The sequence below is a fragment of the Muscardinus avellanarius genome (assembly GCF_963383645.1).
Source record: "Muscardinus avellanarius genome assembly, chromosome: 18".
In the NCBI taxonomy this organism is placed as follows: Eukaryota; Metazoa; Chordata; class Mammalia; order Rodentia; family Gliridae; genus Muscardinus; species Muscardinus avellanarius.
The window spans coordinates 37,667,602-37,736,842 of NC_137804.1; the positions used below are offsets into that span (position 1 = coordinate 37,667,602).

General features: G+C 50.0%; 5 protein-coding genes across 7 annotated transcripts; 3 read left to right on the forward strand and 2 right to left on the reverse strand.

Annotated features, from left to right (window-relative positions):
* Nucleotides 1-5,028: 5,028 nt before the first annotated feature.
* GCDH (glutaryl-CoA dehydrogenase) lies at nucleotides 5,029-17,242 on the forward strand (the record flags this gene model as incomplete). The annotated part of the gene is made up of 10 exons (XM_080715084.1): nucleotides 5,029-5,126; nucleotides 5,478-5,662; nucleotides 5,797-5,859; nucleotides 6,114-6,284; nucleotides 8,223-8,352; nucleotides 8,431-8,647; nucleotides 11,458-11,561; nucleotides 11,809-11,934; nucleotides 12,106-12,266; nucleotides 17,169-17,242. The coding sequence occupies exons 1-10, from the start codon at nucleotides 5,032-5,034 to the stop codon at nucleotides 17,240-17,242; spliced, it is 1,326 nt and encodes a 441-aa protein (XP_080571210.1). The 5' UTR covers nucleotides 5,029-5,031.
* A 1,176-nt stretch (nucleotides 17,243-18,418) lies between these two features.
* SYCE2 (synaptonemal complex central element protein 2) lies at nucleotides 18,419-33,446 on the reverse strand (the record flags this gene model as incomplete). The annotated part of the gene is made up of 6 exons (XM_080715383.1): nucleotides 18,419-18,469; nucleotides 18,652-18,840; nucleotides 21,119-21,293; nucleotides 30,998-31,113; nucleotides 31,180-31,384; nucleotides 33,421-33,446. The coding sequence occupies 6 exons, from the start codon at nucleotides 33,444-33,446 to the stop codon at nucleotides 18,419-18,421; spliced, it is 762 nt and encodes a 253-aa protein (XP_080571509.1).
* Nucleotides 33,447-35,810: 2,364 nt separating this feature from the next.
* FARSA (phenylalanyl-tRNA synthetase subunit alpha) lies at nucleotides 35,811-45,928 on the reverse strand (the record flags this gene model as incomplete). Its single annotated transcript, XM_080715079.1, has 13 exons — nucleotides 45,767-45,928; nucleotides 42,265-42,402; nucleotides 42,083-42,181; nucleotides 41,898-42,016; nucleotides 38,861-38,953; nucleotides 38,644-38,772; nucleotides 38,451-38,566; nucleotides 37,427-37,511; nucleotides 37,235-37,334; nucleotides 36,973-37,141; nucleotides 36,815-36,892; nucleotides 36,581-36,695; nucleotides 35,811-35,949 (listed from the first exon to the last, which is right to left on the reverse strand). The coding sequence occupies exons 1-13, from the start codon at nucleotides 45,911-45,913 to the stop codon at nucleotides 35,811-35,813; spliced, it is 1,527 nt and encodes a 508-aa protein (XP_080571205.1). The 5' UTR covers nucleotides 45,914-45,928.
* A 5,979-nt stretch (nucleotides 45,929-51,907) lies between these two features.
* On the forward strand, nucleotides 51,908-56,409 carry CALR (calreticulin; the record flags this gene model as incomplete). Its single annotated transcript, XM_080715072.1, has 9 exons — nucleotides 51,908-51,998; nucleotides 52,357-52,458; nucleotides 52,620-52,823; nucleotides 53,248-53,342; nucleotides 53,445-53,654; nucleotides 53,735-53,848; nucleotides 54,028-54,171; nucleotides 56,034-56,126; nucleotides 56,209-56,409. 9 exons carry the CDS (start codon nucleotides 51,908-51,910, stop codon nucleotides 56,407-56,409), a joined length of 1,254 nt encoding a protein of 417 aa, XP_080571198.1.
* A 5,807-nt stretch (nucleotides 56,410-62,216) lies between these two features.
* On the forward strand, nucleotides 62,217-69,104 carry RAD23A (RAD23 homolog A, nucleotide excision repair protein; the record flags this gene model as incomplete). 3 transcript variants are annotated; one of them, XM_080715073.1, is made up of 9 exons in its annotated part: nucleotides 62,217-62,334; nucleotides 63,792-63,953; nucleotides 64,095-64,276; nucleotides 64,417-64,472; nucleotides 64,614-64,741; nucleotides 64,968-65,046; nucleotides 65,134-65,267; nucleotides 68,739-68,903; nucleotides 68,991-69,104. In XM_080715073.1, the coding sequence occupies 9 exons, from the start codon at nucleotides 62,263-62,265 to the stop codon at nucleotides 69,102-69,104; spliced, it is 1,092 nt and encodes a 363-aa protein (XP_080571199.1). The 3 variants fall into 3 exon arrangements, with proteins under 3 accessions (XP_080571199.1, XP_080571200.1, XP_080571201.1); XM_080715074.1 differs by having other exon boundaries at nucleotides 62,263-62,334; nucleotides 65,137-65,267; XM_080715075.1 differs by lacking the exon at nucleotides 68,739-68,903 and having other exon boundaries at nucleotides 62,263-62,334.
* Nucleotides 69,105-69,241: the final 137 nt, after the last annotated feature.

Below are 69,241 nucleotides of genomic sequence, written 5' to 3' on the forward strand. Positions count from 1 at the left end.
TACTCTCCCAGCCCTACTTTTTTTTTTTAATACTTTTTATTTTATTTTATTTATTTATTTATTTAGGTGGTACTGGGGTTCCTGGAAAGCCTTCTACTTCTGGGCTACACTCCCAGACCTACTTTTTATATTTTTATTTGGAAACAGGGTCTTTAGCTGAGGGTGCGGCTGAGGGTACGCCAGTGTGGCGGCTTTGAACCTGTGTGATCCTCCTGTCTCTGCCTCCCAAGTGCAGGGATTACAAGCATGTGCCACCACGCCCGGCTATTTTTATTTTTTTAAATTTTTTGGTGGTACTGGGGATGGAACCCTTCTACCTCTGGGCTACACTCCCAGACCTATTTTATATTTTATTTGGAAACAGGGTCTCTTAAGCCAGAGAGTGAACTACCACCCCTGGGTAGTCTTATTTTTTTTTTTTTTTTTTGCAAGTATGGGGTTGGAACCCAGGGGCATTCGAACTTTGAGCTACAGCCCCTGCCCTATTTTTTATTTATTTTGAAGCAGGGTCTCACTAAGTTGCAGAGGGCCTCACTAAGTAGCTAAGGCTGTCTGCGAACCACGATCCTCCGGTCTCAGCCTCCTGAATGCTGGGGTTACAAGCCTGCACCACCACACCAGGCCTTTTTATTTTTGAAACAAGGTCTCACTGAGTTGCAAAGGGCCTCACTAAGTAGCTAAGGCTGTCAGTGAACCAAGCTCCTCCTGTCTCAGCCTCCCAAATGCTGGGATTACAAGTGTGGGCCACCATGCCCACACTTTTTAAATTTTATTTTTATTTCGTATTTATTTATTTGTTTGTTTGTTTGTTTTGCAGGTCTGGGGATGGAACCCAGGGGCATTCGACCTCCGAGCTACAGCCCCTGCCCTATTTTTTATTCTTTATTTCGAAACACGGTCTCACTGAGTTGCAGTGGGTCTCACTAAGTAGCTGAGGCTGTCTGTGATCCTCCAGTCTCAACCTCCCGAACGCTGGGATTACAAGTGTGCACCACCACACCTGGCTTTAGTTTTTATTTATTTTTTATTTTTTTAATTTTTTTTATTTTTTGGTGGTACTGGGGTTCCTGGAAGCCCTTCTACCTCTGGGCTACACTCCCAGACCTATTTTCTGTATTTTTGAAACAGGGTCTCTTAAACCAGTGCGGCTGGCCTCGATCCTCCTGCCTCTGCCTCCCAAGCGCAGGAATTACAAGCGTGCGCCACCACGCCCGGCTAGTTTTTATTTTTAAACAGTGTCTGACTAAGTTGCTGAAGGCCTCACTAAGTTGCTGACGCTGGCCTTGAACTAAGTTGCTAAGGCTGTCCGTGAACCGAAATCCTCCTGTCTCAGCCTTCCAAGTCCTGGGATGACAGGGCGTGCCCACCTATCTTTACTATAACTTTTTTGGTGTATGTTTGGTACTGGGGTTTAAATCCAGGAGCATTCTACTTCTGAGCTACATTCCAACCCTATTTTTATTTTTATTTTATTTTATTTTATTTTTTTGTGGTACTGGGATTGAACCCAGACATTCTACCTCTGAGATAAACCCCCAGCCCAATTTTTTATTCTTTATTTTGAAACAGGGTCTCTCACTAAGTTGCAAAGGACCTAAGTGGCTGAGGCTGTCCTCAAACCCAGATCCTCCTGCCTTAGCCTCCCAAGTACTGGGATTACAAGCCTGCACCACCACGCCCGGCTCTATTTTTATTTTTATTTATTTATATTTATTTTCCAGTACTGGGGATGGAACTGAGGGGCATTCTTTTTTTTTTTTTTTTTTTTTTTTTTTTTTTTTTGGTCCTAACAGGTGCGCTCTACAACACTCAGATTTATTTATTTATTTGTTTGTTTGTTTATTGGCAGTACTGGGGATTGAACCCAGAGACATTCTACCTCCGAGTGTCACCCCCAGCCCTATTTTTTATTATTTTGAAACAGGGTCTCACTATGTTGTGGAGGGCCTCAGGCTGTCTGTGAACCACAAGCCTCCTGTCTCGGCCTCCCGAATGCTGGGATTACAAGTGTGTGCTACCAGCTCAGCTCAGTGTCATTTTTTATTTTGAAGCAGGATCTCACTAGGTCAATGAGAGTCTCATGACTTGATGAGGCCGTTCCCCAAACCCATGATCCTCCTGTCTCAGACTCCCAAGTTCTGTGATTATAGGTGTCAGCCAACATGCCTGACTTCACTAAAACTAATGGAGATGTAGGGATAAAGCTCCATTAAAGCCGGGCGTGGTGGCGCATGCTTGTAATCCCCCCCCCTCCCCGGTTGGGAGGCAGAGACAGGAGGATTGCGCAAGTTCGAAGAGACCCTGTTTCCAAATAAAAAAAATAAAAATAAAAATAGGTGTGGGAGCGTAGCCCGGAGGTAGAAGGGCTTCCAGGAACCCCAGTACCACCAAAAAAAAAAAAAAAAAAAAATGCTCTATTAAACACAGAGATAAGCCAGGCTTGGTAGCACATACTTGTAATCCCAATATTTGGTTAGTTGAGATAGGAGGATTGCAGGTTTGCAGCCAGCCTCAGGTACTTAGTGAGGCCATCTGCATCTTAGTGATTCCCTGTTTCAAAATAAAAGAATAAAACAGGGCTTGTGTAGCTCAGAGGTAGAATGTCCCTGGGTTCCATCCCCAGTATCTCAAGAAAAAAAAAGAAAAAGAAAGAAAAAGAAAGGAAGAAAGAAAGAAAGAAAGAAAGAAAATGAGAAAAAAGAAAAGAAGAACAGAAAGAACAAAAAATAAGCTGGGTGCACGCTTATAATCCCATTACTTGGGAGGCTGAGAGAGAAGGATCACAGGTTCGAGATCAGTCTCAGCAATTTAGCAAAACCTTCAGAAACTCAGTGAGACCCTGTTTCAAAATAAAAAATAAACCAGGCATGGTGGCACAAGCTTGAATCCCAGCATTTGGGAGGCTGAGACAGGAGGATCGTGGTTCAAGGACAGCCTCAGTCAGCTACTACTTAGTGAGGCCCTTTCCAATTCAGTGATACCCTGTTTCAAAATAAAGAATAAAGCCAGGCATGGTGGCGCACACTTGTAATCCCCGCGCTTGGGAGGCGGAGACAGGAGGATCACGCAGGTTCGAAGCCAGCTACACTGGCTTAAGAGAACCTGTTTCCAAATAAAAAAGTATAAAAAATAGGTCTGGGAGTGTAGCCCGGAGGTAGAAGGGCTTCCAGGAACCCCAGTACCACCAAAAAAAAAAAAAAAAATAGGGCTAGGGTTGTAGCTCGGAGGTCAAATTCCCTTGGGTTCCATCCCCAGACCCACACACATAAAAAAATAAAAAATAGGGCTGGGGTGTAGCTGGGAGGTAGAATGTCCTTGGGTTCAATCTCTAGTACTGAAAAGAAAAAAAAAATAGAAAAAAAAGATACAGTTATTCAGGCACAGTCACAACCAAGACAGAATTACAAAATATCTGTCTCTGTCTTTCTCTCTCATACACACACACACACACACACACACACACACACACACACACTCACACACACTCATACATATATCTACAGGTGCCTCCTGGGATAGACTAGGATCTTCCTTTTGCGACCCACTTTCCCCTCCACCAGCACCTCAGCAGAAAAGACCTGGAGCCAGGTGTGGCGGCACACACCTGTAATCCCAGTATTTAGAAGGCTGAGACAGGAGGGTCTCAGGTTCAGGGCCAGTCTCAGCAATTTAGTGAGACCCTGTTTTCTTTTTTTTCTTTTTTTCTTTTCTGGTACTGGGGATTGAACCCAGGGGCATTCTAGCTCCAAGCTACACCCCCAGTTCTAGTTTTTAATTTGTTTAGCAGTACTGGGAATGGAACCCACATTGCACCTCCGAGCTACATCCCCAGCCCGATTTTTTAAGTCTTTTTATTTATTTATTTATTCATTCATTATTTTATTTTATTTTATTTTTGCGGGTATGGGGATGGAACCAAGGGGTATTTGACCTCCAAGCTACACCCCCTGCCCTATTTTTTTTTTTTTTGGTGTGTGTGTGGTACTGGGGGTAGAACCCAGAGGCTTTCTACTTCCGGGCTATACTCCCAGACCCATTTTATATTTTATTTGGAAACAGGGTCTCACTAAGTTGCTGAGAGCCTCACTAAGTAGCTGAGGCTGGCTTCGAACCTGAGCGATCCTCCTGTCTTAATACAAGCGCGGAGATTATGAGCGTGCGCCACCGCGCCCGGATATTCTTTATTTTCTGAGACCGAGTCTCAGTGAGTTGCAGAGGGCCTCGCTAAGTAGCTGAGGCTGTCCGCGAACCGCGATCCTCCGGTCTCAGCCTCTCAAATGCTGGGATTACAAGTGTGCGCCACCATGCCTGGCTTTTATTTTTATCTTGAAACAGGGTCTCGTTAGGTTGTTGAGAGTCTCATTACTTGTTGAGGCTGTGTCCTCGAACTTGCGATCCTCCTGTCTCAGTTTCCCAAGTACTGGGATTACAAGCCTGCACCACCACGCCTGACTAACCCTGTTTCAAAATTTTAAAATAGTTAAATAGGGCTGTGGGTGTAGCTCGGAGGTAGAACGCTCCTGGGTTCAATCGCCAGTGCCACAAAATAAAAAAGAGACTTTGGAATCTGGCCGCTGCGGTGCGGGACTCTCCTGTGTGCAGTTTTGTTTGGGCTCCCAGGGCACACGCCCCCTACAGCTGGCTAGCGGGGAGTGGGCCGAGCCCTCTACGGCCAATCAAATAAGGAATACAACTGGCCAATCGGCTCCGCGCACTCGCCTTCCGCCCCTCGCGTTTGGCTTCTTAAAGGGGCTAAGTCGCCTTGGCTTGGGTGCGCCTGCCTCCACCTTCGAGAGGCGCCATAGCCCTTTTAAGAGGCGGAGCCACGGAGGACTCGGGCCCTAGGAGCAGCCAATCAGAAGGTCCATTCCGCCACCGCTCTGCCCACCTCCTGCCGAAGTCGAATGCCTTGGTCAGTGGTACTGTGGCCTCTTGGGTGTTCTCAGAGGCCCCAGGTATAGGTGCTGGGAGCCAGGTCCGCGGGTGGGCGCCGTCCGTCCCCGACGCCCCCTCCTCCACGTCGCCGCTCTCATGGCCCTGCGCGGCGTCTCGGCGCGGCTGCTGAGCTGCCGGCCCCGCCTGCGAGTCCTGCGCACGTGGGGCTCGGCGGCGGCGCACACTGGTCAGTGCCGGCTCTGGGTAAGGTGGGAAGGGAAGGACTGGCGCTGGAGACTTGAGTTTCCCGTCCTGTGTTTGCAGAGAAGAGTCGGAGGACACAGAACCAACCCGCCAGGTGTAAGGACTCTTGCTCGGACTGTGCGTCTTCGGCCCCTGTCCAGCTGTCTGCCCGCCCGAGGTGGACTCTGGCCCTGAATCCCAGGGCTTGTTGAGAGGGCACGCAGGGCCATGCCCAGGGTCAGAGGCCCTAAGGTAGTGGGTGTCCTGTTCCAGCAGGCCTGGAAGAGTCACCTTTGCATGAGCAGGGGGCGAGGTGGGGTGGAGGGGTGCGGCTTAAAGGTCTGGGCCGAGGGCGGTAGCGGGGTGGCTGGACTGAGCCGAAACCCGGCCCCTGCCCCAGCCTCTCGTCCTGAGTTCGACTGGCGTGACCCGCTGGTGCTGGAGGAACAGCTGACCGCAGATGAGATTCTCATCAGAGACACCTTCCGCACCTACTGCCAGGAGAAACTCATGCCTCGGATCCTGCTGGCCAATCGCAATGAAGGTGCCCTGGCAGCTGGGTGGGCACCCTGGGGCTCCCCTCCCATGGAGCCGCTGATACCAGCTCTGCCAGCTGTTCCCTCTGGGTGCTTCTGCCCCTGGGGCCGAGCCTGAAGCCTCCCATCTGTTCCCTGACAGTTTTTCATCGGGACATCGTCTATGAGATGGGGGAGCTGGGAGTGCTGGGACCTACCATCAAAGGTAGGGACAGATTTCCCTCTGCTCGGCAGACCCCACTGTGTCCCAGAGCTCTTCCTTTCCCTCAGGCGGTTCTGAATCTGAAAAATGGGACTGGGTCTCTCCTTCTGAGCAGCTGTGAGGTGAGGGCCCGCCCCTCACGGCTAGGGCCAGCTCTGTGCCTGCCACCTTGAGTGTCCTGACTCAGAAAGCCCCTGGTCCAGCTGGACTGCGCTTTGGCCCCGACGTCCTGCCTGTTCCTTCTCTGATACCCCCAGGCTACGGCTGTGCTGGGGTCTCGTCAGTGGCCTATGGGCTCCTCACCCGAGAGCTGGAGCGGGTGGACAGTGGCTACCGGTCAATGATGAGCGTCCAGTCCTCCCTCGTCATGTACCCCATTTATGCCTATGGCAGTGAGGAGCAGAAGAAGAAGTACCTGCCCCGGCTGGGTGAGCTGCGCTTGGGGGCTGGGGGCAGGACAGCGGCCTCTGCGATCTGGAATGCCAGGGTGTGGCTGGCCCCATGCACTCCCCCACCTCAGAGCCTGCACAGATGGCCAGTGGTGCTGCCTGGATCCCACCCACTAGGAGGCCGAGGCAGGAGGACTTAGCTAGACCCAAAGGGCTGGGCTGGAGCTCAGTGGGAGAGCATTTGCCTACCATGTGCAGAGCCCTGGATTCAATCTTCAGGAGTGCCTCCCCTCAAAAAAGTGGCACCAATGGCTCCTGAGTCCCCATGCCAAGCCCTGGGGCAAACCTGACATCTGATCCCTGCCAGCCCTGACTGTCTTCCTTCTAAGTCTCTCTCTCTCCTTTTTTGTTTTGTTTTGTTGATACCAGGGATTAAATTCTGGAAGCATTTTCAAACACTGAATGGCACCCCTAGCCCTATGTATGTATGTATGTATGTATGTATGTATGTATGTATGTGGTACTGGGAATAGGACCCAAGGACATTCTACTTCTGGGCTAAACCCCGCCCTATTTTTTTTTTTTTCCGGTTCTGGAACCCAGGGGTATTCTACCTCCAAGCTATACCCTCAGTCCTACTTTTTATTCTTTATTTTGAAACAGGGTCTCCATGAGTTGAAAAGGGCCTCACTAAGCTGCTGAGGCTGTCTGCACACCGCGATCCTTCTGTCTCAGCCTCCTGAATGCTGGGATTCAAAGCGTGGGCCACCACACCTGGCTTTTTTTTTTTTTTTTTGTACTGAACATTGAACCCCAGGGTATTCTATCTCTCAGCTATACCCTCAGCCTGTTTTTTTGTTTTTGTTTTTGTTTTTGTTTTTTTTTTTTTTTTGTGTGTGTGTGTGTGTGTGTGTGTGTGTGTGTTACTGCAGAATGAACCCAGGGGCATTATACCTCTGAGCTACACCCCCAGCCCTATTTTTATTATTTTTTAAATTTGAAACAGGGTCTCACTAGGTTGCAGAGGGCATCACTAAGTTGCTGAGGCTGACCAAGAACCTGCACTCCTCCTATCTCAGCTTCCAAGTGGGATTACAAGTGTATGCCACCACACTTGACCTTATTTTTTATTTTATTTTTGTAGTATTAGGGCATTCTACCTCCAAGCTACACCCCAAACCTATTTTTTGTTTTTGCGGCACAAGGGGTGGAACTCAGGGGCATTCTACCTCCGAGCTACACCCCCAGTCCTATTTTTTACTCTTTATTTTGAAACAGGGTCTCACTGAGTTGCAAAGGGCTTCACTAAGTAGTTGAGACTGTCCTCGAACTGCAATCCTCCTATCTCAGACTCCCAAATGCTGGGATTACAAGTGTGCACCACCACACCCGGCTTAGTTTTTATTTAATTAGTTAATTAATTAATTAATCTTTTTGGTGTGTGTGGGTTTGAGGATGGAACCCAGGGGCATTTGACTTCCAAGCTACACCCTCTGCCCTATTTTTTACTCTTTATTTTGAAACAGGGTCTCACTAAGTTGCGGAGGGCCTCACTAAGTAGCTGAGGCTGTCTGCAACCGCGATCCTTCGGTCTCAGCCTCCGGAATGCTGGGATGACAAGCATGCGCCATCATGCCCGGCTTCTGGCCACTGTCTTGATTGCTCCTCTGTAGCCAGGCTCAGCTAGTTGGGACTCTCCTCCTAACGTACCACTGGGCCTTGATACACTCTGGTCCCTCTGCTAGACTCACTCTTCCCCTCATCCTGCTTCTGGTTAACATCTTACTGTCCTTCAAGACTCCATGGGGCCCCCTGTGCATCATGGCATTGGGATCACAGCCTGGGGGCCCACGTCCTCCATGACCTGGATACACTGTGAAGGCAGGTGGTCACTGCCTTGGTCAGGGAGCCTGGCTTGGTGGGAAAGCTGAGAATCTTTGTTTGAGGGGCAGCCTCGTGACCGTCTTGTGCCTGCAGCCAAGGGGGAGCTCCTGGGCTGCTTCGGGCTCACAGAGCCCAATCACGGGAGTGACCCCAGCAGCATGGAGACCAGGGCCTGCCATAATCCATCTAGCAAGAGCTACACCCTCAATGGGACCAAGACCTGGTGAGGGCCCTCAGTGGTGGAGTGGGTGGACGGGTCGTGGCCAGCAGCCAGACCCCTCACTGATGGCCCCGCCCTCAGGATCACCAACTCGCCTGTAGCCGACCTGTTTGTAGTATGGGCTCGGTGTGAAGATGGCCACATCCGAGGCTTCCTGCTGGAGAAGGGGATGCGGGGCCTCGCAGCCCCCAAGATTGAGGGCAAGTTCTCCCTGCGTGCCTCGGCCACGGGCATGGTCATCATGGACAGTGTGGAGGTGCCAGAGGAGAATGTGCTGCCCAACGTGTCCGGCCTGGCGGTGAGTGGTGTCCGCTTTAGAAACTGGTGTTGGGTCAACTGCTAGTTCACCTTTCCCAGGTGGCACCAAATAGACAAGGCCCAGTGCTTTGATTTATTACTTTTTTGTACAATTAGTACTGCAAATTGGACACAGAGACATTCTCCTTTGAGCTATACCCCCAGCCCTTTTCATTTTTTATTTATTTTTGTGGTACTGGGGATGGAACACGGGACATTCTACTCTGAGCTACACTCCCAGCGTTTTATTTTTTTGTTTTGGAACAGAGTCTTACTAAGTTGTGGAGGACCATGCTAAATTATTGGGGCTGCCCATGAACCCATGATTTGCCCATCACAGCCTCCAAGAATTGGGATTATAACCATGCACCACCATGTCCAGCTATCCCCAGCTCCCCTCCCCCCTTTTTGTGGTACTGGAGATGGAACCCAGGGGTATTCTAGCTTCGAGCTATACCCCCAGCCCTATTTTTAAAATTTTATTTTTGTTGCGGATCATATAAAAAATGGCATACATTCAGACTGTGCTTGGTGACCCTCCCACCCCCCAATTTCCTTTCCCCTCCTCCCAACAGTGACTGTCCAGGTTAACCATGCTACATATTCAGATATAGCTCCTCCATTCCTATTTTTTTATTCTTTATTTTGAAACAGGGTCTCAGTTGCGAAGGGCTTGGGCCTTGCTTAGTAGCTGAGGCTGTCCGTGAACTGCAGTCCTCCAGTCTCAGCCCCAGTGCTGGGACTACAAGCGTTTGCCACCACACCGGCTCCTTTTTTTTTTATTTTAAGGGTCTGGGGATGGAACCCAGAGGCATTTGACCTCCGACCTACACCCCCAGCCCTATTTTTTATTCTTTATTTTGAAACAGGGTCTCACTGAGTTGCAGAGGGCCTCACTAAGTAGCTGAGGCTGCCCGCGAACCGCGGTCCTCCAGACTCAGCCTCCCGAATGCTGGGATGACGCGCCACCACGCCCGGCTTCCTTTTGTTTTTGAAACAGCGTCACCTTAGGTTCCTGAGAGTCTCACTGTGTTGCTGAGGATGTCCTCAAACCTACAATCATCCTATCCCAGTCTTATTTTTTGTGGTAGTGGGGGTTGAACCCAGAGGCATTCTACCTCTAATCTGTAGCTCCAGTCCTATTTAATTTCTGTTTCGAAGCAGGGTCTCACTGGGTTGATGAGTCTCACTATTTGCTGAAACGGTCCTCTAACCTGTGATCCTCCTATCTTAGCCTCCCAAGTAATGAGATGAGCAGCATGTGCCACCATGCCCGGCTTGATTATTATTATTATTATTATTATTATTATTATTATTATTATTATTTTTTTTTTTTTTTTTTTTTTTTTTTGCGGTACTGGGGATGGAACCCAGGGGCATTCTACCTCCAAGCTACAGCCCCAGCCCTGTTTTTTCTTTATTTTGAAACAGGGTCTCATTAAGTTGTGGAGGGCCTCACCTTCTATCTCAGCCTCCTGGAATTACAAACATGTTCCACCACGCCTGGCTATTTATTTATTTATTTGAAACAGGATCTCACTGAGTTGCAAAGGGTCTAAGTAGCTGAGGCTGTCCACAAACCATGGTCCTCCTGTCTCAGCCTCCTAAATGCTGAGATTACAAGCCTGCACGCCACGCTCAGCTTTATTTTTTATTTTGAAACAGACTCTTGTTAAGTTACTCTGATTGGCCTTAAAGCTGAGACCCATACATCAGTCTCCAAGTACTAGGATTACAGATGTGTGACACCATGCCCCACTTACTTTTTTTTTTTTTTTTTTTTTGCGGGTCTGAGGATGGAACCCAGGGGCATTCGATCTCTGAGCTACACCGCTACACCCCCTGCCCTATTATCCTCCAGTCTCAGCCTCCCGAATGCTGGGATTACAAGTGTGCACCACCACGCCCGGCTCCCCACTTACTTTTTTTTTTGGTACTGGGGGTGGAACCCAGAGGCCTTCTACCTCCTGGCTATACTGCCAGACCTATTTTATATTTTATTTGGAAACAGGGTCTCACTAAATTGCTGAGAGCCTCACTAAGTAGCTGAGGCTGTCTGCGAACCGCGATCCTCCGGTCTCAGCCTCCCGAATGCTGGGATTACAAGTGTGCGCCACCACGCCCGGCTCCCCACTTACTTTTTGAGTTAGGTTCTCAGTTGCCCAGGCTGTCCTCAAACCTGTGATCTTCCTGCCTCAGCTTCCCAAGTGACTGAGATGACAGGCATGTGTCCCCACTCCCAGGCTCAGCGGTGATTCTTGAGGCCCGGCCTGACTCACTAATGTGAAAGTGGCTCCTTTTTTTTTTTTTTTTTTTTTTTTTTTGGTGGTACTGGGGTTCCTGGAAGCCCTTCTACATCCGGGCTACACTCCCAAACCTATTTTTGCATTTTTATTTGGAAACAGGGTCTCCTAAGCCAGCGCGCGGGGCTAGCTTCGAACCTGCGCGATCCTCCTGTCTCAGCCTCCCAAGCGCGGGGATTACAAGCGTGCGCCACCACGCCCGGCAAAGTGGCTCCTTTATGGGTGGCCATCTTGCTCAGCTTGGTTCTGCCCTGGATGCATGTGGGCCCGAACCAGCTCCAGCTCTCTGCTCATGGGCGTCTTCCTGTCTCCTGACATCAGCCTCCCAGATCTGAGTGTCAGGCTCAGGTCCCAGGTTGCATAGGATCGTGAGCACACTCAGAGTGAGCATGTGCTGAGGCCTGCCACCTGAGCCGTGCTGCAGGGTCTGGTCCTCCCTGTCTGGGTGTCATGGAAAGGGTTTCCACGGCTGCAGACTTGGCTCAGTGTCTCCTCTGTTGACCCGCAGGGTCCCTTTGGCTGCCTCAACAATGCCCGCTATGGGATCGCGTGGGGTGTGCTGGGAGCTGCCGAGTTCTGCTTGCACACAGCCCGGCAGTACACCCTGGACAGGTACGTGCGGGCCATGGGAGGTCCTGGGGGCCATCCTGTAACCCAGTGGTGATTCCCCAGACCCTGCCCACCAGGCCAAAGTTCCTTGCTCTGTGAAGCCCATCTCAGAGAAGGGCTGGCCGTGACAGGACCAGGCTGAGCCCCAGGGACCCTAAGGCTGCCTGGAGGGTTTTCTGGAGCACTGGGTCCCTGGCACAGGACAGGGTCTGAGCTTCCCTCTAGCCCTCAGCTGACTTTGCCTGTCCAGGACCCAGTTTGGCGTCCCCTTGGCCAAGAACCAGCTGATTCAGAAGAAGCTGGCAGACATGCTCACAGAGATTACGCTGGGCCTCCACGCCTGCCTGCAGCTCGGCCACTTGAAGGACCAGGACAAGTAGGGGCTGCGAGTGGAGGAGGTCACTGTGGTGGGAGGGGCCCCAGAGACCCCTGCTGCTCTTCCTCCTTGGCCTTACTGGTCCCCTCCCCCTGGCTGGGCTTACCAGGGATGCCCATGTGGGTCAGTTCTTTGGACATAGCGCTCTTAACATGCAAATGCTACTTTCAGGGCCACCCCAGAGATGGTGTCCCTGCTGAAGAGGAACAACTGTGGGAAAGCCCTGGACATTGCCCGCCAGGCCCGAGACATGCTGGGGGGAAATGGGATCTCAGACGAGTATCACGTGATCCGGCACGCCATGAATCTGGAGGCTGTCAACACCTACGAAGGTAGGGGCAGGGAGCACAGGCCTTGCTGATGGCAGGCGGTGGGGACAGCAGGCTCGAGTCCTCCTCTAGTCACAGTGGCAGTGTGAGCTGGGTTGCTCAGAAGACCGTGGAAATGAGGGGCAGCACTGCGGGCTTTTCTCCCATCGTGTGTGGGGGCGTTCCTCAGATAGCACAGCCCCTCAGAGTCCCCAGAACAAGGTGCAGTTCCCAACAGGCTGTGCGTTCAGGGGAGTAAGGGTGAAGTCACACACAGGGACCTCTTCAGTTTTATTTTCAGAGGAAAAAAAGGAGAAAAAAGATACTAGTAGACTATGATGTTTGTACCTTTAAATTGGCTTTTAGGCTGGGCGTGGTGGCACACACTTGTAATCCCAGCATTTTTGGGAAACTGAGACAGGAGGATCATGGCTTGAGGACAGCCTCGGCTACTACTTAGTGAGGCCCTTTGAAATTCAGTGAGACCCTGTTTCAAAATAAAGAATAAAATATAGGGCAAAGGTGTAGCTTGGAGGTAGAATGCCCCTGGTTCTATCCCTGGGCCTGCAAAAAAATGTTAAAAAAGGCTTTCATTCCCACTGGGCCCAGATCCTTGGCTTGGTAGGAAGACAACATGTGGAAAAAGAAAACTGAAAAAGAAATAAAAAAAGAAAGAAAGAAGGAAAGAAAGAGCAAATCACCCAGGGCATTCCATGCAGAAATGGAGTGATTCATTCCTTGGGTAGAGAAGCTTCTAGAAAAATCAGCAAGTGTGGGAGTGCACGTCTTCCCTAAAAGCCCCAGTGACTAAGGAACTGAGCGGGAGGGAAGTCCGCAGCCCTCAATTTTGTGTTGTGTGTGTGTGTGTGTGTGTGTGTGTGTGTGTTACTGGGGATTGAACCTGGGGCATTCTACTTTCTAGATACATTCCCAGCCCTTTTCTTTTTGGTACTAGGGATAGAACCCAGGGGTATTCTACCTCTGAGCTTCACCCCAGCCCTATTTTTTATTCTTTATTTGAAATGGTCTGAGTTGAGCCCGGTGTGGTGGCGCACGCTTGTAATCCCAGCATCTGGGAGGCTGAGACTGGAGGATCGCAGTTTGCGGACAGCCTCAGCTACTTAGTGAGGCCCTCCGCAACTCAGTGAGGCCCTGTTTCAAAATAAAGAATAAAAAATAGGGCAGGGGGTGTATTTTTTTTCTTTTCTTTTGGTGGTACTGGGGGTGTAACCCAGAGGCTTTCTACCTCCGGGCTATACTCCCAGACCTTTTTTATATTTTATTTGGAAACAGGATCTCGCTAAGTTGCTGAAAGCCTCACTGAGTAGCTGAGGCTGGCTTCGAACCTGTGCAGTCCTCCTGTCTCAGCCTCCCAAGCACGGGGATTACAAGCGTGCGCCACCACGCCCAGCAAGGGCAGGGCAGGGGGTGTAGCTCGGAGGTCACATGCCTCTGGGTTTCATCCCCAGACCCGCCAAAAAAAAAAAAAAAAAAAAAAAAATGCTCTGAGTTGCAAAAGGTCTCACTAGCTGAGGCTAGCCGCAAATCATGATCTTCCTGTCTCAGCCTCCCAAATGCTGGGATTACAAACATGCGCCACCACACCCGGCTTAATTTTTGTTTTTATTTTTATTTTATTCTTTTGGTGGTACTGGGGGGGTGGAACCCAGAGGCTTTCTACCTCCAGGCTATACTCTCAGACCTATTTTATATTTTATTTGGAAACAGGGTCTAAGTTGCTGAGAGCCTCACTAAGTAGCTGAGGCTGGCTTCGAACCTGTGCGATCCTCCTGTCTCAGCCTCCCAAGCACAGGGATTACAAGAGTGTGCCACCACGCCTGGCTTATTTTTTTGTTTTTGTTTTGTTTTTGTTTTTTTTGGTACTGGGGTTCCTGGAAGCCCTTCTACCTCCAGGCTACACTCCCAGACCTATTTTATACTTTTTATTTGGAAACAGGGTCTCCTAAGCCAGCGAGGCTGGCTTTGAACCTGCATGATCCTCCTGTCTCAGCCTCCCAAGCGCAGGGATTACAAACGTGCGCCACCTTGCCTGGCTTTATTTTTGTTTTTAAACAGGGTCCTCCCGGGCGTGGTGGCACACACTTGTAATCTCAGTACTTGGGAGGCTGAGACAGGAGGATCGCGGTTCGCAGACAGCCTCAGCTACTTAGCGAGGCCCTCTGCTACTTAATGAGACCATGATTCAAAATAAAGAATAAAAAAATAGGGCTGGAGGTGTAGCTCAGAGGGTTCCACCCCAGCACCACAAAACATCAATAAACAGGTCTCCCTAATTGTTGAGGATCTTGCTGAGTTGCTGAGGCTGGCCTCAAACCTGTGATCCGTCTCAGCCTCCCAAGCACTGGTATTATAGATGTGTACCACCATACCTGGATTCCAAATCTTGTTTCCGTCAGACCCTGAATAGAATGTTCCTGAAACAGTGAGAGGGGCTAGGAGACCCCCTCGGCATGTGGATGACCCTGAAGATAAGCAGAGAGACCTTCATGTGTTTTTTTGTTTGTTTTGGTTTTTTGGTTGTTTTTTTTTTTTTCAGTAGCACTGGGGGTGGAACTGAGGGGCTTTTCTACCTCCAGACTATACTCCCAGACCTATTTTATATTTTATTTGGAAACAGGGTCTCACTAAGTTGCTGAGAGCCTCACTAAGTAGCTGAGGCTGGCTTTGAACCTGTGCGATCCTCCTGTCTCAGCCTCCCAAGTGCTGGGATTACAAGTGTGCGCCACCACGCCCGGCCTTCATGTGGTTTTACACAGCAAAGGGATGGGTCAGATTTGGGTTTTAGGAATTATTTGACTCTATGAAAGAGAGGTCATAGTCATTCAGGAAACAGGGCAAGAGCAAATGACAGAGTGTGAGGGAATGGAGCCTGGGATGGGTGGCTTCAGGGTGGGAGACTGCAAGGGCTGTTTTTCTAGTGTTTAATTTTTGTCCCTCCGTTCATTTTGGCGGTACTGGGGTTCCTGGAAGCCCTTCTCCCTCCGGACTACACTCCCAGACCTATTTTTGCATTTTTATTTGGAAACAGGGTCTCTTAAGCCAGCGCACGCAGCTGGCTTCGAACCTGCGCGATCCTCCTGTCTCCGCCTCCCAAGCGCGGGGATGACAAGCGTGCGCCATCACGCCCGGCTTTCTATATATCTTAAAAGCTCTCTGGGCCTCTGTGGAAGGATTCACGGCTAGGTTGATAATCAGACATTTAATCAACTGAGTATTACAGGTGGGGAGAGCCATGGCTTGGGCCTGTGGCAGGGATTAGACCTACTGCATTTAAGGCCTAGTACAAGGAACTTAGTTTTTGTTTTCTGGCAAAGTTGCCTTACAGAACTGTGGAAAACAATCTTCTCAGTGTGGCCCGAACAGTGACCTCGATCCTTCTCTTGGTGGATGTCCCTAAGACGAGAAGCTCCCAGCGCAGCTAGCAGTCACCATCATTGTAGGTCTGTTCTTCTGAAGTGGCAGCCTAGGGACATGAAGACTGGTTTAAAGGGAGGCTAGGAGGCGTTAAGACTCCAGAACAAGCCCGGAATGGCGGTGCCTGCCTGTAATCCCTGCGCTCGGGAGGCTGAGACAGGAGCATGGCAGGTTCAGGGCCGGTCAGCAACTTAGCGAGGCCCTGTTTCAAAAACAAAAATAAAAGCCGGGCGTGGTGGCGCATGCTTGTAATCCCTGCGCTTCTGAGGCTGAGACAGGAGGATCGCGCGGGTTCGAAGCCAGCCTCGGCTACTTAGTGAGGCTCTCAGCAACTTAGTGAGACCCTGCTTCAAAAATAAAAAAATATAAAATAGGGCTGGGAGTATAGCCCGGAGATATAAAGCCTCTGGGTTCCACCTCCAGTACCACAAAAACAAAAATAAGCTGGGCATGGTGGCGCACGCTTGTAATCCCAGTACTTGAGACACTGAAACAGGAGGATCACAGGTTCATGGCCAGCCTCAGCTACTTAGTGAGCCCTCTGCAACTTAGTGAGACCCTGTTTCAAAATAAAGAACAAATGTGCGTGGCGCACGCTTGTAATCCCCGCGCTTGGGAGGCTGAGACAGGAGGATCGCGCAGGTTCGAAGCCAGCCTCAGCTACTTAGTGAGGCTCTCAGCAACTTAGTGAGACCCTGTTTCCAAATAAAATATAAAATGGGTCTGGGAGTATAGCCCAGATGTAGAAAGCCTCTGGGTTCCACCCCAGTACCACAAAATAAATAAATAAATAAATAAATAAATAAATAAATAAATAAATAAATAAATAAAATAAAGAACAAAGCAGGCGTGGTGGCGCATGCTTGTAAGCCCAGTACTTGGGAGGTTGAGACAGGAGATTGTGCAGGTTGGAAGCCAGCCTCAGCTACTTAGTGAGGCTCTCAGCAGCTTAGTGAGACCCTGTTTCCAAATAAAAATATAAAATAGGTCTGGGAATATAGCCCAGAGGTAGAAGACCCCTGGGTTCCACCCTTAGCACAGGAAAAAAAAAAAGGAAGGAAGGAAGGAAGGAAGGAAGGAAGGAAGGAAGGAAAAAATAGGGCTGGGGTATAGCTCAGAAGTAGACTGCCCCTGGGCTCAATCCCCAATATTGAAAAAAAAATAAGTAAAAAAATAAGCCAGGCATGGTGGCACATGCTTGTAATCCTAGCATTTGGGAGGCTGAGACCAGAAGATCACAGTTTGCAGACAGCTTCAGCTACTTAGGCCCTTTGCAACTCAGAACTCAGACCCTGTTTCAAAATAAAGAATAAAAAATAGGGCTGAGGGTATAGCTTGGAGGCAGAATGCCCCTGGGTTCCATCCCTGGTACCACAAAAAAAAAAAAAAAGAATAAAATTCAGGTTGGGGTAAAATGCCCTTGGGCTCAATCCCCAGCACCACGAAAAAAGAAAAAAAAAAAGTCTCCAACTCTGCATTGATCTTGTCCAGGTACACACGACATTCACGCTCTGATCCTGGGAAGAGCAATCACTGGAATTCAGGCATTCACAGCTGGCAAGTGAGCCCCCTCCACCTGAGGACCCAGATGTTCTCAAGTCCCTTCTTGAAGAGATGCCTGGCTGGACCTGGAACCACTTTGCTGAAGTTTACTCTGGAAGATGGTAGATGGGTCCCACTTTTATGGTGGGAACTGACAGACCCTGGTTTTAGGGGTGGGGGGGTATAGCTCAGAGGTAGAATGTCTCTGGGTTCAATCCCTTGTACCAAAACAACAACTACAAAATGATTCTGTATATGGCGTCTCTCAGTTCACTTTTAACTGTAGGTGAGACTGGACTCCATTTACCTTAAGAGAGAAGCTTGTCTTTGGAGGGGCAGGGAGGAGGCCGGCAGTGACACTGGAGCAACTTCACTCAAACTGCCCTGGTGCACTGAGCCTGAGAAGGGCTCCATTACCCTCCATCCCTGGGGTAGTGCCTTATTTATGTTGGACGCTGGGACAGGACGGGGGACAAGAAAATAAAGATCCTGCATGTCTGACCCTTGGTGTTGGGCCATGTTTACTGGGAACTACTGAGAAGCAGCTTCCAGAGTTTCTTTCTTTTATTTTTGGCAGGTCTGAGGATGGAACCCAGGGGCATTCGACCTCTGAGCTACACCCCCTGCTCTGTTTTTTTATTCTTTATTTTGAAACAGGGTCTCACTAAGTTGCATAGGGCCTCACTAAGTAGCTGAGGCTGTCCGCGAACCGCAATCCACTAGTCTTAGCCTCCTGAATGCTGGGATTACAAGTGTGCGCCACCCCGCCCGGCCCAGAGTTTCTTACAGGAGAAATGAACACATGGGGGCTGGGAGTTACTGGGACATGTGGACCCAAGTCTGAGTCACAAGATCTGCTGTAGTTAATAAACCCAGGTTAGCACCTGGGTCCATGCACGCTTGTAATCCCAGTGCTTGGGAGGCTGAGACAGGAGGATCGCACAGGTTCGAAGCCAGCCTCAGCTGCTGAGTGAGGCTCTTAGCAACTTAGTGAGATCCTGTTTCCAAATAAAATATAAAATAGGTTTGGGAATATATCCCGGAGGTAGAAAAGCCCCTGGGTTCCACCCCCAGTACCACAAAATAGATAAATAAATAAACCCAGGTTAGGCATTTCCAGGCCCAGGGTGTGTCCCAGGGTTGCAGACTCAGGCAGACAGAACAGCTTATGATGGCAGGGGCCTACTTTGTCCCTTCTGTCAGTGTAAAGCTGATGGGGTGTGACAGGTTTGACTTCTTGGCTTGACATTCTGTGTGTTGGGGGGCCACAAATGAGGTGGCAAGAGCCCACTGGCTTTGCAAAGACTGTGGCTGTCTGTGGTAGGGCCAGCAGTGGGACACACAGACGCCCCAGGCACTGGCTCATGTCTGCTCTCAACTGAGCCACTGCCAGCCCTCTTCTCCAGGAGAGCCTCGAGAGTGCCGCTCTCACCTCAGGCTGGACACACAGATCTTTATACACGGTCTCTACCGTGTGGCAGACCTGCTTGAGCTCTGTTTCCAGGTGGCTGATCTTTGCCATTTTCTGGGTGAACTCTTGGAGCCTTTCCTGAATAATCTTGCTGTGGTGATTATACACCTGATACATCCTCTCCTCTAGCTTCTCTGTCAGATCCGAGACCTTGAAGAGAAAAAGTATTCTTGGAATATCAAACCAGACGCATACCAGAATCATTCTAAGTGGATCTCTTAGATTTCTGAAATTTATCATATTAAAATGATGCAAAGGCCAGGCGTGGTGGTGCACACGTGTAATCCCCACTTGGGAGGTGGAGACAGGAGGATGGTGCTGGTTCGAAGGCAGCCTTGCTGGCTTAAGAGACCCTGTTTCCAAATAAAAAAATATAAAATAGGTCTGGGAGTGTAGCCTGGATGTAGAAGGGTTTCCAGGAACCCCAGCACCACCAAAAAAAAAAAAAAAAAAAAAAAAAAAAAATGCAAAGGCCGACGTGGTGGCGCATGCTTGTAATCCCAGTATTCAGGAGGCTGAGATAGGAGGTTCGGCAGTTCGCGGACAGCCTCAGCTACTTAGTGAGCCCTTTTGCAACTCAGTAAGACCCTGTTTCAAAATAAGGAATAAAAAATAAGGCTGGGAGTGAAGCTTAGAGGTAGAATGCTCCTGAGTTCCACCCCCGGTACTGCAAAAAAAAACAGATGAAAAAGATGCAAAGAACTCCAATCACTACAGGTAAAATTGCCTATATGTTAAGTTCTTTTTTCCTGTGGTATTGGAGATTGAACCCAGGGGCACTTTACCTCTGAGCTACATCCCCCCATTTTTTATTTATTTTGTGGTATTGAGGATTGAACCCAGGGGTACTCTACTTCCAAGTCATAACCCCAGCTTTATTTAGTTGTTTATTTTTATTTATTATTTATTTATTTATTTATTTATTTATTGGTGGTACTGGGGTTCCTGGAAGCCCTTCTACCTCCGGGCTACACTCCCAGACCTATTTTTACATTTTTATTTGGAAACAGGGTCTCCTAAGCCAGCGTGCTCGGCCGGCTTCAAACCTGCGCGATCCTCCTGTCTCTGCCTCCCAAGTGCGGGGATTACAAGCGTGCGCCACCACGCCCGGCTTAGTTGTTTATTTATTTATCTTTATACTGGGGATTGAACCCAGGGGCATTATACTTTGAACTATACCGCAACCCCATCTTATTTTTATTTATTCATTTATTTTTTGCGGGTCTGTGGATGGAATACAGGTGCATTTGATCTCCTAGCCATACCCCCTGCCCTATTTTTTATTCTTTTAATATAAAACAGGGTCTCGCCGGGCGTGGTGGTGCACGCTTGTAATCCCCGCGCTTGGGAGGCAGAGACAGGAGAATCGCGCAGGTTCAAAGCCAGCTGTGCTGGCTTAAGAGACCCTGTTTCCAAATAAAAATATAAAAAATAGGTCTGGGAGTGTAGCCTGGAGATAGAAGGGCTTCCAGGAACCCCAGTACCACCAAAAATAAATAAATAAATAAATAAAAATAAAACAGGGTCTCACTGAGTTGCAGAGGGCCTCACTAAGTAGCTGAGGCTGTCTGTGAACTGTGATCCTAAGCCTCCTAAATGCTGGGATTACAAGCATGCACCACCACACTCGGCTTTTATTCTTATATTTTATTTTATTTGCGGTACTGGGGATGGAACTCAGGGACATTCTACCTCTGAGCTACACTCCCAGCCCTATTTTTTTTTTTTTTGCAATGACAGGTTTGACTTCTCACAGGGGATGGAACCAAGGGGCATTCTACCTCCCAGCTATCCCCCAGCCCAATTTTTTTTTTTCTTTCTCTTTTTTTTGTGTGTGTGGTACTGGGGAGAGAACCCAGGGGCATTCGACCTCCAAGCTATACCCCCCGCCCTATTTTTTTATTCTTTATATTGAAACTGGGTCTCACTGAGTTGCAGAGGGCCTCACTAAGTAGCTGAGGCTGTCCACGAACTGCGATCCTCCGGTCTCAGCCTCCCAAATGCTGGGATTACAAGCGTGCACCACCACTCCTGCCTCCCAAGTCATTTATTATTTATTTATTTTGGTGGTACTGGGGTTCCTGGAAGCCCTTCTACCTCCGGGCTACACTCCCAGATCTATTTTATATTTTTATTTGGAAACAGGGTCTCTTAAGCCAGCGAGGCTGGCTTTGAACATGCGCGATCCTCCTGTCTCCGCCTCCCAAGTGCGGGGATTACAAGCGTGCGCCACCACACCCGGCAAGTCATTTATTTTTGAACCTTGCTTTTCTCATTGATCTGAAATAGGTTCAGTCTGTTGATTACTGTCAGAGTAATTGATACACTGTGTGAATTGTCCAGAACCTAACTGGGACCCTGGGATGGTTCCTTCCCTCCATCCACTTATGTAAGGAACGTGCCCGTTCCGTGCGCAGTAGCCTGTCACCTTGATCTTGAGGCTGTCTCTGAAGTTGGTCATGAGTGCGTGGTCCTTTTGCCTGCTCTCATTGATGTTTTCAATCAGCTCCTGAGCTCTCTTCTTCAGAATATCGATGCTGGAGTCCAGAGAGGAGAAGTAGGGTCCCGACTTTCCTTCCAGCGCCGGAAGCTGGCGGTTGGCACTGTAGATGGAGACACAAGAGCTAGAAATCTGACTTTGGAAAGCACAGGAAGCAGATCAGTGCCAGAGTCTCCCCAGAGTGTTTTTTTGGGGCTGGGGTATCGCTCAGATGTAGAGCATGTGCTCAACGTGCATGAAACCTTGGGGTTTTCCCCCAGAACTGGAAAACAAAACAAAATAGAGGCCAGGCATGGTAGTGCACACTTGTAATCCCAGTACTTGGGATTCTGAGACAGGAGGATCACAGGTTCACAGCCAGCCTCAGCTACTTAGACCCTCCACAACTTAATGAGACTCTGCTTCAAAATAAAGAATAAGCTGGGCATGGTGGCACACCTGTAATCCCAGCATTAGGAGGCTGAGACAGAAGGATCACAGTTTGCAGACAACCTCAGCTACTTAGTGAGGCCCTTTGCAACTCAGTGAGACCCTGTTTCCAAATAAAGAATAAAAAATAGGGCTGGAGGTGTAGCTAAGCTGTAGAAAGCTTCTGGATTCAATCTCCAGTACTGCAAAAAAAAAAAAAAAAAAAAAAGTCTTCCCTAAATTTCTGAGGATGGCCTCAAACCTACAATTCTCCCGTCCAGTTTCCAAATACTGGGAATTGCAAGCATGCACCACCACACCTGGCTTTTGTGTCTTTGTTTCCAGTAGTGAGGGCTGAATTTTATTTATTTATTTATTTATTTATTTATTTATTTATTTTTGCGGGTCTGGGGATGGAACCCAGGGACATTCAACCCCTGAGCTATACCCCCTGCCTTATTTTTTATTCTTTATTTTGAAATCGGGTCTCACTGAGTTGCAGAGGGCCTCACTAAGTAACTGAGGCTGTCCACGAACCACGATCCCCCCAGTCTCAGTAATGCTGGGATCTCCCTAATGCTGGGATTACAAGTGTGCGCCACCATGCCTGGCTCCTATTTTATTCTTTATTTTGAAACAAGGTCTCACTAAATTGCGGAGTGCCTCACTAAGTAGTTGAGGCTGGTTGGCCAACCTGTGATCCTGTCTCAGCCTCCCAAGTACTGGGATTACAAGCATGTGTCACCACACCCGGCTGGCTTTATTTTTTAAAATATTTATTTTTACAGTACTGGGGATTGAACCTAGGGGCATTCTACTTCTAAGCTATACCCCCAGCCCTATTTTTTATTCTTTATTTTGAAATGAAGCCTAAGTAGCTGAGGCTAGCCATGAGCCTGTGATCCTCCTGTCTTAGCCTCCCAAGTATTGAGATTATAAGCATGTGCCATCACATGCAGCTTATTTTTTAAAATTTTGAATTAGGGTCTTGCTAGTTCCTGAGGCTGGCCGCAAGCCTGCGACCCTACTATCTTAACTTCCCAAGTACTAGGATTTCAGGCATATATCACCAAGCCCGGCTAGTTCTAGGAATTGTACTCAAGGCCATTCTACCTCCCAGCTGTACCTCAGGGCTTTCAAGGGCTGGGCCTGCACCCTCTCTCTAGTCTGACTGCTTTTTATTGCCCACTCCAGCAATCTGGGTCCTTCCTCGATTTTCCAAGCCCATCAGCCTGCAATGGCTCCCTTTCTGCCTCCTTCACATGAAAGCAACATTGGGAGGTTCTCCCCCACATCCCACTGTTCTTGACCACACAGGTCATTTAACTGCCAGTTTCTGTACATTGGCCCCCCAACACCCCAAAGTCTTCATAAATACTTGCCAAATACAAAATGAAGGAACCATGATGGCGCTAGTTCTGATATTCCTGCTCTCAAGCCTGTTCCCACCTAAGTCGGCCTTGTCTCAACCTCTTCTGGACCTGCTCAATAGTTTAAGGGCCTGAAATTAAAACCAATGATATTTTTTCCCCTATGTATATGTTTCTGACCTCCTTGAGCTGCTAACAATCCCAAGATACTCCTTACTGAGGCTCAAGGGATGGGGCCAGGAGGGGGTTTTCATGGCAGCTATGCAAATGGCAAAGAATCACTTTAATCCAACTAATTCAAATTTTGTGGTGGAACAAAGGCCTGTATCAGATGTCTGCCGAGAGCTTCTTTAGTTTTCTGACCTCTCCTTTGGGGATTCTGTCCTTTCTACTTCATTTTTCTTAATAATTCAGCAGCTGCATATTAATCAGGATGCTAATGAATCATAGGCTTCCCTGGGCCTGCATTCACCAATTAGCTTTAATAAACAAAATGTGTGGTGTCCTTCTCTGCTGGCTTCTCAGTTCCTGGGCCTGCTTTAGTTGCAGAACCCTGGACTGGGGCCAGGGGGTGGAAGTGAGCCCAACACAGCACCCCCATTTGCCTGGCTTGCTGGGGAAGGGGGGAGTGTACATCACACTCATCTATTATGTCTTTCCTTCTAAGGAGTCCCTAATACGGCTTCCAGGATTAGGACATGGTTCCCAAGCAAGGCCCAGGCTGGCAGGGGGCCCAGGAAATGGGTCTAAGCAAAGAGACCATCTGTTTGCTCCAGGTAAAGCTGTGATTGGCAGGCGTGTGAGCCAGAGCCACCCGCTGGCAGAGCCCTCCCTCAGTGGCCTCTAACAGATATACAAGTAAACAATCCACCAGCCACTTATGACCACCGCAAGCGAAAGTCCCAGGAGGAGAGGCAAGCTAATCAAACATTCAAGGAGGAACACAGCACAATCTCTGTCGCTCCAGCAAAATGTTTTGCTGAAGTACTGCCAGGGAGAGGGATGGCTTGAATCAAAGCTGATGAGCCGGCTCCTCACCCTCTACTTTTCTCCCCGCTATGTGCTAACATTTTAATCATGTTGCTGAATATCTGCTGCCGGATCTATTAACTGGCCCCCACGCTGATTTTAATCCATCTGGTTTGGGGCCCAAAGCTCTTGTGGAGCTCCTCAAAGTCTCAAAATGGCACGTGTGTGTGTGTGTGTGTGTTTGTGTGTGTTCTGAGGATTGGAGCTCCTCAAAGTCTCAAAATGACTTGTGTGTGTGTGTTCTGGGGATTGAGGCATTCTACCTCTGAGATACACCCAAGCCCTATTTTATTTTTTTGTGGTTCTGGGGTGGAACTCAAGGGCATTCTACCTTCGAGCTACAACCACAGCCTAATTTTATTCTTTATTTTGAAACTGGGTCTCATTAAGTTGTAGAGGGTCTCACACATTGCTGAGGCTGGCCACGAACCTGTGAACCTCCTGCCTCAGCCTCTCAAGTAGTGGGATTACAAGGATATGTCACCTCCCCCGGCTCTATTTTATTTTTTATTTTGAAACAGGATTTCGCTAAGTTGCCGAGAGGCTTGCTAAATTGTCAAGGCTGGCCTCAAATTTGAGATCCTCCTGTCTTACCCTCCCAAGTACTGGGGTTACAGGCATGCACCATCACCTCCGGCTTCATTTCTTCTTTTTCGGGACTCCAGTTGACAGCACACACTTAGAAACATTCTGCACTATGGCCTGCTTTTGAGCCAGGGAATGGAAGAGATGAGGGAAGCTGGCTTTCGATGTTTGGAGTTCTTGGAGGCCCAGTCCCAAGCCAATTCTCCATCTTACTTTCCCCAGGTGAATTTATTCATCCCATAGCCACAATGACTTAATGGCACCACCTCTAGGCCCTTCTCCCACCCTGAGTTCAGGTTTAAAAAAAAATTGTCATTTCTTACCTTGGACGAACACATACATTTGTATGGATGTCCCTGGTCACCTCAGAAGCCAGGCGTGGTGGCGCACACTTGTAATCCCAGTACTTGGGAGACTGAGACAGGAGGATCACAGGGTTGCGGCCAGTCTCAGCCATTTAGTGAGGCCCTCTGTAACCTAGAGAGACCTTGTTTCAAAAATAAAGAATAAGCTGGGCGTGGGGGCTCACGCTTGTAATCCCAGGATTCAGGAGGCTGAGACCAGAGGATCGCGGTTCGCGGACAGCCTCAGCTACTTAGTGAGGCCTTCCACAACTTAGGGAGACCCTGTTTCAAAAATGAAGATTAAAAAATAGGGCTGGGGGTGTAGCTCAGAGGTTGAATGTCCCTAGGTTCTATACAAAAAAAAAAAAAGCTCTTATAATCAAAATACCATTGTTAGGCTGGGCATGGTGGTGCATGCTTATTTTCTCAGTGCTTGGGAAGCTGAGACAGAAGGATCGCACAGGTTCAAAGCCAGACTCAGCTACTTAGTAAGGCTCTTGGCAACTTAGTGAGACCCTGTTTCCAAATAAAGTATAAAATAGGTCTGGAGCCAGGTGTGGTGGCGCGCGCTTGTAATCCCAGCATTTGGGAGGCTGAGACAGGAGGATCACAGTTTGCAGACAGCCTCAGCTACTTAGTGAGGTCTTCCACAACTTAGTGAGACCCTGTTTAAAAAATAAAGAATAGCCGGACGTGGTGGCACACGCTTGTAATCCCCACGCTTGGGAGGGGGAGACAGGAGGATGCGCTGGTTCTTTGAAGCCAGCCGCCCTGGCTTAAGAGACCCTGATTCCAAATAAAAATATAAAAATAGGTCTGGGAGTGTAGCCCGGAGATAGAAGGGCTTCCAGGAACCCCAGTACCACCAAAAATTAAAAAATAAAATAAAGAATAAAAAATAGGGCTAGGGGTGTTGCTCAGAGGTAGAATGCCCCTGGGTTCCATCCCCAGTACTAAAGAAAAAAAAAAAAAAAAAAAAAAAGGAGAGAAACAAGTGCAAAAGACTGTTTTTGCCTCTGCCAGAGAAGTCAGTAGATGGAAAGCAGGGAACGGTGGTGTGCCGGTCAGCATTAAGCTCTTCAGAGAGAAAAAGCCATTATCTGTAAGGTTTGCCAACTGCCACAATGCAAAGACACCCACTAGAGCTGATTTCAAGCTACCAACATGAAGTGACTACATGCTGACTGAAGAAGGAATATGTGCAATTGGCTCTTATGAGCCAGGCCCAGCAAAACATGGCTGGAGACACCCCTGCTCATATTCACCCCCTTCCCTGTGCTTCCGCCCTAAGCGCTTCATCCTTTTGTCCTGCTAGGTAGATACTGCCCCCTCCAGAGCCTCCAGCCTCATCTCCCCAGTTCCAGTTCACTCACACAGCTCCCAGCTGTTCTCTACAAAGCAGCCTGGACTGGTTTATAACTGAACATGAGGATGTCACTTCTCTGACCCAGTAGGTTTCCTCCTAGGGACATTCATCACTTGGGATCTGCGTCTCTGGGGGATCAGTTCCAGGCCCTCTCAGACACCAAAATCTGTGGATGCTCAAGTCCCTTATATAAAGAGAATAGTATTTTTTCCATAGAACCTGCCTACACACATTTCCGGTAGATATCTGGGTATATATGGTACTGAACTACACCCCTAGGGTTTTTTTTTTGTTTGTTTGTTTTTTTTTTTTTTTTTGTGTGTGTGTGTGTGTGTGTTACTGGGGATTGAACCCAGGAGCATTCTACCTCTGAGCTATACCCCCAGTCCTATTTTTTGAAACAGTGTCTCATTGAATTGCAAAGGGCCTAAGTAGTAGCTGAGGCTGTCCTTGAACTGTGATCCTTCTGTTTCAGACTCCCAAATGCTGGGATTACAAGCATGCACCACATGCCCGACTTCCTATTTTTTATTCTTTATCTTGAAACAGGGTCTAAGTTGAGAAGAGCCTCACAAGTTGCTGAGACTGGCTGCAAACCTATGACCCTCCTGTCTCAGCCTCCCAAGTACTGGGATTACAAGCATACACCACCATGCCCAGCAACTAAGGGGTATTCTATTTCTGAACTACATCCCCACCCTTTGTTTTTGTTTTTTTTTTTCAATACTGGGGATGGAACCCAGGGGCATTCTACCTCCGAGCTACACCCCCAGCCCTATTTCTTATTCTTTATTTTGATACAGGGTCTTACTGAGTTGCAAAAGGTCTCCCCACTAAGCTCAAACTGTGATCCTCCTGTCTCAGCCTCCCAATGCTGGGATTCTAGGCATGCGCCACCATGCCTGGCTTCTAGCTCTATTTTATCTTTTATTATGAAACGGGGTCTCACCAAGTTGTGGAAGGCCTCACTAAATTGTTGAGCCTGGCCAAGAACCTGTGATTCTCCTGTCATAGCCTTCCTCCTGTCTCTGCCCTAGATTGGCTACATTACTGAGGCTGTCCTTGAACCTATGACCCTCCTATAGACTTTATTTTTCTGTGGTCCTGGGTATGGAACCCAGGGGCATTTTACCTCTGAGCTCTGTCCCCTACCCTATTTTTTTTTTGGGAGGGGGGGTTCCTGGAAACCCTTCTACCTCTGGGCTACACTCCCAGACCCATTTTTTATACTTTTATTTGGAAACAGGGTCTCTTAAGCCAGCCAGGGAGGCTGGCTTCGAACCAGTGTGATCCTCCTGTCTCTGCCTCCCAAGCATGGGGATTACAAGCGTGCGCCACCATGCCCGGCACCCCCTGACCTATTTTTTATTGTTTATTTTGAAACAGGGTCTCACTAAGTTGCAAAGGGTCTCACTGTGAGTAGCTGCAGCAGTCTGCGAACCACGATACTCCTGTTTTAGCCTCCCAAATGCTGGGATTACAAGAGTGAGCGACCACACCTATTTTTATTTTTTATTTATTTTTTGCGGGTCTAGGGATGGAACCCAGGGGCATTCGACCTCTGAGCTACACCCCCTGCCCTATTTTTTATTCTAGATTTTGAAACAGGGTCTCACTAAGTTGTAGAGGGCCTCATTACATACCTGAGGCTGGCCGTGAACCACAATCCTCTGGTCTCAGCTTCCTGAATTGCTGGGATTACAAACGTGCGTCACCATGCCCATCTTATTATTTATTTATTTATTTATTATTATATATTTTTTTTGGTACTGAGATGGAACCCATGGGCATTCTTCTACCTCCAAGCTATACCTCCAGCCCTATTTTTAATCTTTATTTTGAAACAGTCTCAGTGAGTTGCAAAGGGCCTAAGTAGTAGCTGAAGCTGTCTGCGTTACAGGATCCTCCTGTCTCAACCTCCCAAATACTGGGATTACAAGCATGCGCCACTACTCTGGGCTAGGATTTGTTGTTTTGTTTTTTTGTTTGTTTGTTTTTTGATAGTACTGGGGTTCCTGGAAACCCTTCTACCTCCGGGCTACACACCCAGACCTATTTTTTATACTTTTTTATTTAGAAACAGGGTCTCTTAAGCCAGCGCGGCTGGCTTTGAACCTATGTGAACCTCCTGTCTCTGCCTACTGAGTGTGGGGATTACAAGCGTGCGCCACCATGCCCGGCTTGGATTTGGTTTCTGACCAATTTTTTGTGAAAACCCTGTATGCAGCAAGTCTATCAGCGCCATCTTCCAATAGCTCAAATGAACTTTAGCATTTTTAGCATACCTTAATTTATACCTTAATTTTTTTTTTTTTCAGTACTGAGAATGGAACCCAAGGGCACTCTACCTCTGAGCTACACTCCTATTTTTTAGACTTTTTATTTTTGAAACAGGGTCTTACTGAGTTACAAAGGGCCTAAGTATCTGAGGCTGTCCGCCAACCACGATCCTCCGGTCTCAGCCTCCTAAATGCTGGGATTACAAGTGTGCACCACCATGACAGCTCCTTAATTTTTCAATTAAGGCATGCAAACCAGGCATGGTGGAGTACAACTGTAATCCTAGTACTTGGGAAGCTAAGACAGAAAGATTACATGTTTGAGATCAGCCTGCAATACTTTGTGAGACCCATCTGGTTTCTTCCTTTTCTTGTGTGGTATGGGAGATTGAGCCCATAGGCATTCTACCTCCACACTACACCCCCAACTCTATGTATTTTATTTCTCATTTTGAAAAAGGGTCTAAGTCATGGAGGGCCTCAGTAAGTTCCTGTGACTGGCCATGAACCTGCAATTTTCCCATCTAAGCCTCCTAAATGCTGGGATTACAAGTGTGTGCCACCACGCCTGGCTTTTTTAAATTCACTAAATGACTATGGCTGTTCCCAATCCTACAATCTTCCTGTCTCATCCTCCCAAGTATTGGGATTAGAGGTGTGTTCCACCATGCTCAACTGCCATTGCACATTTATAGACTAAAGTGTAGTATAAGCATAACTTTGATATGCACTGGGAAATAAATTAGTTTGACTATTTATTGCAGTAATCATTTTATTGCAGTAATCTAGAACCAAAAATGAAATATATCTGAGGTATGTCTGTATTAGGTACTATAAATGATCTAAGAGATGATTTAAAGACTGCGGGAGCGGGGCATGGCGACACACACTTGTAATCCCAGCATTCAGGACGCCGAGACAGGAGGATTGTGGTTAGCGGACAGCCTCCACTGCTACTTAGGCCCTTTGCAACTCAGTGAGATCCTGTTTCAAAAAAAAAAAAAAAATGAATAAAAAAATAGGGTTGGGTTGTTGCTCATAGGTAGAATGCCCCTGGGTTCCATCCCCAGTACTGCAAATACATACATAGGTACTATGGGAGGTGGGCGTGGTGGCGCATGCTTGTAATCCCAGCATTTGGGAGCTGAGATAGGAGGATCTCAGTTCAGGAACAGCCTCAGCTACTTAGTGTAAAGGCATTTTGCAACTCAGTTTGAGACTCTGTTTCAAAATAAAGAATAAAAAATCGTGTTGGGGGTATAGCTCCAAGGTAGAATGCCCCTGGGTTCCCTCCCCAGTACCTGCAAAAATAAAATAAAGACTATAGGAGTATGTGAATAGATTCTATATGTAACCACTTTATTCTTTTCTTTTCTTTTTCTTTTTTTTTTTTTTTTTGGTGGGTCTGGGGATGGAACCCAGGGGCATTTGACCTCCAAGCTACAGCCTCTGCCCTATTTTTTATTCTTTATTTTAAAACCGGGTCTCACTGAGTTGCAGAGGGCTTCACTAAGTAGCTGAGGCTGTCTGGGAACCGCGATCCTAAGGTCTCAGCCTCCCAAATGCTGGGATGACAAGCGTGCGCCACCACGCCCGGCTTCATTATTTTCTTAATTTTTATTCCTTTTTGTGGTACTTGGTATTGAACTCAAGGGCATCCTACCTCCAAGTTACACTCCTAATCACTTTTCCCTTTGATATAGGGTCTAAGAGCTGCTGGGGCTACACTTTGATACAATCCTGTCTCAAACTCCCAATTGCTAGGATTACAAGACATGCATTAGTTACTATGCCTTTTTTTTTTTTTTTTTTTTTTTTTTTTTTTTTTTTGTGGGTCTGGGGATGGAACCCAGGGGCATTCGACCTCCGAGCTACACCCCCTGCCCTATTTTTTATTCTTGATTTTGAAACCGGGTCTCACTGAGTTGCAGAGGGCCTCACTAAGTAGCTGAGGCTGTCCGCGAACCGCGATCCTAAGGTCTCAGCCTCCCGAATGCTGGGATTACAAGCGTGCGCCACCACGCCCGGCTTTACTATGCCATTTTATAAAAGGGATTTGAGCATCTGTAGATTTAGGTACACATGGCTGGGGTGTCCTAGAACAAATTCCTTCATAGATGCCAACCAGAGGCATTCGTATTGGGGAACTCCCTATATGTCTACTCCTCTAGGGTGTCAATTCCTTGCTCCTTCCCCAGCACCCAGAACCGTGCCTGGCACTGAGGATGCTCTCTCTCTCTCTCTCTTCTCTCTTTCCTCTCTCCTCTCTTTTCCTCTCTCTCTCTCTCTCTCTCTCTCTCTCTCTCTCTCTCTCTCTCTGCGGAACAAGAACGCCAAGAACCAACACTGGTGGAAGCTTGAGGAGAGATCGTGTCAACCAGAAGGACCAGGGGCTTGCAGACCCAATGGACCGGGTTCTTCCTCACCTCCTTGACCCTCCACCAGCTTCTTCCTTGCAGGTCTCCTCGCCTTGCTGCTGCTCCTTGCTGTCCCCCATCGTCTGTGGCTCCTGGTCCTTTAAGTCTACATGGGGCAGGTCCACCTGCGATCACGGGCGGCGCCTGAGAGGCCGCGGGGCGGTGGCATCCCACCCCTTCGGCCCCGGCACAGCCTCGTGCGCGATGGGGACCCGCCACACGATGGACAGCGGACAGAGGAGCTGGGCGGGCGGACCTGTGGTGGGGCACCCGGGTGGGGAGACCCGAGGGCAGAGCTCTGGGAGGGGCGCCTGGCGCGAATCGGCTTGGTGGACGCGCGCGGCGCACAGCACAAGTCGGCCCTGACCCAGGCTGCCCGCGGGCCCGTCACTGCCCCTGTCAGTCAGTCAGTCAGTCAGTCAGTCAGTCAGGGCCGGGTCTGTCGGTCGGGAAGCCGGGGCTGGCCCCAGGGGTGGGAGACAAGTGGCCCGGGACAGGCCTGCTGGGATCGCTGCCCTGCCTTTCCCGGCTGCCCGCCACCCGCGCGAAGCAAACCAGCGCCGCGTACCCCCGGCCGCTCCATCCTTTTCCCGCCTTCAGGCTCGCGTCCTCTACGCAGCCTTAGCCCCGCCCCCGGCGCACGTGCCCCGGCCCCGCCCCCGCGCGGAACTGGAGCGCGCAGAGGGGCGGGGCGGCCGTTAAGCGGCGGTTGGGCGGGGCTCGGAGGTTGCGCGCGCAGCCAGAGCGGAGCGGGCGAGGGAAGGGGACCTGCGCGTGCGTCTGCGCATGCGCGAAGACCCAGTGACTAATTGGGAGCCTGAACGCAGGGAAACGTCAGGGTATTTTTCCTGAGGTACAGAGGATGCAACCCAAGGGTGTTCTCACAGCCACACCCTCAGCCCTATTTTATTATTTATCGGTACTGGGGATGGTACCCAGGGGCATTTCTACCTCTGAGCAACACCCCCCAGCCCTAATTTTTTATTTTTATTTTTTTACGGGTCTGGGGATGGAACCCAGGGACATTCTACCTCCGAGCTACACCCCCTGCCCTATTTTTTATTCTTTATTTTGAAACCAGTCTGAGTTGCAGAGGGCCTCACTAAGTAGCTGAGGCTGTCCGCGAACCGCGATCCTCCAGTCTCAGCCTCCCGAATGCTGGTATTACAAGCGCGCGCCACCACGCCCGGCCTTTATTATTTATTCTGAAGCAGAGCCTCATTAAGTTGCAGACGGCCTCAGAGGCTGGCTGTGAACCTGCGACCCTCCTGCCTCAGGGATTACATACAGTGCCATACCCAGCTCATTTTTGTTTTGTGCGTGGTACGGGGTGAGGACTGAACCCATTCAATCCCCAACCTCAACCCTTGACCTATTTACTTATTTTGGTGGTACTGGGGGTGGAACCCAGGGGCCCTCTACCTCCAGGCTACACTCCCAGACCTATATTCTATTTTATTTGGAAACAGGGAGGGTCTAAATTGCTGAGAGCCTCACTAATTAGCTGAGGCTGGCTTCAAACCTGCGTGATCCTGTCTCAGCCTCCCAAGCGCGGGATTACAAGTGTGCGCCACCACATCCGGCTTCTATTTATTTTGGAGTACTGGGAATGAAACCCAGGGTATTCTACCTCTGGGCCACACCCCCAACCCTTGATTTTCCTTAAACTTTTCTTTTTTTTTGCGGGTCTGGGGATGGAACCCAGGGGCATTCATTCGACCTCCGAGCTATACCCCCAGCCCTATTTTTTTATTCTTTATTTTGAACCCGGGTTTCACTGAGTTGCAGAGAGCCTCACTAAGTAGCCGAGGCTGTCCCGTGAACCGCGATCCTCTGGTCTCAGCCTCCTGAATGCTGGGATTATAAGTGTGCACCACCAAGCCCGGCTTTAAACTTCTTTTAAAACAGGGTCTCACTGAGTTGTAGAGAGCCTAAGTAGCTGAGGCTGTCCGCGAACCTCAACCTTCCTGTCTCGGCCTCCCAAATGCTGGGATTACAAATGCGTGCCACCACACCCAGCAACCTATTCATCCATTCATTCATCCATTCATTTTTGCGGTACTGAGAATGGAACTCAGGGGCATTCTACCTCTGAGCTACACCCCCTACCCTGTTTTTTATTCTTTATTTTGAAACAAGGCCTCACCAAGGCTGTCCGGGAGCCCAAATCCTCCGGTCTCAGCCTCCCCTATGCTGGGATTACAAGCGTGAGCCACCACGTCAGCTTTTTAATTATTTTTGTGGTTCTGGGGACGACCCCAGGGCTGTGCACGTTAGGCAGGTGCTCTGCTCTGGAGCTACCGCACCAGCCTTTTATTCTGAAACAAGGTATAGCTAAATTGATGAGTCTACTTGAGACTGTCCAAAACCCTGCCATTCTCCTGTCTCAATCCCCCAAATACTGGAATTACAATCGCGCACCACCGCCTGACTGGTCAGGCTCATTCTGTTCATCCATCTGGCTTGAGGAAACCTTATTTTGGTGGTGTTGGGGACTGAACCCAGGGGAATGCTACCTGAATGACACCCCCAGCCCCATGGATGCATATTTTAATTTGGAAGCAGGTCTTCCTAAATTGCTGAGGCTGGCCTTGAACCTGCCATCCTATGAGTTGGACATGGTGGCACATACCTGTACACTCAGTACTTGGGAAGCTGAGAGAGTAAGATGGCAGGTTCAAGGCCAGCCTCAGCAACTAAGGGAGACACTTTCAATTTGGAGGGTGGAACCCAGGGGCTTTTCTACCTCTGGGCTATACTCCCAGATCTATTTTATGCTTTATTTGGAAACAGGGTCTCACTAAGTTACTGAGAGCCTCATTCAGTAGCTGAGGCTGGCTTTGAACCTGTGCCATCCTCCTGTCTCAGTCTCTCAAGCGCGGGGATTACAAGTGTGCAGCAACACACCTGGCCTGACACTGTTTCAAATTTTTAAAAGGCTGTGGGTGGCCAGGCGTGGTGGTGCGTGCTTGTAATCCCAGCATTCAAGAGGCTGAGACCGGAGGATTGTGGTTTGCGTACAGCCTCAGCTACTTAGTGAGGCCCTCCGCAACTTAGACCCAGTTTGAAATTAAAGAATAAAAAAAACGAGAGCAGGGGGTATAGCTCGGAGGTCAAATGCTCCAGGGTTCCATCCCCAGACCCTCAAAAAAAAAAAAAATTCTTTTGATGCCCTTTGAATAAAAGTTTATTCATAAAGCTGGGCATGAAGAGGGCTTACACCTGTAATCCAAGAATTTGGGAGGCTATGACCAGAAAATCAGGTTTGAAGCCAACTTCAGCACTTTAGTGAAGCTCTCAGCTATTTAGCAAGACCTTGTTTCAAAATTAAAAAAAAAAAAAAAAAAAATAGGGCTGAGGGTATAGCTCAGTTAGAATCCCCCCACGTTCGCTGGGTGTGGTGGCGCATGCTTGTAATCCCTGCGCTTGGGAGGCTGAGACAGGAGGATGGCACAGGTTCGAAGCCAGCCTCAGCTACTTAGTGAGGCTCTCAGTAACTTAGCGAGACCCTGTTTCCAAATAAAATAGGTCTGGGAGTATAGCCCGGAGGTAGAAAGCCTCTGGGTTCCACCCTCAGTACCACCAAAAAAAAAAAAAAGAATCCCATGTTCAATTGCCACCATCACCAAAAAAAGAGAAAAAAGATCAACTATCTACAGAAAGAACCTGACCAGCTGGGTGTGGTAGTGCATGTTTGTAATCCTAATACTTGACAGGTTCAAACAGGATCACAGCATCGGGTGTGGTGGCACAGGCTTGTAATCCCAGCATTTGGGAGGCCGAGGAAGGAGGATCATGTAGGTTTGTCTTAGCTACTTAGTGAGGCTCTCAGCAACCTAGTGAGACCCTGTTTCCAAATAAAGTATAAAATAGGTCTGGGACTGTAGCTCAGAGAGGCAGAAGGTCCCTGGGTTCCATCCTCAGTACCAAACACACACACACACACACACACACACAAAAAAAAAAAAAAAAAACCAAAAACAGGATCACAGGTTTGAGACCAGCCTTAGCAACACTTGACTGTTTCCAAATAAAAAATAAAATAGGAGCTGGGTATGATGGCACATGCTTGTAATCCAAGCATTCGGGAGGCTGAGACAGGAGGATCCCAGTTTGTAGACAGCCTCAGCTACTTAGGCCCTTTGCAACTCAAGTGAGACCCTGTTTCAAAATAAAGAGTAAAAAATAGGGCTGGGGGCATAGCTCAGAGGTAGAATGCCCCTGGGTTCCATCCCCAGTAGCACAAAAAATAAAATATAGGCCTGGGGATATAGTTTGGAGACAGAATGCCCCGGGTTCACCTTCTAGTACCACAAATAGTAAGAGCAGCCTCCCACCAGTTGAGAGGACGTCTCAGCCCCAGGTCTTCCCCTCTAGCAGGACAGGACGTCTTTTCTGTTCACTTACAAGTGACCAGCTCACTGCAGGTAGTGTCCCCAGATGAGCTGGCAGAGGCTGGCCGGGAAAGGGTGAGGACCTCTGATTTACTGCTTATACCTATGGATTCCTTGCCCCACTTCTCTATTGGGCTACACGCCAAACTGGAGGACCCCACAGGATCCCTAAAGAAAGGCAGCAGACAAGGGCCACTGCCTGCTTTATTAGAGCAGCGGCTGAGGGCCCCGTGGCCCACCCTCTTAGGTAGGTAGACAGCCCACAGAAGGCCAACTGAAGGAACCCTGGATCCTGGTTCTGGGATGGTTGGAGGGAAGGAGGCTGGCCTCACAGAGGCTTCATAAATACAAGGGGGGACTGGTGAGAGGCACAGGGACTATGAAGGCAGCAGCAACCCACAAAGGGCAGGCTGTCCCAGGGCGGCCGGTTACGCAGCCTCCTGGGTCTGTGGGAGTCCCGGCTCCGTGTCCAGGCGGCACAGGGGGCTGTCATACACCATCTGCAGGTTCACCTTGTGGCCTACCAGCTCTCGGATGTTGTTGATGCCGTATTTGATCATTGTCGGGCTGTGGGTGTGTGGGGGGTCAGGTTTAATGCCAGGTCAGGCCATGTGATCTCCCCCCCTTAGAACCTCTCTGAAGGCACCCACCCACCTCCCAGAGGAACAGTCAAAGTCCTCCCTGGGTCCATAAGGCCCTGGCACATCGGTCCTGTAACCTCTCCAGCCTCATCTTTTCCCTCTCTACCCTTTGCTCCCTTCCTTCCAGCCACCCTGGCCTCCTCATGGTTCTCCAAAGATACCAGGTGCAGTCCAGCCTCAGGGCCTTTGCACAGGCTGTGCCCTCCACCCGGAATGCCCTTCTTTAGACATTTTCCTGGCATATCTACCTCCAGGCTCCTGCACAGGGCCTTCCCTGACCCTCTAGTCTCCTCAGCTCTGCCTTTGACGTCTAGCGCTTCCTGCCCTCCAACACTCCTGATGTCATCTATTGAGTCTACATATTTATCCTGCTAACTCTCCTTCCCACTCCACATGGACCCAACTTCACAGAGGCGGGAACGTGCGCTGTTGTGCTCAGGACGCAGGGCCAGGCATGCGCTGGTGGGCCCATAAAGCTTTGCCAGATGAATGAACGTGTGAATGGCGCCGCCTGGACTGGGCAGCCAGAAACCCCAAGTTTCCACCTGAGAACTCACCGCTCCAGGGACAGGCCCCAGGCGATGACTGACACATTCTCAGGAAGCCCCATGGGCAAGAGCATCTCGGGGCGAAAGATCCCAGAGTTTCCAACTTCTACCCATTTCTTCAGGCCTGTGATGGAGGGATGGGGAGACAGGGCAGCATGTGTGGGTGGTGCTGGGATGGCAGAAGCTGGGCGGTGAGGCGCACCCAGGCCTCCCTCTGCATCCCAGGCCCAGGTGCCCCCAGACCTTGGTGGTAGCTGAACACCTCCATGCTGGGCTCGGTGTAAGGGTTGTAAGCCGGCTTGAAACGCAGCTGCGTGATACCTGCAGGGCAGGACAGGTCAGGCTAGTGACTGCGGGGCTCTCCCCACAGCCACCCACCACCACATGGCCCGCCCGCTCACCCAGCTTGGTGAAGAACTCCCGCAGGATGCCCATGAGATGGCCCAGGGTGAGGCCGTGGTCAGCCACAACGCCCTCTATCTGGTGGAACTCGGCCAGGTGCGTGGCGTCCAAGGTCTCGTTCCGAAACACGCGGTCAATGGAGAAGTACTTGACTGGAGTGAAGGGCTTCTGGGGGTGACACCCAGACCCGGCCCGGGTTTGGGTCAGAGGGGCTGCAGGCCAGTAGCACCGCCCACCCACCCCGGCCCTGCTCTGTCCCACCTTCTGGGCAAGGCGGTACAAGGCCCGGGCGCTGGCCGATGTGGTGTGCGTACGCAGCAGGTTTTTCCGGGCCTCCTCCAGCTTCCAGGTGTACTTGTACCTGCAGGGGGATGGAGGTGAAGTCTGTGCTGGGATCCCTCAAGGCCCCACTGCTCTCCCCGCCCCAGCCCTGAAGTCCCGGTCCAGCCTCACCCCTGCGAGCCGTAGCCACCCTGAGAGTGAGTCCGCCTGACCCGCTGCACATAGTCCATCGGGAGCTGCAGGGCCTCAGCGGGGTCTGGGGGACACAGCATCATCTGGTCAGACAAAGAGCCTCTCTCAGGCAGCCACGTCCTGAAGGACAGATGGCGTGCGTACCTCCTGCGTCTGCCTTCACAGCAGCCAGAGGTGCCTGGCATACATCCTCCTGCCCAGAACCCTTCATGGCTCCCACCTTCCTTGGAGAAAAAGCCTGAGTCCCACCTGCAGCTCTGTCCCATTACTTCCCTGCCCTCCTCTCCAACCACTTCATCACTCCCTTCAGTCACAGGGCCGCTACCAGGCCCTAGCCCCTTCCCTGCCTAGAGCTTCCGGTCCAGATAAGGCTGCCTGCATCCACACTCTGTGTGTGTGTGTGTGTGTGTGTGTGTGTGTGTGTGTGTGTGTGTGTGTAAACTGGGGTATTTTACCTCTAAGCTACCCCACCTCTTTCTTTCTTTTTTATTTTTTGCAGAATTTAGGATTGAACCAAGGGGCATTCTATCTCCAAGGTACATCCCCAGCCCTATTTTATTCTTTCTTTCTTTTTTTTTTTTTCTTTTATGGTACTGGGGATATAACCCAGGGGCTTTCTACCTCTGTGCTACACTCCCCAACATATTTTATGTTTTATTTGGAAACAGGGTCTCACTAAGTTGCTGAGAGCCTCACTAAGTAGCTGAGTCTGGCTTTGAATCTCTGCGATCCTCCTGTCTCAGCCTCCCAAGTACTGGGATTACAAGCGTGCGCCACCACGCCCAGTTTATTCTTTATTTTGAAACAGGGTCTCACTAAGTTGCAGAGGGCCTAAGTAGCTGAGGCTGGTCATGAACCTGCGATCCTACTGTCTCAGCCTCCCAAGCACTGGGATCACTGGCAGGATGGATCTTATTTTATAAAATGGGACGCACGACTCCTGAACAGCCCACCTAGGCCTGGTGCCTCTGCCATTGCCTCAGCTGAGCCTCAGCCAGCTCACCTCGAAGGAAGAAGGTGTCATGCTGGTCTCGTGCCGGATGCTGCTGGGGCTGGAAGAGGGCATCGAAGTTCCAGAAGGAGCTCTCAATGAAGTTGTCGGTTGGCATCTCAGTGAACCTGACGGGAGACACTGCCTGACTGCCCTGCCTGTGCTTGAAGGTTGCACCAAGCTGCACCCCCAGACCCATGCTCACCCCATCTCCAGGAAGATCTGTCGAAACTGGGAGCGGACCTTGAGCAGGGGGTGCAAGTGGCCGCTGTCCGGGAGCACACCACGAGCAGCAAAGTTGTAGGGCTTGAAGGGCCGGTCCCGCCAGGAGCCACTGTGGGAGGAATCAGGGTGCATGGGCCCAGTGAGGGCAGCCCGACCCCCCTCCCCACAGCCGCCACTGGCCCCTGGGGCCCCACTACCTGGAGATCATCTCTGGGCTCAGCTCTGCCTCCTGCTTAGAGATACTGGTGCTGAAGGAGCTGCCCTTGCTCACCCAGTAGGTCTTCAGGGTCCTGCGCCAGGGAAGGGATGCATCTGTCACCACAAGAGGCTTCCTGGGTTTTCCAGTTGACTCCAGTGCCATCCAACATGTCACTCTGCCCTACTCTGCTTTTTTTTTTTTTTTTGGTTCTTTACTGGGGATTGAACCCACTTAGCCACATCCTTAGTCCTACTATTTATTGACTGTGGTGTTACAGACTGAACCGAGAGGCATTCTGCACTTTCCTAACCCTATTTATTTTATTTTTTGGTGATACTGAGAATTGAAGCCAGGGTCATTCTACCTCCGGGCTATACCTCTACACCCCCAGCCCTATTTTATTCTTTATTTTGAAACAGGGTCTAAGTTGGCAATCTTCTTGTCTCAGTCTCCCAAGTACTGGGATTACAAGTGTGCACTACCACACCTGGCTTTCTTTTTAATTTTTAATTTTATTTTTGGTGGGACAGGGGGTGGAACCCAAGGGCTTTTCTACCTCTGGAGTCTATTCCCAGACTTTTTTTATACTTTATCTGGAAAAAGGGTCTAAGTTGCTGAGAGCCTCACTAAGTAGCTGAGGCTGGCTTTGAACCTGTGTGATACTCCTGTTTCAGCCTCCTAAGTGCTGGGATTACGAACATGCGCCACCATGTCTGGCTTTTATTTTTCTTTTTAATTTTTTTGCGGGTATGGGGATGGAACCCAGGGGCATTTGACCTCCAAGCTATACCCCCTGCCCTATTTTTTATTCTTTATTTTGAAACAGGGTCTAAGTTACGGAGTGCCTCACTAAGTAGCTTAAGCTATCCGCGAACCATAATCCTCCTGTGTCAACCTCCCGAATGCTGGGATTACAAGCATGCGCTACCACGCCCGGCTCGGCTTTTATTTTAAATTTTGAAACACTCTCACTTGGTTATTAACGCTGGCCTCGAACATGTGATCCTCCTGTCTGACCATCCCAAGGACTAGGATAATAGGTATGTACCATCATGTCCAGCACTATTTTTTGTCTGTATGGTACTAGGGATAGAACCTAGGTGCTTTCTACCTCTGAACTACACCCCAAGCCCTAATTTATTCTTTTATTTTGAAATAGGATCTAAGTTGCTGAGTAAAGCCTCAAACCTGTAATACTCCTGTTTCAGCCTCCCAAGCATGTACCACCATGCCCAGATTGAACACTATTTTTATTTATTTATTTATTTATTTTAAGTACTGCAGATTGAACCCAGGGGCAGTTTACCTCTGAGCTACACCCCTGCCCTCTTTACCTCCAGGCTACACTTCCAGACCTATTTTATATTTTATTTAGAAATAGGGTCTCACTAGGTTGCTGAGAACCTCACTAAGTAGCTGGGGCTGGCTTTGAACCTGTGCAATCCTCCTGTCTCAGCCTCCCCAGTACTGGGATTATAAGCGTGCGCCACCATGCCCAGCTACCCCTGCCCTCTTTATTTATTGAAACAGGGTCTTAAGCTGGGTGTGGTGGCGCATGCTTCTAATCCCAGCATTTTGGAGGCTGAGACAGGAGGATCGCGTTTGTGGACAGTCTCAGCTACTTAATGAGGTCCTTTGCAAGTCAGTGAGACCCTATTTCAAAATAAAGAATAAGAAGCTGGGTGTGGTGGTGCACACTTGTAATCCCAGCATTCGGGAGGCTGAGACTGGAGGATCACGGTTCGTGGACAGCCTCAGCTACTTAGTGAGGCGCCTGCAACTTAGTGAGGCCCTGTTTTAAAATAAAGAATAAAAAATAGGGCAGGGGGTGTAGCTCGGAGGTCGAATGCCCCTGGGTTCCATCCCCAGACCCAGAAAAAGAAAAAAAAAAAGAAAAGAAATAGGAGCCAGGCATGGTGGCACGCACGCTTGTAATACCAGCATTTGGGAGGAAGAGGCAGGAGGATTACGGTTCACAGACAGCCTCAGCTACTTAATGAGGCTCTTTGCAACTCAGTGAGACCCTATTTGAAAAAAGAATAAAAATAGGGCTAGGGGCTGGACATGGTGGCGCATGCCTGTAATCCCCGCACTTGGGAGGCGGAGACAGGAGGATCACGCAGGTTCGAAGCCAGCCGCGCTGACTTAAGAGACCCTGTTACCAAAAATAAATAAATAAATAAATAAATAAATAAATAAATAAATAAATAGGTCTGGGAGTGTAGCCTGGAAGTAGAAGGGTTTCCAGGAACCCCAGAACCACCAAAAAAAAAAAAAAAAAAAAAAAAAAAATAGTGCTAGGGGTATAGCTCAGATGTAGAATGTCCCTGGGGTTCCACCTCTAGTACCGCCCAAAAAGGGGGGGGGCGCTGGGGGGTGTAGCTCGGAGGTAGAATGCCCCTGGGTTCCATCCTCCGTACAACACACACACACACACACACACACACACACACACACACACACACACAGAGTTTTGCTAAGCTGCTGAGGGCTGGCTTCAAATTCATGATCCTTCTGCCTCAGCCTTCCAAGTTGCTATGATTCTAGGTACGTGCTGCTGCACTGTTTGTCTGTTTTTTGTTTTGTTTTGTTTTTTGGTACTGGGGATTGAAGCCAGGAGCATTCTACCTCCAAGCTTTACCCCTAGCCCTTTTTATGTCTTATTTGGAAACTGGGTCTCGCTACATTGCTGAAAGCCTTCCTAAATTTGTGAGGCTGGCATTGAACTTGCAATCCTCCTGTCTCAGCCTCCCAGGTACTGGGACTATAGGAGTGGGCCACGGCCTTATGAGGGTTTTATCTTTCCAGCGAGACATGAGCAGGGAGTTGATGCCATTCCTTGTCTGGAAGATCAGGGGGAAAGCAGTGCTCAGCAGAGGGTGCAGCCTGTGCCAAGGCCCTGGGTCACGGAGCCCAGGACAGCTGAGCAGGGCTGGGAGGAGGCTGACAGCACGCCGGCTGTTGTGGGTTCTTTACCCCCCACCACAGGGTCACAAAGGCAACAGGGCCCCTGGCTCAGCAGGGCTGCCACTCACGCCTCCGTCAGCAGCTTCCTTTTTCTGAGCTCACTCCTTTCCTTCTCGCCCAGCTTCTCAGCCTGTCCTCCCTGGACCAGCTGGAGTCGCCGCTGCACCTCATCCTCCACCTCGTTCACCTGCCAAGACAAGCAACATGAGGGCCGGGACATCACCTGCCTGTCCGCCCGCCCGCGGGGACTCACCACTCGGAACACCCGGGGCCCGTCGGCCGTGCTCTTGTCCACGCGGATCCATTTGTTGGACATGGCTTTGCTGAAGCCCACTTTGCCACTGGGCAGTCGCTACAGGAAGAGGCTACAGTGAGCACAGCACAAGGGTGACCTTCACCCATCACCTTCCAGGGCTCTGCCCCCCAGGCTCCTACCATGAGCTCGCTCTGGGCCAGGCCCTCAGAGGGGACACTGTGAAACACACGGGCCTCATGGCTGCCCTCCCGGGCAATGTCCTCACCCTCAGCAGTAAGCTCCCAGCGCTTAGTGGAGCGAAGCTCAGCCTCAATGACCTGTAGGAAAACAGGAGAAGGTGGGGTGGGGTTCAGAGCCCAGTCTCTTCAGTACAGCGCTGGGCCAGCTGCTTCACAGCACAGCTGCAGAATCGTCTGGCCAAGCCACCTTAAAGGAAGGATCTCCTCCTGCCAGGACTCTTCCTCTCAAGTAACACTGGCATAAAATGACAGACTGTCCCTCCCAGGGCAAGGTAAAGAACTAAGACCGTCACTGGGAAGAGGACAAATGCCATTTCCATTTGCAATCCTATCTCAGAATCCCAAATATTGAGATTATTTTCTATTTATTTATTTATTTTTTGGTGGTACTGGGGGTGGAACCCAGAGGCTTTCTAACTCCGGGCTATACTCCCAGACCTATTTTATATTTTATTTGGAAACAGGGTCTCACTAAGTAGCTGAGGCTGGCTTCAAACCTGTGTGATCCTCCTGTCTCAGCCTCCCAAGCGTGCGCCACCACGCCCGGCTTAAAAGTATTGGGATTATAAACATGTGCCACCATGCCTGGCCTGGGATTTAACTGAGAGGCATTCTACCTCCAACTTACCCCCAAGCTCTTTTTTTGTTTTTAATTATTATTATTACTTTTTTTGTGGTATTGAGGACTAAACCCAGGGGCATTCTACCTCCAAGTTACACCCCTCAGCCCTATTTTTTAGACTTTTTTATTGTTGAAATACGGTCTCATTGAATTGCGAATGGCCTCCCTAAGTAGCTGAGGCTGCCCATGAACCACGATCCTCCAGTCTCAGCCTCCCGAATGCTGGGATTACAAGCGTGCGCCACCACGCCTGGCTTATTTTTTTTCTCTGTCCCTTGTGTTTACATTTTTTTATTTCTCTGCTGATGGTGTTTTCTGGCTATGAAAAGCGCTGATTTTGTGGCAACAGAGATCGAGTTTTAGCAGGACTCGTAAACGCTGCTTTTCTTAGTCGCCATCTTCCTGGAAGTCTCCTTATTTTTTAGTTTGAAACAGAGTCTCTTTAGGTTGCTGAGAGTCTCACTACATGTTGATGAGGCTATACTCAAACCTGCGACCCTCCGTTTTCAGCCTCCCAAGTAATAGGATTATAGGCATGTACCAACATGCCCAGCTGACCGTTTCATTTTTCTTTTCTTGTTTTTTATAGAGACAGGATCTCAACATATTGCCCAGACTGGCCTTGATATCTGGGGCTCAAAGATCCTCCTAAGCCTCCCCAGGGCATTCAACATCTGAGTTACACCCCAACCCTATTTACTTACTGTTGTGGTACTGGGAATGGAACCCAAGAGTGTATTACCTCTGAGCTACACCCCCAGCCCTATTTTATTTATTTTGAAAAAGGATCTCACTAAGGTTTGGAAGACCTCTCTAAATTGCTAAGGCTTAGCCAGGCGTGGTGGTGAACACTTGTAATTCCAGTACTTGGGAGGCTGAGACAGGAGGCTCACAGGTTCAAAACCAGTCTCAGTAATGTAGCGAGGCTCTCAGAAACCAAGTGAGATCCTGTTTCCAAATAAATGAAATCGGGCTGGGGGGTAGCTTGGAGGTAGAATGCCTCTACATTCAATCCCCAGTACCAAAAATGAATGAATGGATGAATAAATAAATTGCTGAGACTGGCCACAAACCTTTGATCCTCCCATCTCAGCCTTCCAAGTACTAGGATTACAGGCATGCACCGTCACGCCTGGTTCTTTTATTTAATTTTTTTGTGGGACTGAGGATTGCACCCAGGGGCATACTACCTCTGAGCTACACCCCAGCCCTATATTTTAGTTTTATTTTGAAATAGTCTCACTAGGTTGATAAGTCTCACTTCTTGCTGAGTCCATCCTTGAAGCCACATCCTTCTGTCGTGCCTCCTAAGTACTGATATTACGGGCACAAGCCACCACATCTGGCTGTTTGTTTTTTTTTTTTTTTTTGGGGGGGTGTCTGGGGATGGAACCCAGGGGCATTCGACCTCTGAGCTACACCCCCTGCCCTATTTTTTATTCTTTATTTTGAAACAGGCTCTCACTGAGTTGCAGAGGGACTAAGTAGCTGAGGTTGTCCACGAACCGCGATCCTCCGGTCTCAGCCTCCCAAATGCTGGGATTACAAGCATGCGCCACCATGCCCGGCTTGGCTGTTATTTTTTATTTTGAAACAGGTTCTAAGTTACTGCCTGCTGGCTTCAAAACTGTGATTCTCCTGTCTAAGCCTCCTAAGTACTGGAATTACCTACATCTCACATTTGGGTTCCCCAGACCCTTTCAGTAACACTGATCAAGGTACTTAGATATCTGAGGATCAGTTGTCATAGCTTTAAAACTGGGATCAAGGCAACAGCATCACCCTAGGATTAGAGCCAGAATCAGAGAGTAAATCTGAAAGCAAGATGGACAAATAATTTGTGCTTGACAAACAGCGCAGTTCCAGACCTCATGGATCTAAGCCTCCTTCGTGGTTCAGAAGCCCTCACCATCCATCAGCCTCCTCTTGCTCAAATCAAAAGGCTAAACTTAATCCATGCTCCCTCCTCCTTACCCGAGTCTTGGGCCATTCCCCGCCCTTAGGGTTTACAGTTGCCTGCCCAGACCCAGCACCAGGCCGGCCTCTGTCCTCACTTCCAGTCCCAACCCTGTCAATCCTAATCCTCCTCAAAGGTGATATAGAAGCCGGGTGTGGTGGCGCATGCTTGTAATCCCCGCGCTTGGGAGGCTGAGACAGGAGCATTGCACAGGTTCAAAGCCAGCCTCAGCTACTTAGTGAGGCTCTCAGCAACTTAGTGAGACCCTGTTTCCAAATAAAGTATAAAATAGGTCTGGGAATATAGCCCGGAGGTAGAAAGCCTCTGGGTTCCACCTCCAGTACCACCAAAAAAAAAAAAAAAAAAGTGATATAGACTACACACGTCTGACTCGCTCCAACTCCTACGGCTCCCTGACATCCCTATGAGGTGTCTCCTAATAAGCCAACGAGGTGAAGGCTTGCAATTCTGGTCCTACTCTCTCTTGACACCTCGTTATGCTGGGCCACGCCCAGCCATGAAGCCCTAAATATGCGATATCTTTCCTTCAGAGAGCACAGACTCGGATCGTCTATCATCTGCACCCGGGCCAGGCCGCTCTGGGTCAACTTTCAACGCCAGGTCCCCTGTGCTTCACCCGGGCACCTCATCAGCCCGTGCCCCCTCCCGTGCGAATTAGGTCTCGGTGCACGTTTATCCCTGGAGGCCCATTCGCGTGCCCGTGTTCGCTCGTTGCACACTCCCCGCCTGCGCATCCCGGGGGGGCCTTCCTTTTTCAGTTAACCGCTGGGGAGACCGGAGGGGTCCGGCCTGGAGGTAGGGACTCCAGACTAAGGGGCTGCAGGTCCACGAGCCCGCCTGACCTCGCCGAGCGCCTGCAGGCTCTTCACCGCGCCCACCACCGCCTGGTGCTCCACGCCCAGCTGGGTCGCCAACTCCGCACTGTCCAAGCCACCATCGGCTCCCTCCAGCCGCCGCAGCAGCAGCTCCACCACCGTGCCGTCCGCCATGCCCGCTCCCGGCGCGCTCGGCGTGTCCGGGACCCACGACCCGGAACCGGAAGCGGCGCCCAGGCCCGCGCCGCCATCTTGAGTGTGGACAATCGGGGCGTAGGCCCTGGGCGCCGCCATCTTAGAGTGTGGCAACTGCCGGGCGTGGGCGCACACTGGTAATCCAGGCGTTGGGGAGGAGGAGGCCGGAGGATCGCGGTTCGAGGACAGCCTCCGCTTCTTAGGGAGGCTCTTTGCAACTTAGTGAGACCCTGTTTCAAAATAAAGAATAAAAATAAAGGGCTGGGGGTGTAGCTCAAAGGTAGAATGTCCCTGGGTTCCATTCCTAGTACAAAAAAAAAAAAAGGTGTTTAGGACTCGGACTCAGTCTCCAACCAACTCTACCGCTGCTTGGCCAGTGGCCCTTGGTTGTACAGCCAGGTAAACTGATGACCTCAAGATTAGAATCAATTTTTGGTTTTGGTGGCACTAAGGATTGAACCCTGGGGCATTCTTTTTTTTTGGGGGGGGGACTGGGGATGGAACTCAGGGGAATTCTACCTCCAAGAGACACCCCCAGCCTTATTTTTTTATTTCCAATTCTTTCTTTAGAAACAAGGTCTCACTCCTGGAGGATCGCGGTTCGCGGACAGCCTCAGCTACTTAGTGAGGCCCTCCGCAACTCAGTGAGACCCGGTTTCAAAATAAAGAATAAAAAGTAGGGCAGGGGGTGTAGCTCGGAGGTTGAATGCCCCTGGGCTTCATTCCCAAACCCGCAAAAAAAAAAAAAAAAAAAAAAAAAGGAAACAGGGTCTCACTGAATTGCAAAGAACACCGCCAAGTAGCTGAGGCTGGCAAAGAACTGCCCGCGATCCTCGGGTCTCAGCCTCCAAAATGCTGGGATAAAAAGCGTGAGTCACCACGCCTGGCTGAACCCCGGGGCATTCTACCTCCAAAGTACACATCGACCCTATTTTATTTTATTTATTATTTTATTTTTTTTGTGTGTGTGGTGCACAGGATGGAACCCAGAGGCTTTCTACCTTTGGGCTACACTCTCAGAGATCTATTTTACATTTTATTTGGAAACAGTGTCTCACTAAATTGCTGAGAGCCTCACTAAGTAACTGAGGCTGGCTTTGAACCTACACAATACTCCTGTCTCAGCCTCCCAAGTACTGGGATTAAAACATGTGCCACCACGCCCAGCTCTTATTTTTATTTTGAAACAAGGTCTTGCTAGATTGATGAGAGTCTCATTACTGCTGAGGCTGACCTCAAACTGATGATCCTCCTGTCTCAGCCTCCCAAATACTGGGATTATGGGCCTGTACTGCCACAGCAGGCAGAAACAGTTTTGAGTTTCATGCGGCCACACCACTAGTAGGGTATTTGACCTGGGATGATTTTTTTTTTTAAACTGGGGATGGAACCCAGGGGCTTTCTACCTCCTCAAGCTATACTCCTAGACCTATTTTATACTTTATTTGGAAATAGGGTCTCACTAAGTTGCTGACAGCTTAAGTAGCTGAGGCTGGCTTCAAACCTGTGCAATCTTCCTGTCTTAGCCTCCTAAGTGCTGGCATTACAAGCATGAGCCACCACATGATTGTAATCCCAGCATTTGGGAGGCTGAGACAGAAGGATCTGGGATTGCAGACAGCCTCAGCTACTTAGTGAGGCCCTTTGCAACTCAGTGAGACCCAGTTTCAAAATAGAGAATAAGTCGGACGTGGTGGCGCACGCTTGTAATCCCCATGCTTGGATGGCTCAAACAGGAGGATCTCACAGGTTTGAAGCCAGCCTCAGCTACTTAGTGAGGCTCTCAGGAACTTAGTGAGACCCTGTTTCCAAATAAAATATAAAACAGGTCTAGCCTGGAGATAGAAAGCCTCTGGGTTTCACTCCCAGGACCACCAAAGAGAAAAAAAAAGAAAAGAAAAGAAAAGAATAAAGACAGGCGTGGTGGCACACTCTTGTAATCCCAGTTTTCAAGAGGCTGAGACAGCAGGATCGCGGTTCATGGACAGCCTCAGCTACTTAGTGAGGCACTGTGCAATTTAATGAGACCCTGTTTCAAAAAAAAAAGAATACAAAATAGGGTAGGGGGTGTAGCTCAGAGGTCTAATGCCCCTGAATTCCATCCCCAGACCCATAAAAATATAAAAATAAAATAAAATAAAATAGTGCTGGGGTGTACCTCAGAGGTAGATGTCCATGTATTCCGTCCCCAGTACCACAAAAAAAAAAAAAAAAAAAGGGCTGCAGATGTTGATCAGTTGCCAAACACTTGCCTCACATGTTCAAGGCTTTGGTTTCAATCCCCAGTACCACAAAATAATAATAATGTAAGACCCATATGTAACTTAAAATTCTTCTTGTAGCAACTTTTTTTTTTTTTTTTTTTTTTTTTGGTGGTACTGGGGGTGGAACCCAGGGGCTTTTCTACCTCCGGGCTATACTCCCAGACCTATTTTATAGTTTATTTGGAAACAGGATCTCACTAAGTTGCTGAGAGCCTCACTAAGTAGCTGAGGCTGGCTTCGAACTTGTGCGATCCTCCTGTCTCAGCCTCCCAAGTGCGGAGATGACAAGCGTGCGCCACCACACCCGGGTCTTTGTAGCAACTTCTAAAAAAGTAGACAGGAGTCAGGCATACAGGCCCATGTTTGTAATCACAGCATTCGGGAGGCTGAGAAAGGAGGATCACACGGGTTCAAAGCCAGCCTCAGCTACTCAGTGAGGCTTCCAGCAACTTAGACCCTGTTTCCAAATAAAATATTTCAAAAAAGGTCTGGGAGTATAGCCTGGAGGTAGAAAGCCTCTGGGTTCCACCGTCAGTACCACCAAAAAAAAAAAAAAAAAAAAAAAATTGGGCTGAGGATGTAGCCCAACAGTAGAATGGTCCTGGGTTCAATTCCTTGTAACACACACACATACAAAAAAAAAAAAAAAAGACATAGGCAGAATTAGTTTTGAGTGTGTGTACGTGTATGCGCACATGTGTGCTGCTGAGAATTAAACTCAGTGGCATTCTACTTCTTAACTACACATCTGATCCTATATATATATATATATATATATTTTTTTTTTTTTTTTTTTTTTTTTTTTGCAGTGCTGAGGATGGAACGTAGGGTCTTCTACCTCCAGGCTATAATCCCAGACCTATTTTACATTTTAATTGGAAACAGGGTCTCACTAAGTTGCTGAGAGCCTCATTAAGTAACTGAGGCTGGCTTTGAACCTGTGCGATCCTCCTGCCTCAGCCTCCCAAGCGCAGGGATTACAAGCATGCACCACCACGCCCAGCTCTATTTTCTATTTTAAAACAGGGTCTGAGTTGCAGAGGGCCTCACTAAGATGCTGAGACTGGCAGTGAACCTGTGATCCTCCTGTCTCAGCCTCCCAAGTACTTGGATTACAAGCATGTGCCTCCATGCCTGGCTTATTCATTTATTTTGTATTTGTTCTTCAGTACTAGGGATTGAATCCAGGGGCATTCTACCTCTGAGCTACACCCCTAGACTGATTTTATTTTTTATTTGGAAACAGGATCTCACTAGGTTGATTAGTCGCACTACTTGCTGAGGTTGTCCATGAACCTGTAATCCTGTCTCAGCCAACCAAGTACTTGGGTTAAAAATGTGCGCCACCACACCCAGCTCCTTTTTTTTTGTGTGTGTGTGTGTGGTACTGGAGATTGAACCCGGGGACATTTTGCCTCCAACCCTATTTTTTTTAATTTTTTTTTTTTTTTTTTGCAGTACTGAGAATGGAACACAGGAGCATTATACCTCCAAGCTACAACCCAGCCCTATTTTCTATTTTTGATTTTGAAACAGGGTCTCACTAAATTGCAACGGCCTCACTAAGTAGCTGAAGCTGTTTGAGAACCCTGATCCTCCTGTCTTGGCCTCCCAAATGCTAGGAGTACAAACCTGCCCTACCACGCCCAGCTCCCATTTTTTATTCTTAATTTTAAACAAGAGCTCACTAAGTTGTAGAGGGACTCACTAAGTAGTTGAGGCTGGATGTGAATCTGCAATCCTCCTGTCTCAGTCTCCCAAGTACTGGGATTACAAGTGTTTTGAGGTACTGGGGATGGAACCCAGGGGCATTCTACCTCTGAGCGACACCCCAAGCCCTATTTTTTTTTTTTTCTTCTTCAGTACTGAGGATGGAACCCAGGGGCTTTTCTACCTCTGAGCTACCATGCTCATTTACCTTTTGGTGTGTGTGTGTGTGTGTGTGTGTGTGTGTGTGTGTGTGGTATTAAGGTTGAAACCCAGGGGCTTTTCTACCTCCGGGCTATACTCCCAGACCTATTTTTTATTGATGGTACTGGGGTACCTCCTCATGTCTCAGCTTCCCAAATGCTGGGATTATAAGCGTGCACCACCAAGCCCGGCTTGCATCCAGTGTTTTTAAAACCTGCCCTGTGTCAGGTACTCTAGGTAGGGGATTCAGGGAGGGAGCACAGACCTTTGGTCTCTGGAGCACAGGATGGAGGAAAGGTTGGGTCTCTGGTAGGCCTGGACTAGCCCCAGGGAGTCCAGCTTGGGCAGTGCAAAGTACTGGGCACTGCCTGGCAAGGAGGCAAAGACCCAACTTCCGACTAGTGACTCCTCCCGTTTCTATCATTTACAGGTTAGCACCCCCTTCACCCTTTTGCCAGGATCCGCCTTTCCCCGGTCCACTTCAGCGTTTCTAGGTTCAGAACTCATTTGCTCAGAATTTGGAAAACCCCGAGTTCTCCTTCCTCTTTTTCAGGGCAAGGGGGCAGGGAGATAAGTGTCAGTCATGTGCGTCTGGCTTCAGTAGACTCCAAATCCAGGGGTCCTGAGTATCTACCTAGGGCCCTATCTCCAGGACCATCTGTGTCTTTTCTTTCCTGCTCAAACTGACCCCCCTGCCCTCTGCTTACAGCCGTTTAATTGCAAAAGCCCTGCCGTTTGTGGGAGACCACAAGGTGACCCTTTCATTTACCAGCTTAGCATACAGTTAAAAAAAAAAAAAAGAAGAAAAAGAAAAGAAAAAAGGAAAAATAAAATATATTTAAAGAGAATGCAGTTAGGGGAGTGGCCCTACCTCCGCCCTAAGAGCCACAGCCTACAGAGTCTCAGCTCTGGGCCTTCTGTTCTTCCTCCCCTGTCCCCGACAGTCCTAAGTGCTTTAAAAGCATCTGCTGGGTAGCGTTCGGTCGAGCTTGCACGTCCAGATTTCTCAGCAGCTCCAGTGATTTCAGAAAGGCAAGTGACTTGCCCCAGGGCACACAGCAGGAGTCGGAAGGCTGCCTGGGCAGAAGGGGCAGGAGGAGGAGGAAGCTGGCACTGCCCCCACTGGCCTGCAGGGCTGTAGCTCCGGGGTGCATCCAACCCCCAGGGCCTCAAAGCCCTAGAGCTCTGGTGTCCTCTGCCCCATCCAGGGCGGAGTGCACGGTCGCATCCGGGTGGGTGGGATCCTCCAAATGCAGAGCAGAAAGGGGCTAAGAAGTCCTGGCTCACCCCTCCTCGCAGAGAGGAGAAAAGGGGGCGAAACTAGGGATAGGGTCCGGGTCTCGCGAGGTGACACGGACGCTAACGCTCGCGCGCGGGTTCTTTAAACGCCCAGATGGGGAGCTCCGCGCGCGGGCGAGGGCGGGGCTGGGCTCAGGCCTGGTCATATGACCTGACCCGGGATGCTGGCGGCCCCCACCCCGACAGTGGGCGTCCCCCACAACGCGTGGTCCACCCTCATTGGCTGGTGGTGCGACCAATAGAAATCAGCCATCTGGGATCCCAGCGTTCCGAGGCACAGCTTAACTTGCTGTGCCGACCAGGGTCCAATGGACAGAGACGGTTGTGGCTCTAGACCAATGATAACGTGCTGGAGGCTGGCCCAAAGGCCGGGTCAGGGTAGTTTGAGAGGCGGGAGGATATAAAATCGGCAGCCGGCGACGGCGTCTGTCCGTACTGCAGAGCCGCTGCTGGAGGATCGTTTTAAAGGGCCCGCGAGCCGCCGCCCCCTCGGCCCGCCATGCTGCTGTCCGTGCCGCTGCTGCTCGGCCTCCTCGGCCTGGCCGCCGCCGCCCCCTCCGTGTACTTCCAGGAGCAGTTTCTGGACGGAGGTAACGCCTGGTCCTGCCTCGACCACGGCCGGTACCCCCCCACCCAGCCCAGATGTACCTTGTCGCTTATAATTAGCGATCAGAGGGCCAACACGGGGATCCCTGGGGACCAGAGCCGCGGGCGATTCCTCTTCTGCGTCCCTGTGGGGCGTGGAGGACGCAGCGGTCTCCCGCGGTGGGAATTAGGGTTCATCCGAGGATCCCTTCGGCCGCCTTGAGTTGTCAGACTAGAGCTGGGATGGGGAGGGTCGGGGTATCTTCCCTGCATCCAGCTGCTTGTGGCTCTTGGCAGATACTGGATGTGTATGTTTTTTGGGGGGTATCAACATAGCCGCGCTGATTTTCTCTGCCTCCGTAGACGCGTGGACCTACCGCTGGGTCGAATCCAAACACAAGCCTGATTACGGCAAATTCGTCCTCAGTTCCGGCAAGTTCTACGGTCATGAGGAGAAGGATAAAGGTAAGAGTCCGGGAGTGTGGGTATTTGGATCCAGGAGGAATTCCTGGTGGAAGTCAGCACACAGAGCCTGGGCCCGGGCAGGTGGAGGAAGGCAATGGGGAGTTGACCCGGGTCCTCTGGAGTCGGAGCCCACCCATGACCACACGCGCATTTCATCTTAGGGCTACAGACGAGCCAGGACGCCCGCTTTTACGCCCTGTCGTCCAGATTTGAGCGTTTCAGCAACAAAGACCAGACGCTGGTGGTGCAGTTCACTGTGAAGCACGAGCAGAACATTGACTGCGGGGGTGGCTACGTGAAGCTGTTTCCTGATAACTTGGACCAAACAGACATGCACGGAGACTCTGAGTACAACATCATGTTCGGTGAGGGTGCTGCCCCGGTGCTGACCTCTCTCCAGTTAGTCGGAGAGTGGAGAGTGACTGGGACCCTTGATCTTGATCTCTTCTAACCCCGAAGACTGAGAGGGTAGACAGCACCGAAGTAATCAATTGAGGCTTTTTTCCTCTGGAGGGTAGATAGGATAGATCACAGTAACAATTTATTGTTGTGACTGCAGATCTAGGATGTTAATTTGCATGCTCATACCTATATAGGTCCTGATTTCAAAGATGAGGATGCTGGGGTTTTTTTGTTTTTTTGGGGGGTGGGTAGTCCTTTAAGGACAGAATCAGGATCTGACCCTCATTTTTCAGCCTTGACAGACTTGAGGTTAAGAACTGGGTCTTCTTCCATTCTGCCCCATGGTGGGCAGCCTGTGATTCTTAACTGAATGTGTTTCTCACTTAGGCCCGGACATTTGTGGCCCTGGCACCAAGAAGGTTCATGTCATCTTCAACTATAAGGGCAAGAACGTGCTGATCAACAAGGACATCCGTTGCAAGGTGTGCCTGGGGGTGTGCCCTGGGGTGGTGCTGAGCAGCTGTCCTCAGGGAGGCCTAGAGGCAGGCTGGTAGGCGTGGCTACTCACCTCCCTCCCTCTTCAGGATGATGAATTCACACACCTGTACACGCTGATTGTACGGCCGGATAACACCTACGAGGTGAAGATTGACAATAGCCTGGTGGAGTCTGGCTCTTTGGAGGAAGATTGGGATTTCCTGCCCCCCAAGAAGATAAAGGATCCTGATGCTTCCAAGCCAGAAGACTGGGATGAGCGTGCCAAGATCGATGACCCCACAGACTCCAAGCCTGAGGTTGATGCTTGGGGCGGGTGCTCTCCACTGGAGGGTATGGCGGACAGCTGGCCCGATTTTTACTCTCTGGTGTCCCCCAGGACTGGGACAAGCCTGAGCACATCCCTGACCCTGACGCGAAGAAGCCTGAAGACTGGGATGAAGAGATGGATGGAGAGTGGGAGCCACCAGTGATTCAGAACCCGGAGTACAAGGTGAGTCTGGGGGCTGGGGCTCATCTCAGTGGTTAGTGATGGGATAACATGGGTGAGGCCTTGGGTCCCATCCTCAGTGCTACAAAGAAACAAAAAGGTGAGCTTGGGCTCTGAGCAGGGCTCCTGGTCACAGTGGGGCTTGTGCCCACCCCTGCTCACCTTCTGGTTCTCTTCTGCAGGGCGAGTGGAAGCCACGGCAGATTGACAACCCAGATTACAAAGGCATATGGATCCATCCGGAAATCGACAACCCCGAGTACTCCCCTGATCCCAATATCTATGCTTTTGAAAGTTTTGCTGTGCTGGGGCTAGATCTCTGGCAGGTGAGACACAGAAAGTTCCCTAAAAGATTTCAAGGGGATAGGGTCACCCAGGAGACCTGAAGAAAAGGGACAGTGTAGATTTTTCTGGAGAATTTCTGGTCTGCCTCTAGGGGATCCTCACAGCACTCCCTCTAAAGGTTTACTTATTAATACTTAATACTTAAGTATTAATGGAAATAAACTCATTTAACTACAGAGGGCAGGGATAGAAAGATCGAGGACTGGGGTGTAGCTCAGTGGGAGAGTGCTTGTCTAGCATTCCCAAAGTGTGCTAAACTCTGGATTTGATCTGTAGCATGCAAAGAAAACATCAAGCAGCCTAGCACAGGCTACACACACGTAATCCCAGTACTTGGGAGGCTGAAATAGGATCACAGGTTTCAGGTCAGCCTGGGCAACTTATCAAGACCATGTTTAAAAAAAAAAAACAAAGCACACAGAATGGGGCCGGGGTATAGCTTGGAGATGGTACGCCCCTGGTTCAATCCCAGTACCACAGAGGGTGTGCTAGGAGTGGTTTTGCACATCCCTAATCCCAGTACTTGGAGGCTGATATGGAGGATCACAGGTTTGAGGTCAGCCTCAGCTCCTCTGCAACCGAGTGAGACCTTGTTTCAAAGAAAAAAGAAAAATAGGGCTAGAACTGTAGCTCAGAAAGTCCCTGGGTTCAATCACTAGTACCACAAAAAAGAAAGGAAGGGAGAAAACCTCAAGGCACTGGGGATGTGTCTCAGCGGTGGAGCTCTTGCCTATGTGTGCTAGCATGCTTCCCACACTCAGATGAAAAAGGATGTTGCCTGAGACTGAGTTTTGTTGCTGACATATTTCCTACACCCAGGACAGTTCCTGGCACGTAGGAGGTTCCCGAAGAATATCTGAACAAAGGAGTGAGTCCTGTCTTAGAAGTGAGGAAACCGAGGCTGCAGGAGAGTGAGGTTAGCGGTCCAAGGTCACAGGAGACGGCAAGGCTGGAGTCTGAGCCCAGGCAGTGACTCCCAGGGACACTCTTCTGAGTTACACCCCTAGCCCTGGTGTGTGTGTGTGTGTGTGTGTGTGTGTGTGTGTGTGTGTGTGTGTGCGCGCGCGCTTACACTTTGGGGATGAAACCCAGAGGCTTTCTACCTCTGGTCTATACTCCCAGTCCTATTTTTTTTATATATTTTATTTGGAGGAACAGGTTCTCACTAAATTTCTAAGAGCCTCAACTAAGTAGCTGAGGCTTCTAATTTACATAATCCTCCTGTCTCAGCCTCCCAAGTACTGGGATTACAAGTGTGGCTTATTTTTTATTTTTTGTTTTGAAACAGGGCCTCATTAAGTTGCTGAGGCTGGTCTCAAACCTGCAATCCTCCTGTCTTAGCCTCCCAAGTACTAGGATTACAGGTGTGTTTTTTTGTTTTGTTTTGTTTTTTTCCTGAACTGCAAGAGCAGCAGTATAAATACCTTCCCTCCCTTCCCCGTGTGTGTGTGTGTGTGTGTGTGTGTGTGTGTGTGTGTGTGTGTGTGTGTGTGTGAGAGAGAGAGAGAGAGAGAGAGAGAGTGAGTGAGTGTGTGTGTGTGTGATTTTTATTGGGAATTGAACCCAGGGGCATTCTACCTGTGAGCTCTATCCCCAGCCCTATTTTATTTTTAAGCAGGATCTTAGATTCTCACAAACTTAATGAGGCTGGCATAAACCTGCAGTCTTCCTGTCTCAGCCTCCCAAGTACTAGAATTACAGGCGAGTATCATTACACCTGAGTATTCACAACAGACTTAGAGACTGCAGCAGCATGTGGTTGTCAGGAATGTTGGCAGCATCCTGCTCAGAGCCAGGGCTTCCAGTATCGCCTCTGAGCACCTCTCTTCTCGTCCACTCCCAGGTCAAGTCTGGCACCATCTTTGACAACTTCCTCATAACCAACGATGAGTCCTATGCAGAGGAGTTTGGCAATCAGACGTGGGGTGTCACAAAGGTGGGCCGGGGTCCCTGTTCTGATCAGGGGGGCAGGCAGGGCTGGTGGGCCAGCCGCTGAGGGGTGCGGTCCATCCATGCAGGAAGCAGAAAAGAAGATGAAAGAGAAACAGGACGAGGAGCAGAGGCTTCAGGAGGAGGAGGAGGAGAAGAAACGCAAGGAGGAGGAGGAGGCAGAGGACAAAGATGATGATGAGGAGGACAAAGACGAGGAAGAGGATGAGGAGGACAAAGAGGAGGAGGAGGAGGAAGATGCCGCTGGCCAGGCCAAGGACGAGCTGTAAGGCCAAGCTGCCTACCGCCAGGGCTGGACTGAGGCCTGGGCCCTCCCGCCACAGCCGGCCACGCCAAATAATGTCTCTATGAGACTCGAGAACTTTCATTTTTTCCAGGCGGGTTCAGATTTGGGGTGCGTTTTTGTTTAGTTCCCCCGCCCCCCTCCTTTTTTTTAAACTGGTGTTTTCGTCTCTGAATCTCCTTCACCCCTGCTTCTCATTTTCTTGATCGCCATCTTTTCCTTCTTCTGTCCCCTTGTCTCCCTGATCCCTTACCTACCACTACCCTCCAACTCTGGGAGGCGGGGAAGGTGCAGGGAAGAAGCCCTGGTTTGAGATTCCATCTGCTCTCCTTCCTGGAGCCCAGAGGGGGGCAGGAAAAAGGGGTAGGTCCAGCTCCCCAGCACTGAGGAAGAATGGGGCTCTTCTCTGTCCCCCCTTTTTCCCCTGCCCCCAGGACTGGGCCACTTTTGGGTGTGGCAGCGGGTTCCAGCTTGGCTCACACTGAGAATGTAAGAACTACAAACAAAATTTCTATTAAATTAAGTTTTGTGTCTCCCCCCTGTGTCTCCTTCTGGGGAAGAGGGACATCAGGAAACCAAAGGTGGCCTCTTGTGGGGGCAGGCAGCTGAGTGTGCCACAAGATGGGGCCGGTGCTTGTGTGCCCTAACACCCCCAAGCTAGTGAGAAGGATCTGCAGCCACTCCTGTCCATAGTCCACATACAAACCCCCATCAATGCGCCAAACTAATGAGTTCTGGTTCTCGTAGCCCTAGACCAAGTCTCAGGAGCTACTAAGAGGTGTAAAGCAGTGATTTACTCCAGCTCTCATAACTGCACATCTGGCGGAGCCATAGGTATCTTAAGGAGCAAGGCTACACAGGGCAATGGTTGGGTGTGGTGGCCCAAGTCTGTAATTCCAGTATACGGGAGGCTGAGAAAGGAGGATCACAACAGGTTTAAGGACAGCCTCAGCCATTTAGCAAAAACCCCGTTTCAAAATAAAATAGGCTGGGTGGCACATGCTTGTAATCCCAACATTCAGGAGGCTGAGACAGGAGGATCCCTGTTCACAGACACCCTCAGCTACTTAGGCCTCTGGCTGGGGGTGGAGCTCAGAGGTAGAATGTCCCTGAGTTCCATCCCCAGTACCGCAAAAATTAAACAATTTTTTGTTTAAAAAAAAAAAAAACAAAAAACGATTGGGGGTGTAGCTTGGAGGTAGAACCCTCGATTCTCAGTACCGGAAAAAAATATGTCATCCAGGGAGGGCAATAGTTTTTTATGTAACTAAGGAGCTAAATTCTGAGATAATGTAATTTGCCTAAGAATTTCTAGTCTTCAGGGATGAGTTGTGGATTGAAGGACTCAGCCCCAAGGGAGGGAGGGAGCTAAGTTGACAAGGCAGAGGCCCTGGGCCACCCTCTCTTGGGGTCTGCAAGGCTGCCACTCAGAGAACCAATGTCCCCTACTGGAGAAGTATGTAAGGCTCAGCGGAGGAGTTGCGTTATAGGTGATCGGGTGACGGGCACCGGGCTTGGGTGCGTACTTGGAAATATTGAGGAGCGCAGGTGTGGAGGCGGCTGTGGTACTCACAGCACCTCCACCTACTAAGTCAGGTCAAGATCAGCCCCCCTTCCAGCCAGCGCCTTAAAGGCCTCTTCACGTCCATGACCTGAACTTGCTGGGAGCCTCCGGAATGGGTGCATCCTAGTCTTTTTTGTAAAGGGAAGACTATTGAAGCTGGGCATGGTGGTCCACCCTGTAGTTCCAGTACTTGAGTGGCCTCAGCAAACAGTGAGATTCTAATCAACCTACTGAAACTTTCCCAGTTGTTTGTAGTACTAGGAATGGAGCCCAAGGGCATTTACCTGTAGGCTACATCCCCCAGTCCCTTTTTTTTTTTTTTTTTGGTGGTACAGGGATAGAACCTAGGGGCATTCTATTTCGTGTGTGTGTGTGTGTGTGTGTGTGTGTGTGTGTGTGTGTATAGTACTGGGGGTGAAACCCAGGGGCTTTTCTACCTCCAGGCTATATTCCCAGACCTATTTTATACTTTATTTGGAAACAGGGTCTCACTAAGTTGCTGAGAGCCTCACTAAGTAGCTGAGGCTGGCTTCGAACCTGTGCGATCCTCCTGTCTCAGCCTTCCAAACCCTGGGATTATAAGCATGCGCCACTATGCCCAGTTTAGGGGCATTCTATTTCTGAACTCCACTCTCAGCCCCATTTTTTTTGTTGTGTGGTACTGGGGATGAACCAGGAGCATTCTACCTCTGAGCTACACCCCCAGCCCTATTTTGAAACAAAGTCTCACTGAGTTGCAAAGGGCCTAAGTAACTGAGGCTGTCCGGGATCTGCTATCCTCCTGTCTCAGCCTCCCAAATGCTGGGATTACAAGTGTGCATCACCACGCCCAGCACCCCAGCCCGATTATCATTATTATTTTTGTTGTGGTACTGGAGATGGAACCCAGGGGCATTCTACCTCTGACCTACACCTCCAGCCCTATTTTATATTCTTTATTTTGAAACGGTCTCGCTGAGTTGTAGAGGGCCTAAGTACTGAGGCTGTCCTCAACCCTTTGAACCTCTTGTCTCACCCTCCCAAATGCTGGGATTACAAGGATGCGCCACCATGCTCGGCTTATTCTTTATTTTGAAACAGGGTCTAAGTTGTGGAGGGTCTCACAAGTTGCTGAGGCTGGCCTCAAACCTGCAATCCTGTCTCAGTGTACCAAGTACTGGGTTTACAAGCTTATGCCACCATGCCCAGGTTTTTTTTTTTTTTTTTTTTTTTTTTTGGTGCTGAGGATTGAACCCAGGAGCATACACCCCCAGCAGGATTTGTGTGGTCCTGGGGATCAAACCCAGTGGCATCATACATCCGAGCTACACCCCCCAGCCCTATTTTTTATTACTTATTTTGAAATGGGGTCTCACTGAGTTGCAGAGGGCCTCACTAAGTAACTAAGGCTGTCTGTGAACAACGATCCTCTGGTCTCATCCTCCCAAAAGTACTGGGATTACAAGCAAGCACCACCACATCTGGCTTGAGACCTTTTTAAAACAAAAATAAAATAGGGCTAGGGGGTGTAGCTCTGAGGTAGAATGTATGCCTCTGAATTCAATCTCTAGAACCCCAACCCCTCACTGTATCTAGGGAGGCCTTGAAAGTATAACCTCATCAAATATTTCTGGGTTTGCCAGGCGTGGTGGTGTGCTTGTAATCCTAGTACTTGGGAGGCTGAGACAGGACGATCACAATTCGCAGTCAGCCTCAGCTACTACTTAGTGAAGCCCTTTACAACTCAGTGAGACCCTGTTTCAAAATAAAGAATACAGAGCTGGGGGTAGTGGTGCACAGTTCACACTTTTAATCCAAGTATTCGGGAGGCTGAGACCAGAGGATTGCAGTTCATGGACAGCCTCAGCTACTTAGTGAGGTCTCTTCAATTTAATGAGACCCTGTTTCAAAATAAAGAATAAAAAATAGGGCAGGAGTTGTAGCTCAGAGGCTGAATGCCCCTGCATTCCATCCCCAGAACTCCCCCCCCCCAAAAAAAAATAGGGCAGGGGGAGCCAGGCCCAACTTATGGGAGGCTGAGACAGGAGGATCGTGCAGGATCGCGTAGGTTCGAAGCCAGCCTCAGCTATTTAGGCTCTCTACATCTTGGTGAGACCCTGTTTCCAAATAAAATATAAAATATAAATCAGGGGGTGTACCCCGGGGGTAGAAAAGTCCCTGGGTTCCATCCCCAGTACTACACACACAAAAAAAGAGATATGGCAGGGGGTGTAGCTTGGAGGTCAAATGCCCCAGGGTTTCATCCCCAGACCCGCAAAAAAAAAAAAGAACACACACTGTAGCCGGCATGGTGGCGCATGCTTGTAATCCCAGTATTGGGGAGCTTGAGACAGGAGGATTGCAGGTTTGTTGCCAGCCTCAGCTACATAGTGAGGCCCTCTGCAACTTGGTGAGACCGATCTACCTACCTACATACCTACCTTCCTTCCTCCCTCCCTTTCTCTCTTTCTTTCTTTCTTTCTTTCTTTTTCTTTCTTTCTTTCTTCTTTTTATCTTTTTGGTACTGGGGATGGAACCCAGAGGCATTCTACCTCTGAGCTACACCCCATCCCTATTTTTTTTTCTTTTTTTGCGGATCTGGGGATGGAACATGGGGATTCAACCTTCGAGCTATACCCCCTGCACTATTTTTTATTCTTTATTATTGTTTTTGGGTCTGGGGATGGAAACCAGAGGCATTTGACCTCTGAGCTACACCCCCTGCCCCATTTTTTTTATTTTTTATTTTTTTGGTGGTACTGGGGGTGGAACCCAGAGGCTTTCTACCTCCAGGCTATACCCCCCAGACCTTTTTTATGTTTTATTTGGAAACAGGGTCTCACTAAGTTGCTGAAAGCCTCACTAAGTAGCCGAGGCTGGCTTCGAACCTGTGCGATCCTCCTGTCTCAGCCTCCCAAGCGCAGGGATTACAAGCGTGCGCCACCACGCCCGGCCTTATTCTTTATTCTGAAACAGGATCTCACTGAGTTGTGGAGGGTCTCACTAAGTAGCTGAGGCTGTCCGCGAACCGCGATCCTCAGGTCTCAGCCTCCCAAATGCTGGGATTACAAGTGTGCGCCATCATGTCCAGTTTCCTAGCCCTATTTTTAACTCTTTATTTTGAAACAAGGTCTCACTGAGTTGTAAAAGGCCTCACTAATTACCTGAGGCTGGCGGAGAACCGCGATCCTACTGTCTCAACCTCCCCAATGCTGGGATTACAAGCGTGCAATAAAAAATAGGAGCCGGGAGTCGGGCGTGGTGGGGCATGCTTGTAATTCCAGCATTCGGGAGGCTGGGTCTGGAGGATCACGGTTCGCAGACAGCCTCAGCTACTTAGGCCTTCTGCAACTCAGTGAGACCCGGTTTCAAAATCAAGAATAAAAAATAGGTCAGGGGTGTAGCTCGGAGGTCGAATGCCCCTGGGTTCCATCCCCAGACCAGAAAAAAAAAAAAAAAAAAAAAAAAAATGGAGCCAGGGAGGCCGGGTGTGGTGGCGCACGCTTGTAATCCCTGCGCTTGGGAGGCTGAGACAGGAGAATCGCACAGGTTCGAAGCCAGCCTCAGCTGCTTAGTGAGGCTCTCAGCAACTTAGTGAGACCCTGTTTCCCCCCCAAAAAAAAAAAAAAAAATATATATATATATATATATAGAGAGAGAGAGAGAGAGAGAGTGTGTGTGTGTATGTGTGTGTGTGTGTGTGTGTGTGTGTGTGTGTCTGGGAGTATAGCCCGGAGGTAGAAAGCCTCTGGGTTCCACCCCCAGTACCACCAAAAAAAAAAAAAAAAAAAAAAGAGCCGGGGATAGGGCTAGGGGTGTAGATCAGAGGTAGAATGCCCCTGGGTTCACTCCTCAGTACCAAAAATAAATAGATAGGGCTGGGGGTGTAGTTCAGATTTATATTGCTCTGGGGTTCAAGCATCACACACACACACCCCAAAGAAACTCATTTGGGCGTGAAAACGGCCACACCGGGGCCATTTTGGGTCCCCATGACGTCACCGCTAAGGAACTAGACGTCTTCCTCGGGAAGCCACCTGGCCGAGCGCCACAGCCAAGGCCGCCTCCTTCCCCGCAAAGCTGGGTGAACCTGCGCACGCTGGGGCCCGGCGAGCGCTCGTGCGCATGCCCATTGGGGCCGCGGTGCGCGCGCACCTCTCGCGCCTGGTTGTCAGCGCGCGCGCCGCCTGCCCCGGAAATACTTGGCTCTTGGCGCGGCTGGGCGCTAAGATGGCGGCGGCGTGAGTTGCATGTTGTGTGTGGATTCCGGGGCCACCGCGTCGCTCGGGCCCCGCCATGGCCGTCACTATCACGCTCAAAACGCTGCAGCAGCAGACGTTCAAGATCCGCATGGAACCTGACGAGACGGTGCGGGCCGGGCCGGAGCCCGGGGGCGGGAGTGGCGGGTGCCCGGTGGTCGGGTGGGGGCGGGGAGGCCGAGATCCCCGGGAGGGGCGGGGAGGACGGCGTGGGCCGGGCCCTGGCCACACCCCGGCCTGCCGGACCCCCAGCGGGTCTTCGGCCCGGCCTCTGGCAGCTCGGACGCCTCCCCCAGGCCAGTCTCAGGGCTAGGCCCCACCCCCGGGGCGCCCGCCAGGCCCCCGCTCCGATGTCAGCGTCCTCGCCGGGCGCAGGAGCCAGAGTGTCGGATTCCCGGCGGGGCCGCGCTGTGCACGGGGCTTTGCGTTCCCAGCTTTGCAGATGATGTCTCCTCGGGTCATCGATGACCGAATACGGCAGTGATGACCCAGAGTTGCCTAGCGGTGACGACAGCGATGATGACAATAATAAATGGTCTCTTGTCTGAATAGTTTTGGTGGTCCGTGTTTGTTGGCCGTTTATTATTTTTTAAACATATCAAGTGTCTGCCTGTGTACTTGGCACTTTTTGCACCATCACCGTTGGAGACAGACATTGAAGCCCACTCTTTTTTGACGGTGCTGGGAATGCAACCCAGGGCCTTGCCGCACACTACAGAATCTCTCTACCATCGAGCTACACCACCCCTTGTCCATCTTTTCCCCACTCGCCTCCCTCTCCTTGGTACTGGGGATTAAACCCAGGGACATTCAACCTCCTGCCTACACCCCTAGCCCGCTTCTCAATTTTGTTTCGAAACCGAGTGTCTCTAAGTTGCCGAGGGTCTTGCTAAGTTTTGGAGTCTGGTCCTGCGGTCTTCCTGGCTCATCCTCCCAAAAACTGGGATTACAGTCATCCACCACCATGCCTGCCCCTTGTCCAGTTTTTGTAGTAAAAGAAACAGACTCAGATTATTTGGTTAGGTCAACTGTTTAACTTTGGGCACATTAATTTTTCTGGGCTTCAGTTTTCTCACCTGTAAAGAGGCAAATCTTATTTGTTTCGTACAGTCATTATGAGGTTTAGAAAGTATGGTACATACACAAGAAGCATTAGCAACTTAAGCTGTCCCCAGAAGACAGTGACTGCTGACCATTGCCCAAGAGCAGTAGTGTGGAATGGCAGACTCTCCTTACCTCTATTCTGTTCTCAGCCCATTTTATACTATTTGAAATAGGTTCTTCATATATTAATGTTCTCTCCATCAGATTTTGGACTTACATTTAGTTCCCTGCTGTGGCCTCTGTTTAATACAGCCTCCACACCTAAAAGAATAGCACCTCACATATACTAGGTGACCAATCAATAACCACTGATTGGCTGGGTAATTAAAAGCATTCAAATCTAGCACGCTTGAGTAAAGAAACTTAGTCTCTCTGCCTTTACGACCTGGGGCATTTTCTCCCTCAGCTACAGGGAATAGAAAATCCCTGGGTTTGCAGTGACTGTCTGTATCGTTCCTTTAGGTGAAGGTGCTGAAGGAGAAGATAGAGGCAGAGAAGGGACGTGATGCTTTCCCTGTGGCTGGACAGAAGCTCATCTATGCTGGCAAGATCTTGAGTGATGATGTCCCCATCAGGGACTATCGCATTGATGAGAAGAACTTTGTGGTTGTCATGGTGACCAAGGTGGGTGAATTTTCTGGGGACCTGGCAAAGAGCCTGAGTGCCCAGGAGAGATTAGCCATGAGTGGGTGGGGCAGTGTGGGGTGGGCTGTTGGGGCCTGATAGAGGAATGCTGATGCCTGTGCACTTTTCTTGCTGTCACAGACCAAAGCTGGCCAGGGCACCTCAGCACCGCCAGAGGTCTCGCCTACTGCTGCCCCGGAGTCCTCTACACCTTTCTCACCAGCCCCTGCCTCAGGCATGTCCCACCCTCCACCCACCACCAGAGAGGACAAGAGCCCATCGGAGGAGTCAGCCCCTGAAACGTCCCCAGAGTCCATCTCAGGGTAAGGCAAGGGGAAGCAACTCCACCATGGGCCCTGACCTCTGGGCACCTCTCAGCACCCATGCAGTGTGCTCCCGCGCTCCTGGGGGGAGGGCAGGCCACCAGAAGCCAGGGTCCGATTTCTCTCTCTTGAATTTGCAGCTCTGTTCCCTCTTCAGGTAGCAGCGGGCGAGAGGAAGACGCGGCCTCCACGCTAGGTGGGTGGGTGGTCCCCAGGGCAGAGGTGACTGGGTGTCCCACCCATCAGCTGATCCTTCTGATCCTTGTCTGGATGCGGGCGGGCCTGGGAGCTGCTCTTCCTCCTCCTTGGTGACCCAGTCCTGCCGCTCCCTCCACAGTCACTGGTTCTGAGTATGAGACGATGCTGACGGAGATCATGTCCATGGGCTACGAGCGGGAGCGGGTCGTGGCTGCCTTGAGAGCCAGCTACAACAACCCTCACCGAGCCGTGGAATATCTGCTCACGGTGAGGTGGGGCCGCCACCTCCTAGGGAGGCTTCAAGGGGTCAGAGAGCAGCAGCCTCTGGGCAGAAGTTGCAGCCACTGAAGGCTCTCCCCCAGAGGCTGAACAGGAGTGGTGGTGGGCCCAGGGAGGGCAGAGCCAAGGCCTTGCCATTCTTCTGGTGGGGCTGGGCGTGCAGAAGGGAGGAGCAATAGGTCTCTGCATGGGAACTAAACAGGATCCCTAACAGGGAATTCCGGGGAGCCCCGAGCCTGAACATGGTTCTGTCCAGGAAAGCCAGGTGTCCGAGCAGCCAGCCACAGAAGCAGGTGAGCAGATTGGGAGGTGGGGTGTCTGCTACCCAGGCACCTGGGAGCCCCATGTGGTGTCTTGACTGCATCCCTTCCTGCTGCCAGCAGGAGAGAACCCCCTGGAGTTCCTGCGCGACCAGCCCCAGTTCCAGAACATGCGGCAAGTGATTCAGCAGAACCCAGCACTGCTGCCCGCCTTGCTCCAGCAACTGGGCCAGGAGAACCCTCAGCTTTTGCAGGTGCGGCTTCGGGGGAATAAGGGGACCATGCAAGATATCATTTCCCCTTTCCTGAGAGTCCCACAACTCGTGGCATATTTTCTTTCTTTCTATTTCTCTTTCCGGTATTGGGGATGGAGCCCAGGGGCTTTCTACCTCCAAGCGACATCCTCAGCCTTATTTTTTATTTTGAAACAGGGTTCTCACTGAGTTGTAGAGGGCCTCACTAAGTAGCTGAGGCTGTCCGTGAACCCAAATCCTCCTGTCTCAGCCTCCCAAATGCTGGGATTACAAATGTGTGCCACCACACCCAACTCCGTGGTATATATATATATTTTTTTTTTTTCTTTTGGTGGTACTGGGGGATGGAACCCAGAGGCTTTCTACCTCCGGGCTATACTCCCAGACCTTTTTTTATATTTTATTTGGAAACAGGGTCTCACTAAGTTGCTGAGAGCCTCACTAAGTAGCTGAGGTTGGCTTCGAACTTGCGCGATCCTCCTGTCTCAGCCTCCCAAGCGCGGGGATTACAAGCGTGCGCCACCACGCCCGGCTCCGTGGTATATTTTTAAACTTTTTGCTGATATTGGGGATTGAACCCAGGACTTTCTGTTTCTGAGGTACACTCCCATCCCTGCTTGCTTTTTTTTTTTTTCTTTTTTTTTTTTTTTTCAGTACAGGGCATGGAACCCAGGGGCATTCTACCTCTGAGCTACACCAATATAAATAATAATAAATATATTATTTTATAATAATAAAATAATAATTATATTACATATATAATAAAAATATGTATTTTTTTTGCAGTACTGGGGATGGAATCCAGGGGCATTGTACCTCCAAGCTACACCCTTCAGCCCTATTTTTTAGTTTTTAGTTTTTTTTTTTTTAACAGTCTCACTGAGTTGCGAAGTGCTTCACCCCTTGAACCGCGATCCTCCGGTCTCAGCCTCCTAAATGCTGGGATTACAAGCGTGCACCACCATGCCCGGCTTTTTTCTTTATTTTGAAACAGGGTCTCTTGAGTTGCAAAGGGCCTAAGTAGCTGAAGCTGTCCTCGAACTACAATCCTCCTGTCTCAACCTCCCAAATGCTGGGATTATAAGCATGTGCCATAACACTTGGCTGTTTCTTATTTTGAAACAGGGTCTCACTAAGTTGCAGAGAGGGCCTTGCTAAGTTGCCAAGTTTTTTTTTTTGGTGGTACTGGGGTTCCTGGAAGCCCTTCTACCTCCGGGCTACAGTCCCAGCCCTATTTTATACTTTTTTATTTGGAAACAGGGTCTCTTAAGCCAGCGCGGCTGGCTTCGAACTTGCGTGATCCTCCTGTCTCTGCCTCCCAAGCGCGGGGATTACAAGCGTGCACCACCACGCCCAGCAGTTGCTAAGTTTTTGAGACTGACCACAAACCTGTGATCCTCTTGTCTCAGCCTCCCAAATACTGGGATTATAGGTATGCACCACCTGGCTCGATTGGCACAACCTATGGTATACAGGAGTCACTCTACCTAGAAAGAAGGATTAAAGACAGGCCCCAAACCCTGCTCACATGATTTGTTGGCCTGTGCAGTTTCCTGTAACCCTCCCATCATTCTGTAAGGTGAGGATGCTGTGGACACTGCACACTAAAGACACAACACACTCGAGAAGCTTGCCCTGCTCCTGGTATGTGTGCGTCTCGTCCTGGGCTCTGCTCAGGCCTAGTGGAGTGCAGCAGGTCCCTCCAGGGCTTCTGTGAGGCACCCGCCTCTCCTGCTCCTCTGTGCCTGTTCCTGCTGCACTTCTTCACCTCCTCTGCTGACCCTTCTGCTCTTTGCCTGTGCTTAGTCCTCCCGTTTACTGTCCTGGGCCTTCAGTGTGTGTGGTGACCCCTGACCCTGTGTAGCCAGCCAGATCTCTGAACTCCACTCTCTCTCATGGCTGACCCACATCTCTTATGAAAGTACTTTCTAGACTTTTAGACCTTAGAACAGACCTTACCTGCTTGGGCCGCCTTAGGTCCCTGCTGGGCGCCAGCTCTGCTCTTTCACTCAGCCCAGCCCCTGCCTCTATAGCTGCCACCTCTTCCACCAGGGACCCTGTCAGCCTCCCTTCTGGCCTCTGATTTCACACAGTTCTCTTGATCCACTGTTTGACAGCTGCTTAGTTCCTGGAAAAGCACTTTTTTGGGGGGGGGGATGGAACCCAGAGGCATTCTACCTCCGAGCTACACCCCCAGCACAATTTTTCATTCTTTATTTTGAAACAGGGTCTTACTAAATAGCTGAGGTTGGCCATGAACCTGGGATTCTCCCATCTCAGCCTCCCAAATGCTGGGATTACAAGCCTGTGCCACCACGCCTGGCTGCCCTTTTTAATTGTAAATGTACTGAGCGCATGGCGATGCACACTTGTAGTCCCAGCATTTGGGAGGCTGAAACAGGAAGATTGCAATTTGGACAGCTTCAGCTACTTAGTGAGGCCCTTTGCAATTTAGACACTGTTTCAGAATAAAAAATAAGGCCGGCGTGGTGGCGCAGGCTTGTAATCCCCGCGCTTGGGAGGCGGAGACAGGAGGATCGTGCAGGTTCGAGGCCAGCTGTGCTGACTTAAGAGACCCTGTTTCCAAATTAAAAAAAGTATAAAAAATGAGTCTGGGAGTGTAGCCCAGAGGTAGAAGGGCTTACAGGAACCCCAGTACCACCAAAAAATAAAAAAGAAAGAAAGAAAGATAGATAGATAGATAGGACTGGGAAAAGCCGGGTATGGTAGCGCACGCTTGTAATCCCAGCATTTGGGAGGCTGAGACCGGATGGATGATCGCGGTTCGTGGACGGCCTCAGCTACTTAGACCCTCCACAACTCAGTGAGACCTGGTTTCAAAATAAAGAATAAAAAATTGGGCAGGGGATGTGGCTCAGAGGTCAAATGCCCCTGGGTTCCATCCCCAGACCCGCAAAAAAAAAAAAAAAACTATATATATATATATATATATATATATATTAATATGGCTGGGGATGTAGCTCAGAGGTAGAATGCCCCTGGGTTCCATCCCTAGTACTGCAAAAAAAAAAAAAAAAAAAAAGTAAGTGTTATGTCTTCCCTGTTTGTTACCATCAAAGCTTACCGTTACAGTGGAAAAGTGCCTGGTCCCAACTGGCCTCCCTCTTTGTTCTCATCTGCCTCCTCCCTCTTCCTGTCCTTGTGTTCTTGTCAGTGTAGCTTGTGATTCTGAAGTTTTCCAAATGCGTTACCCCAGGGCCTTGGTGCTTGCTTATCCTGCCACAGACCACAGGCCCCTACCACCTGGCCCTCAATGGCTTTCCTGGCCCCACATCTGCGGTTGTCTGGTTTATTTACTTGCCTGCAGCCCCTCTTCCCACCAGGATAGGGCTTCTCTCCCCCACATTGCTGTTTGGCCAGTGCCTCTCAGTGTTTGCTGAGTGAGTGAAAAAGCAAAAGCTGTTAAGGCCGGGGGCCATGGATCATTATCCCTCTTCTTCCTCTTCACAGCAAATCAGCCGGCACCAGGAGCAGTTTATCCAGATGTTGAACGAGCCCCCTGGGGAGCTGGCGGACATCTCAGATGTGGAGGGGGAGGTGGGCGCCATTGGTGAGGAGGCCCCACAGATGAACTACATCCAGGTGACACCGCAGGAGAAGGAAGCTATAGAGAGGGTACGTAGCTGGGCCGGGGGCCGGGGGCCGGGGTGACCTGCTGGCAGCAGCTCCCTTGCCTGCTCACCCCCATCAATCTCCCCACAGTTGAAGGCCCTGGGCTTCCCGGAGAGCCTGGTGATCCAGGCCTACTTCGCGTGCGAAAAGAATGAGAACTTGGCTGCCAACTTCCTCCTGAGCCAGAACTTTGAGGACGAGTGATGCTGGGAGGCCAGGCTGCCCACCACCCCATCCCAACCCCATTCCGCAAAAGTTTTATAAAAGAAAAAAGTATATATATTCATGTTTATTTAAGAAGTGGAAAAAAATCAAAAACCTTTAAAAAAAAAAAATCTAAA